Source organism: Sceloporus occidentalis, unplaced genomic scaffold (genome assembly GCF_023333645.1).
Source record: "Sceloporus occidentalis isolate IW3139 unplaced genomic scaffold, rSceOcc1.0.p SCAF_13, whole genome shotgun sequence".
NCBI classification, from domain to species: Eukaryota; Metazoa; Chordata; class Lepidosauria; order Squamata; family Phrynosomatidae; genus Sceloporus; species Sceloporus occidentalis.
The window spans coordinates 18960357-19030414 of record NW_028316993.1 but is presented as its reverse complement, the minus strand read 5'-3'; the positions used below and the strand labels follow the sequence as shown (position 1 = coordinate 19030414).

Sequence of the window (70058 nt, the reverse complement as noted above, 5' to 3'; positions counted from 1 at the left end):
ATCATATCACCTCTTAATCTTCTTTTCTCCAGGCTAAACAACCCCAGCTCCCTAAGTCGTTCCTCATAGGGCATGGTCATAAGAGTTTATCACACAGGAGGCAAAGTACCCAAATCCTGAGGATAAGTGGGGTTTAAATCCGTGGGATTGTTTTTAGACATGTCACTCCAATCAAGCATTAAGGTGACATTAACCTGTACAAAAAGTGGCAAAACCCTGCCTCTTTTTAATTTTGCAATTTTCTGACTTATGGCGAACCTACCATAGGGTTTTCTTGGCAAGGTTTGTTCAGAGGAGGTTTGCCCTTGCCTTCCCTGGAGGTTGAGAGCGTGTCACACCGATTTATCTGTAAGTGAGAATGAGGCGCAGGAGAGCCCAGGAGGTACTGTGCAAAAGTCATTAATGGCGTCTGAAAACCATCTTGAGGGAGAGAGAGGCAGGCTAGCTCCAACTGTCTGCCTGGAAGAAGTCAAGCCCTCCCTTCATCCTCCATCTTCAGGGAGAGAGAGGCAGGCTAGCTCCACCAGGGCTAGCCTGAAGATAGAGCACCCTCCCTCCAGTCCATCTGCCTTGGTCCAGGCCTCAGAGGGAGAGAAGAATGCTGGACCTGATCCCCTCCCCCTTCACCATTCCCTTCTCCTTTTGTGTCGTGTCTTTTTTAGATTGTAAGCCTGAGGGCAGGGAACCGTCTATTATCCCCTCTGTTATAAACCGCCCAGATTCCCAGTGATTGGGCGGCATATAAATAAATCCTATTATTATTATTATTATTATTATTATTATTTTAAAAAGGAACCTGTTCTTGTTGTCATTATCCTGTTGTCTCTATACTTGGTGCTAGTTGTTGTGTACCTTCAAGTCATTTTCAACTTATGGTGACCCTAAGGTGGCTTTCTTAGGCATGAAATGCTCAGAGAGGAGGTTTTGACAGTTTCTTCTTCTGAAATATAGCCTACAGCAGCTGATATTCCTTGGCAGTCTCTCATCCAAGTAGTAACTGGGGCTGACCATGCTTAGCTTCCAGAATCAGATGGGATCTGGTGACTTTAGGGCATTTATATTATTATTATTATTATTATTATTTGTTGTTGTTGTTGTTGTTCATGTTGTGTGCCTTCAAGTTGCTTCTGACTTATGACAATTCTATGGCCAACCTATCATGAAGTTTTTTTGGCAAGATTTGTTCAGAGGTGGTTTGCCATTGCCTTCCCCTGAGGCTGAGAGTGTGTGACTTGCCAAAGGTCACCCATTGTGTTTGCATGGCAGAGCTGGGAATCGAACCCTGGTCTTCAGAGTCACAGTCCAGCACTCAAACCACTATGCCACACTGACATATACTAGCTTGCAAAAGAGAGAGAAACAGAGAGAGCGAGATACAGAGCATTCTGGGCACAGTCTTCCAGTCTGATTGACTGCTTTTCAGGATTTCTAGCCATTAGAGGGCAGCCTTAAACAGATCTGGAAGAGGAGCAGCTTTAGCAGGGAAGTTAGTCTACTTCTGCTCCCTACTGGCATTCCAAAAAATTGTGTAAGAGACCAGTCTTATTAAAGGCCATCTCCACATGGGGGTTGCTTTATCCTCTAGGAGGGCTAGAATTCTGGAAAGCAGGAAAATCTTTAAGCAAGGACTTTAGTACCTGTGAGAGGGTAGAATTTGGGGGATTAGAACCACAGTGTGCAAAGGGAGGCCATGCATTGCATTTATGACAGGAGTTTATCACACTGGGGCTAATTTCGGCATTAAAGAGAGCATAAAGTGCATTTAAAGCATCCGATAAATAAAGCAGAAATGGCAAATAATTGCATGAATGATTATGAGACGCAGTTGTGCAAATAAAGTGATATCAGAAATGTAAAAGGATGTGCATTGTTGCTTCTTTTTGACCATTTTAATGGCCAGTTTTGTGCAACATCTTGTGAAATCGTTTTGCATAATTACACAGTTTTGCTTGGATATTCATTGGATAAACTCCCAATCTCCTTCGTGTGATAAACTCCACTGAAGCTACCAAATGATCATTAAACTGTAGGGGTTTTGTGGGTTTTTCAGGCTGGCACAGATAATAATAATAATAATAATAATAATAATAATAATAACAATAGATTTTATTTTTAGCCCGCTTTTCCACGATGATCAAAGCGGCATACAGATTAAAATTTCAACATAAAAATACATACATATCGATAAAAACAATGTAAAAAATATCACATTAAAAGCTTTTACACAGCCAGCTTGGTTGAACTGATCCAAAAACATTGCAAAAATCATTACACAATACGGGGAGAGGGCATAATATCACATCTCATGGGGGGAAAGCTTGGTGAAAGAAAAAGGTCTTAAGGTTCTTTCTGAAAAGGTCCAGGGAAGTGGTGGAACGGAGCTCGTCGGGAAGGTTGTTCCACATTTTGGAGGCCGAGATGGAAAAGGCCCTTTGCGAGATCACTGCATATTGCGCAGTTGGGACCTTCAGCAGATTCTTCCCGGCTGACCTGAGTGTGCGAGGCGGAATATATGGGGAGAGGCGGTCCTCCAAGTACCCTGGGCCCAAACCACTTAGGGCTTTATAGGTAATTACCAACACCTTGTATTGGGCCCGGAGGCGAATAGGCAGCCAATGGAGATCTTTCAAGATAGCTGTTATATGGTCTGCCCTGGAACATCCAGCGACCAATCTCGCAGCCATGTTCTGCACTAATTGAAGCTTCCGAGTTTGGTACAAGGGTTGCCCCATGTAGAGCGCATTACAGAAATCCAATCGAGAGGTTACCAGAGCGTGTACTACAGTTTCAAGGTCCCTCCGGTCCAGGCAGGGTCGCAGCTGGCGTATCAGCCGAAGCTGATAACAAGCGCCTCTGACCGTCACATCCATCTGAGATGTCAGTTGGAGCAACGAGTCCAGAAGCACTCCCAAGCTGCGAACTGAGTCCTTCAGGGGGAGCGTGACCCCATTCAGGACAGGTGGACAAATTTCACTACCCAGGCCTGGGGAACCTATCACTAGTACTTCCATTTTCTCTGGATTCAGGCTGAGTTTGTTTTCCCTCATCCAGCCCATTACCGACTTCAAGCAGGCATTTAGAGGAGAGATGCCATCACTAGTCACTGCATCAGTCGGGGACACAGAGAAGCAAATCTGGGTGTCATCAGCGTACTGATAACACCGCGCCCCGTGTCTCCCAGCGGTTTCATGTAAATGTTGAATAGCATGGGGGACAAAATAGCTCCTTGAGGGACACCAGATGTGAGCGCCCTCTTATCGGAGCAAACGTCCCCCAGCTGCACCACTGGAATCTACCCAAGAGGTAGGAACAGAACCACTGGAGCGCAGTGCCCCTGATACCTAACTCCCTCAGGCGTTCCAGAAGGATACTATGGTCAATGGTATCGAAACCCGCTGAGATGTCCAAAAGCACTAAGAGGGACACTTCCCCTGTCCATGCCCAGACGGAGATCATCGACTAAGGCGACCATGGCAGTCTCAACTCCATAGCCCGCCCAGAAGCCAGTTTGAAATGGGTCAAGAAAATCTATTTCATCCAAGATCACTTGGAGTTGGAAGGCAACTGCTCTCTCGATCACCTTTCCCAAAAAAGGCAGCAGCGATACAGGCCGATAGTTGTTATGTATCAGGGGGTCTAAGGAGGGCTTTTTTAGCAGAGGTGTAACAACTGCTAATTTCAGGCAAGATGGAAACCACCCCTCGCTAAAAGATGTATTAATTATGCGGTGCAACATAGATGTTACCGCAGCCCCCCCCCTGAGCTGCCAGCCATGAGGGGCAGGGATCAAGAGAGCATGTAGTCTTCCTAACGCTTCCAAGAATCTTGTCCACTTCCTCGGTACTCACAAACTCAAAGTGATCCAGTTTAACAGAATCCACGGAAGCTCTGGACACCTCTCTTATAGGTTCTGAAGAAATACTGGCGTCGAGATCCCCTTATCCGAGAGATTTTATCCGCAAAGAAGTTGTTAAATTTGTCGCAGCAGGCTTTAGATGGCTCTAAAATGGGGTTCAGGGAGGGGGGCAGTTGTGTTAGCTCCCTCACTACCCTGAACACCTCTGCTGGACGCGACTCCGTGGACGCAATACGTGCAGCATAAAACGAATGTTTAGCTGCACTTACTGCCACTCCGTAAGCCTTCAAAAGAGACTCAAGAAGTGCCTTGTCGGCTAAGTGCTGATGTCTTCGCCAGTTGTGCTCTAGTCGTTGCATGGCCCGCTTCCTTTCCCTGAGATCTTCCGTATACCAGGGTTGCTTGTTGGAAGCAGGCCGGAAAGGACATTTGGGAGCGATACTGTATATAGCCCTGGAGAGATCTTTATCCCAGATGTTAGTCAGGGCATCAATACAGTCCGTCCTTGCCTTACGCGGGGAATCCGTTCCGGATCCCTCCGCGTAAGGCGAATTCCGCCTATGCTTGAGCCCCATTGGAAACAATAGGGCTCGTGTGGGCGGCGCGGGGCACAACGGGCGCGCACGCCCATTCAATTGAATGGGACGCGCCGCCCTTTCCTCCCCGCGTGTGCGCCGCGGCTTGAGCACGTATGCTCAGGGCCGTGTATGGCGCACCCGTGTATGGCGCGGGCGCACTGTAGAATCGTCGTCAGTACCAACCATATACCCCTCTAGGGCTCCTTGGAACCTTTTGGGTTCCATCAGCCTTCGAGGGTGGACCATCCTAGTAGGTCCCCCACCCCCGGGAGGGATATGGGTAGAAGCCTTGAGCCGAGCCTCAACCAGGAAATGGTCCATCCATGATAGGGCAGAGATATTGCATACCTCTGCCCACGGAGTGTCCATGTCCGTACTAAAGACGACATCGAGTGTGTTACCAGAGCAATGCGTGGGCCCTGAGACCAATTGGGACAGGCCCATGGCAGTCATGGTAGCCATGAACTCCCGAGCCGCACCTGTTGGACCTCGGCTGGCCTCTAAAGGGATGTTGAGGTCCCCCAGGACAAGAACCCTGGGAGACTCCAACACCACTTCCGAGACCAGATGTGTCAGCTCAGCCAGGGAGTCTGTTAGCACACGGGATGGACGGTAGACTAACAGAATCCCCAGACTGTCTCTAGCCTTCAGGGTCAGATAGATACACTCAATGAAGTCCGTTTTCCGGACATGGTTCCTGGTTAAGGAAAGGGTGTTCTTATAGGCCAAGGCAACACCACCACCACCACCCCGCCCCCTTAACCTGATCTGGTCCTTGACTGATTACCCAGCTGGAAGGGCCTGTGCCCACACTGCCTCACTCTCAGGCCCCAGCCAAGTCTCAGTAATGCAAGCCAGGTCACAGTTTTTATCCTGTAAGAGATCGTAAATTATGTGGGTCTTATTTTTCACAGACCTGGCATTGCACAGGAGCAGAGACAGGGTTTGTGGTACAGTTGGACTGACCCTCAGTTCTCTTTGGTTAGTAGGGTGGATGGAAGGAGAGATAGATATTACGCATCGATCTCGCCTTCCTTTCCATTGTAATTCCACGCTCCTACCGCCATATCTCCCCCAGCCCCACACTACTCCAATAGGAGCTCCTGTTACATTGTCACAATCACCAACCACCTCCCCGAGCAATCCACACCCCATGCCAGCTATCTCTCCCTCTAACGACATCACAACCCCAAGGCAGAGGAAGACATAAAACAACATCATTCCCCTGTAGATGGAACTCAGCTAGCAACAACACCAACCCCCTATCCCTACTACGCAGCTGCGTAACTGCGCAGCTGCAGCTTGCAGATGGTCCAGACAGGCGTCCTCCAGGCTGCGCAGTTGTGCAGGGTTGACAACACAAACCAAGGCCCTGGAGGCGCAGCAACAGCAACAACAACGTCCGCTGACCTCTGTTGGGGGCGGGACGGGGAGGGAACCGGCGAGCCGGCTTTATGACGTGCCGCTCTCACCTGGTCATGCCCCTCCTCGCCCTTTCCCCAGCTGTTCCTGGCTCCGGCAGCATTGCAGATGGTCGGGGCAGGTGTCCTCCAGGCTGCGCAGTTGCACAAGGTCGACGACCCAAACCAAGGCCCTGGAGGCGCAGCAACAGCAACAACAACGTCCGCTGGCCTCTGTTGGGGGTGGGACGGGGAGGGAACCGGCGAGTCGGCTTTATGACGTGCCGCTCTCACCTGCAAAACGTCAGGAAAAGACTCTTCTAGAACACAGCCACATAGCCCGAAAAACCCACAAAATACTATGGATGCCAGCTGTGAAAGCCTTCAGTCATTTAACTGTTTCTGCAATTACTTTGCCTTTCATAGTACACAATGATAGCACTATAGTTGTTATGGTTGTACCATATGGTATCCTGGGATTTGCAGTTCAGGGAGGGCTATTTGGAATTCACAGCCAGAGAGTTTAATGTGCCTCAGCAAACTACATGAGCCAGAATCCCATAAGATGCAACCATGACAGTTGAAATGGGATCAAAGCATGTAACTGCATTGTCTGAAAGGACCCTACGTACCCAGTATATCGAATTTTCTCAGTGATACAAAATCAGTTGAAATCTACTCTCCTGTAACTTAAAACTATTACATCTAGTGCTAAAATTACTTGCTGCAAGCTTTCAAGGCTCTACTGGCTTCTTCATCAGGCAAAGATGTTAAAAGTCATACGTTGGGGAATCCAGGACAAAAAAAATATAATACAGGAATGCAAAGACAAGGAAGACTAGGAAACCACAGCCCTCTGTGCCAGAATGAGGACTTTGAGAAACAATAAATAAATAAATAAAATCTTTATTTATATCCTGCCGTTTCTGTCAATGACAATCGAGGCGGCCTACAAGTTAAAATTACATATAATCCAATGCCCCAAGCAAATGAACTAACAAGATTCCTGGCCAAAATTTCAAATGGGGTATGTGTCTGTAAGAGTTATTTTAACTAAAAGGAGAAAAAAGATGGCTTAGGTGACATTTCCGGGGCAGCCGTCAAATAACGTCTAAAATCCAGTGATACCTTTATGGGGCCAACCAACATGCATAAAATTCATGTTGCAAGCTTTCGAAGCTCCACTGGCTTCTTCATCAGACAAGGTGTCAAAGTGAAGATGCTAGTCATAGACCTGCATTTTGTTGTTGTTCTCAGTTCAGATGGCATGGAGGGATTGTTCATACAAGTCAGCCCTTCTTTCTTCTGGCCATGTGGGTACTAGGAGAAGCTCAAAGTCCAGGAACTTTCACTTCCATCAATTTCAACAGGACAGAATCAAAGCTAAGCCAGTGGTTTTTAGCAAAAGGAGGAAGGCAACTCCAGCTCTTGGTTCAAGCACACCACACCCGTTTCAATTTAAAATCCATTTTAAAGCATTTCAGGGGTGAAAGTATTGTGTCATCAGGAAGTTCCCAAATACAAAGGGTGTCCGTATGGACTTCCTGAGAGACAGGTTCAATACATGGCTTAACATAAAGTAGTAATGTCACAGGTAGCTATCTGCTTGAGAAAGGCATCACAGAAGCTTTGAACACAATTGCCTCAAAGATGACATTTCCTAGCAATGGCAATTTCCTCTCTCTAATGCAATGTTTGCCAACTGCAGGGGAGAGATCAAACCTTGTCTGAGGGAAGTATTCAGTTGTGTCCCAATAGTTTAACGCCATAGGATTTCAATAGAGATGTGCCCACACTGCAGAATTAAAGCAGTTTGACACCACTTTAACCACCACGACTCTATCGTACAGAACCCTGAGATGTGTAGCTTGGTAAGAGAGAGAGCCAGTGTGGCGTAGTGGTTTGAGCACTGGACCATGGCTTTGGAGGCCACAGTTTGAATGCCTGCTCAGCCATGAAAACTCATTGGTTGACCTTGGGCAAGTTACACACTCACAGCCTCAGAGGTTGGCAATGGGAAACACCCCCCTCCTCCCCAAAGAAACTTGCCAAGAAAACTCCATGTCATCTTAGGGTCTCCAAAAGTCGGAAATGAATTCAAAGCACACAACAAGAACAGCGAAAAACAACAGAGCTTTCAGACAGACCAGGATGAATACCTCACCAAACTACGAATCCCCAGATACTTCCAGATAGTCATGGCAGTTAAAGTGGTGCCAAACTGCTTTAATTCTGCAGCATGGATACACTCCTCAGGAGAAGCCTTTTCAGCTAACTATATACTTTTTGAATATTTTCAAACCGTGGATGCTTGAATCCATGGATAAAGAATCCGTGGATAAGGAGGGCCGGCTTAATATAGTTTTGAGTCCCTCTATTGAGAAAAGCAGGATATTAATAATAATAATAATAATAATAATAATAATAATACATTTTGATATTTTTAATGTGTGATGTTTTTAACTTCTTAAATGGCTTATTTATTTTTAAAACTTTATCTCTACATTTTAATGCTTTTGTATTGTTTTTAACTTGTACAGTGGTATCCACTGGGGTTTGGTTCCAGGACCCCCTGCAGATGCCAAACAAGTGGATGTTCAAGTCCCACTAAATACAATGGATAGCAAAATGGTATCCCTTATATAAAATGGCAAAATCAAGGTTTGCTTTTTAGAATGTATGTATTTTTTTAATATTTTCAAGCCATGGATGCTTGAATCCATGAATAAAGAATCTGTGGATATGGAGGGCCGACTGTACTGTTTCAGATTTGTTGAGTCCCTATATGGGGGGGTGGGAGTGGGCTATCAATAAATAAAATAGCAGCAAGAAACATCCTTCTGTGTCCTTGCCCAGACAATCCAAAGTGGTTCCATTTTAGAAAACACATGCACATCTGCAGAGACATTATACAGGTCCTAACACAGCCACAATTATATTGTTTCAGCATGGGACATGCCATACTAGGGCCTCAAGTACTAGTCAGGAAAACCCGCTTCTTCACTGTTCCATTTTCCTCCCCCTCAACCCCTTCAAGTAACACACTTGCTCTGGAGCCAGAATCCATGTTCTGATTCCTTTAAATATCAAAGTGCTGCTAGCAGAGGATGGGAAAACTCAGAATGCTTTGTTAGGCTCCTAAACACATCATACTGAAATGCTGAACATTTCTCCCTCCTTTCCTGCACACAGACCCGATGCATTTCAAAAAGTTGAAAAGAAAAAAAGGGAACAGTTGTGTGGCTACATAATTGATATCAGTGTCTTTGAAACACACACTCAGATACTACCACAATCATAGAATCATAAAATAATAGAGTTGGAAAAGACCCCAAGGGCCATCCAGTCCAGCCCCGTCATGCAGGAACTCTCCATCAAAGCATCCCTGACAGGTGGCCGTACAGCTTCTGTTTGAAGACCTCCAAGGAAGGAGACTCCACTACACTCTGAGGGAGTGTGTTCCACTGTCGAACAGCCCTTACTATCAGGAAGTTCTTCCTAATGTTGAGGTGGAATCTTTTTCCCTGTAGCTTGCATCCAGTTCTGTGTTCTGTTGTCTGGAGCAGCAGAAAACAAGCTTGTTCCCTCCTCAATGTGACACCCCTTCAAATACTTCCAGAGGGATATCATATCACACCTTAACCTTCTCTTCTCCAGGCTAAACATCCCCAGCTCCTTACGTCTTTCCTCATAAGGCATGGTTTCCAGATCCTTCACCATTTAAGTTGCTATCCTCTGGACACGCTACAATTTGTCAACATCCTTTTTGAATTGTGGTGCCCAGAACTGGACACGGTATTTTAGGTGAGACCTGACCAAGGCAAAATACAGTGGCACTATTACTTCCCTTGATCTATACTTCTATTGATGCAACCTAGAATCACATTGGCCTTTTTAGCTGCTGCATGGCACTGTTGACTCATGTTCAACTTGTGGCCTACTTGGACTCCTAGATCCCTTCAACATGTAGTCTCCTTAAGCCAGGTGTCACCCATCCTATATCTATGCATTTCATTGTTTTGCCCTAAGTGCAGTACCTTACATTTCTCTGTGTTAAAATTCATTTTGGTAGCTTTGGCCCATCTTTCTAATCTATTAAGTTTATTTTGAATTTTGATTTTGTCCTCTGGAGTATTAGCTATTCCTCCTAATTTGGCATCATGCTGAAGAGTGTACCACTGAGCTAGCCTGTGTGCATCACATAAACCTGGAACAATGTGACAAATGAATGGATCAATGAGTTGCTGTCAGACACAGATTTATTGCAAAACACCCAGAGATCTACTTTCTATCTATTTATATTCTAAATTGCCCCCAGAAAATCTGTTTTATAAGACACCCAATTAATAATATGCATATGTTTACATGTAACAGTGGCCACTTATGGCTCCACAAAGAGAGAGAGAGAGAGAGAGAGAGAGAATACATGCACCTAAAAAGAGAGCCATTTGCATCTATATTTATACATTAACTCATGCCAACTTATAAATATAGGTGCTAATTTAGGAGAAATTACAATTATATAAGACGAAATACAGTTTGGGTTATGATTGTCAACTGACTGGCTGCTTGACAAAAATGCAAAATTTGCCGAAACAAAGTGAAAAGGTAGTTTGATAGGGGCTAGACAGATGTGTGGATTTTGCCCACTACCTTCAAAGCCTAGAAATGGACTTGTTAAAAAGTAATCAGTTTCTGTGTACTGGTATATTTGTAAGTTTGCTTTTACTGGTTAATATTAATACATTTTTGACATAGTTTGGTCGAAGACCGTAAATAAAATTGATTGACTGAATTAGTTTCTGCTATTTGCTACAGTGTTTAGCAACAAATTCTTTCAGGGCACTTGCTAACATATTTCCAAAGTAATTTGTTGCAATCCTCTTAATTTTTGTCAAAAGACCTAGAGTAGAGCCACTTGTTTCTATTACAGTACTAAGGTCCAAAACACATTTCAGAAACCATCCAGTTTGATACCGCTTTAACTTCCCCAGCTCAGTGCTAGGGAATCCTGGGAATTGTAGTTTATTGTTGCACCAGAGTGCTCTGACAGAGAAGGCTAAATGTCTCACAAAACTAGTTCCTAGAATTTCCTAGCAATGAGCCAGGACAGTTAAAGCTGTTTCTTTTGTATACTTTTTGTTCTTCTTAATCTATCTTAAATGTTTGAATAACAATAAATTTAAAAATTGGCCCTGAGAACCACCCAAGTTGCCCATTCCAGATGAAGGATACTGTCTGGCCTCAGATCTTCTACTTTCAACTCCCAAGTTCCTATGAAGCACTTTACAAACCCTCTTGGTGCATCTACACTGGCCAAATAACATGGTCTCACCTAGTTTCACAACAAGCTGCCCAACTTACAAATGGGACAATTGGGGCCAAATCTGGGCCTTTTCATTACCTCATAGCTTTAATCCAGAGGGGAAAGAAGTAGCGTTTTATCCCATTTTTGAGCAGAAAATCCGGATAGTTGCATAGATTTCAAAGACATAGCTGTGTTAGTCTGCAGAATCAGTATGTAGAGAGAGCTTGTAGCACCTTTGAGACTAACTAAAGAAAGAAGTTGGCAGCATCTGAGGGAGTAGACTTAAGTCTGTGAAAGCTCATGCTGCCAATCTCTTTCCTTAGTTAGTCTCAGTGGTGCTACAAACTCTATCTACATATGGATGGTTGCATGTGGACAGTGCTCCTTAGCAACATCAATGTAAGATGGGGAAGTGGTCAGACAAGCCCATGGTAGCTGTGGATCAGGGTAACCCAAAGGTAAACTGGATTTCCCTTTCAGTATAGATAACACCTCTTGTTGGTCAGTATATACTTGTCCCTCCATATTGGCTAGGGTTAGGGGCACAAGACCCTCATGAATATGGAAAAACCGCAAATAACAAAAACCACATTTTTACCTGAGAGGACACCTTTCTAGGAATCTCTAGGTCCTCCACAGTGCAACTCTGTGGTCAACGTCCGACAGACGCTGACCATGAATTGCACTGGAGGAGCTACAAAGGCCTAGTAGAGTATTCTCTCTGGGAATCTCTAGGTCTTTCAGTGCACCTTTTAAAGTTGACCATAGATTTTCACTGGAGGACCTAGATATTCCTGGAGAGATTATATTAATCAAATCCATGAATAATCAAATCCACAAATATCAAAACTGCAAATATGGAGGGATGAGTGTATATGTCTTTATTATAAGACATGTGTTTCTCCTACCCCAAACATTTCTCCTCTTTTCTGCCTCCCAAATTAGCAGTCAAGATTTTGGTCATTCACACTTCATCAAAAGGGCAGAACTCTTCAGGTTTTTGATTTGTTTCTCCAAACAATGAAGTGACCTTATGAGCGACAGCTTTATCAAAGCTGTTTGGTTGCATTTGGGGTTGATTTATTAACACCAGGATACAGCCTCAAAGGATATCTTCTACAAAAAAGACTTCATTCTCTTCATTAAGGTACTTGTTATGCACACATGAGCATTTTAAAAAGGGAAGGAAATAAGACATTTTGCCTGCACCCCCCTTTTTATTCTCTTGTATCCTGCAAGTATTACTTGTCTCAGCGTCATACAAATCTGTACTATTTTTTATAACATTCATATTGCCTGTGAGAGAGGCACCTTTAAAAGCTGGCTCACAAGACCTTTGAGCCCAGGAACATCACTCCAGCCCAGCTGGTTGAGGGGAGGTGTGCCTGTGGAAGTTGGATTGCCTTGCCCAACCCAACACCACCCCAGAGCCTCAAAGGCACCGGAGGACTCAGCTGGAGGCTGATTGTTTGAATGTTTGACTAATTGGTTTTAATTATTTATTTTCTGTTTTGTCATTGTTTTATTTGGAGTTTTTGTTGTATATGTGAAGGGGGGAGAGGAATTATGTGCATTGTGTTGTATTAGAGTTGTATTGAATTGCATTCCATTAGAGTTGCATTGCTACTATTATATAATGTTTGTGGGAGTAAAGAGACCATGTTCTCTTCTTGTTATTGTTTTATTGCTGTATTGCATTATTATATTGTCTTTCTGTTATTCTGCTGTCAGGGGAATGTTGGGAATTGCCATCAAGATGTCATGCCTTAATTATTACCATATTGTGCATTTTAGATTTTGGATTTTGTATCATTATTAGGCATTATGCTGTTATGTACTTTGGATTGTGGTTGTTTTTCTTTATACATTTCTGTTTTTTGTATAATTATCATATTTATATGTATGTTATGCTACAATTGGTGGGGAGGCTATAAAAATGGTTTTAACTGTACCTGCAATTTACACAGTTTTAATGTTTAATCGTTATTGTATTGCTGTATTCTCGAGTTATGTACACCGCTTTGATCAATGCGGAAAAGCGGTCTATAAATATTATTATTATTATTATTATTATTATTATTATTATTATTATATTATCCACAAGAACTATCTCCTGTTTTCATACCAGTTTGCAAAGAATATTGTTTAAGGTAAGCACACAACTGTCTCCACTAGTTTCCCTTTATTTGCACTGTTTGGAATCACCTCTCCATGATATATGTCTTTCTGTATTCTCATTTCCCTAATGTACACATTTTTGTATGCAGCTCTCCAAAATGTATTTAACTGTTTTGACCAGAGAAGTGCACTGCAACACTGGAGATGTGTGAAAACTAAAGGATAAACTAGTTGGTGTAAACTAGTACTAGTTTCAGAAGTGAGAATGACCTCGGTTTACAATATATTAAAATGCAAACTAAATTAATGTTTTCCCCATTTCTAAATGATATACGTGCCTCCCTGAAATGTAAGCTAAAATCCACTGAATGAAAAAGAATGTGTGGATAGGGTTGGAACTTTAGGTTCCAATCCTATCTGTTTACCTGATAGTAAGCCTTAATGAACTCAGTGGGATTTTTGAGCAGATACATAAAGGACTGTACTATTTGCCACGTTTTCAAAAAGGAGATTTTTAACATACAGTCCTAATCCCTCTTGCGTTGGAAGGAAGAGTTTGGCCGTGTCTATATCACAAGTCTTTGATCTTCAGTTCTGAAAGCTACTTAAAGACAATAAACTGCTCAAACCCAACAGGGGGTGATCTGGGTTACAGTAAAGCAAGTGTTTCCCACACTCCTTGCCTCTTTTCAGAAAGGCTGTCCTGGGATCAAATCAAAGCTGCAAATGAATTATCTTCCACCATTATCTACAACAGGCTGGGACCAGGCAGGATTAAAGAGCTCTTGCTGGATTATCCACCCGGCTCTGTGTGCGTGTGCCTTCAAAGTTGCCTGTCAACTTATGGCGACCCCATGGATTTCTCGGGGTTTTCTTAGGAAAAGAATTTTGCCCATTGCTTCCAATTGCTACTAGTGCTAAATGGAGTTTGTGACGTGACTGAGCAGCAAAAAGGCCTTTTTACAGGAGATCTATCATATGGATGGCCAATTTGCAGCCTCTAAGATCTACTTTTAAACAAGAGTGAAATGTGTTGTAAGTTATATCTCAAAGGAGGGACCTGGCAAAACCACCTCTGAGTATTCCTTGCCTAAGAAAACACTACAAAATTCATGGGGTTGCAAACACTTTTGCAAGTTCCTTCCACCTGCTACTGGTGCTAAATGGAGTTTGTGATGTGACTGAGCAGCAAAAAGATCTTTTTACAGGAGAGCTATCATAGGGATGGCCAATTTGCAGCCTCTAAGATCTACCATCTACTTTTAAACAAGAGTGAAATATGTGTTGTAGGTTATATTTCAGAAGAAGAACCTGGCAAAACCACCTCTGAGTATTCCTTGCCTAAGAAAACACTATGAAACTCATGGGTTCGCTGTAAGTTGACTTGAAGGCATAAAACACACACAATACACATTGGTACCATATAGGGTGCCATCTGATACACACTAGATATTAAGTGCCATTGAACCTAGTAGGTCTTACATCGTAGTAGACATGCCGATGACTGCAACTTGAATGAAGCCACAGAGGCTTGCTTAACAATAAGCAATTGTTGCAGAATAAAAGTGGATGATCCCAAGGCAGTGTCACCATAATGGTGTGCCTTCAAAAATTCCCTGCAGAGGTAGAAAGAACCCTAGAGTGTCCCAGGCTCCATCTGCACTGAATAAGCAATGCAGTTTGAAACTGTTTTAACTACCATGGCTCAATGCTATGGAATTCTGGGATCTGTAGTTTTGTGAGATATTTAGCTTTCTCTATCAGAGCGCTTTGGTGCCACAACAAACTACAAATCCCAGGAGTTATATAGGATGGAGCCATGGTAATTAAAGCAGTGTCGAGCTGTATTAATTCTTTAGTGTGGCAAAAATCTAGGGAGAAGTATTCTTTTATAGACTACCTCCTCAGCTTGCGTGTTTCCTACTTGTAGGAAATTTCTGCTCTAAAGCAGCATTTCCCCACTTTCTTCACATTATCTCAGAACTTGTAGATCAGCTAAGATCAAGAAGTAAGTAGCTGTTGAAGGAAATTTATTTGTTTGTTTGTTTGTTACATTAAAATCCTTTCTTCCCTCCATTTAACTGAAGGCAATGTGCATGGCTCCCCTCCTCCCCACTTTATCCTCACAACAACCCTGTGAGGTAGGCTAGGCTGAGAGATTTCAATAGAGTTTCAGGGCTCAGTAGGGAGTAGAACCTGGATCTCCCTAGCCCCAGTCCAATACTCAACTGCCAGTTGGCTACAATTGTCCTTATGAAGTGAAGAGGATACAAAAAGGTTGGCAAGGACTTTCAAAACAACAGCTGATTTCCATCATCTTGTCTGCTTCTACCAAAGAAGACCAAGGTTATTCAGCCGCGTGTGATACAGAATCCCAGGGACCAGTTCCTTAATGAACAAAACAGATAAACTGTTGTGTTGAAACAAGACACAGTTAACACCTGGACTGGAAAAACTCCCACACACATGTGCTTCCAGGAGTATAAATATCTGTGATGGCACTTCAGAAATTTGACATTATTTTTTTAAAATCGTGTGCAGAGCTGACATCTGGAACCGAACAATTTCCCCCGACGTTTACATTTAAATGAGTCAAACCTTCTGCCTAATGTTGATGAAGAAAAAACTATCCTTTGAATTCACACTCACCCAAGTCTAATCCACAAGACTATCTGCCTTACAAGGCTTGGTTTTAAAGTGGAGCAGAAGGTATATCTCAGCAGCAGACTCTGTCCCAAAGAAAGATAAATGCCTCCAAATAATTAATGGAAGCAACAGCAGTACAAACCTTGACAAGCCTCCAAAAAGAGACAGACAGCTTCATATGTCCAGTGTGGAGACTTGTGTAATGCGGTGATCTGAATTAATTTCATAATGATAGCGGTACTCATCCATCAAGTTCTGGCAGGTATCCCTTACAGTGTTTGCCCATGTTTTGATGCCCTTCCGATTCAGGTAAAGCACAAAGAGGAAGATGACTCCAATGACGCCTAGGACCACACCGAGGGCAGCATAGGAGGTATGAAGAGCATTTTCTCCATGTTGGTTGAAGTGGCAGTCTAGATTTGCCCCTACCAGCTCTACCAGTGATGTGTTTTTCAGAGACCAAGGGAAGGCACAGGTGAGTTTTTCCGTGTCTGCTACCTGCTGGCTTTGGTTCAGCCAGCTCACAAGGTCTTCAATGTCACAGTCACAAACAAAAGGATTGTCCTTCAGGAAAAGGCGAAGATGATGCTGCCTGCTAAGGGCAGATAATACTTCACTTCTCAAGGTTTTGAAGGCATTCATGGTCAAGTCAAGATATTTTAAGTCAAGGGCAGAAAAAGTGGAGTTCCTGATGTCCACTAAGGAATTATTCCTCAGGTCTAAGTGCTCCAGTTTGGAGAGGCTTGACAACATGCGGAATGGCAAATAGACAATCTCATTGCTGGTGAGCTCTAGCCTGGAGAGGTTCTGGAAGCCACCTTGGGCAAGCGCAGTTGCCACAGGGCGAATGGCAGAGGAGTTGTACAGCGAATAGCTAAGGTTTAGTTCCTGGATGGAGTTGTTCTTAGCACTGAAAGCATCTGGATGGATGGTGGTCAAGTCATTATGACTCAAGTCCAAGTATCTTAGGTGCTGTAGAGCAGAGAAGGCCTGTGACTCCACAGCATTGATCCTGAAGAGAGAAAGCAGATGAGACCAAAATGAAAAATAAACCCTGGTGGGACAGACTGTGAACAAAATAGCTTTATCCATTAAGGTAATAAACAACAAGTTTGAACAAGCTGACCTAATTCACAATTCCTGGAGCAATGCATAGATTGGACCATGTTTATGTATCATACCGTTCCCCTCTTCTAATATGGTTTTCAGTTCCAGTACTGTGTACAAAAATGCATGTATTACGGGAACAAATCAAGGCCACCTAAACACACACCCCTCTCCTTTCTAACCCTCTCTCTGACTCCCTCTCCCCCTGTTACCCCACTTTAACTGAGCCCTCTCTAACCCCCTTCTATCTACCACCTTCTCTCCATCTAAATCCCCCTCCAACCCCTCTCTATCTACTCCCCCCTCTCTCTAACCCAGTGATCCCCAAATTGTGCTCTTGAAGTAATTTTGGACTTCAGTTCCCAGAATCTCAGACTATTGAGTAACATGTCTGAGGCTTCTGGGAGTTGATGTCCAAAATCTCTTAAAGGACACAGTTTGGGAACCACTGCTCTAACCCCCTTATTTAATAATAATAATAATAATAATAATAATAGGATTTATTTATATACTGCCCAATCACTGGGAATCCGAGCGGTTTGTGAAATTCACAGATAGCCAAGCTACACAGGCAGATCAGCTCCTGGCACTGAAGAAGCAGAGCTCTGCTCTGGAGCCACAACGAACTACATTTCCCAGAATTCCATAGCATTGAGCCAGGGCAGTTAAAGTACTGTCAGACTGGGTTATTTCTGCAGTGTATGTGTAGTCTGAGAGCCCTGCAGAGAGAACAACTGTGGTGCTTTAGAATTTAAGTTCATCTAACCCCCCTCTATCTAAGCCCTCTCTAACCCCCTCTATCTAACTCCCTTATTTAAGTCTCTTCTAAGCCCCCCTCTAACCCCTCTCTATCTTACTCCTCTTTATCTAACCCTAACCCCCTCTAGGTACCCCATCTAGCCCTCCTTCTATAGCCCCCCTTTCTCAAACCCCCTTATTTAACCCCCCTTCTATCTAACCCTATATTTTTTTTTAAAAAACCATCAATTTTTCTGTCCTCCATTTTTATAAAAGTGTCCTACATTTGAAAATGTTGTCCTACATTTGTCCCGGGTTGGAGGTCCTGACTTATCTTATGGCAACCCTATCCAGGAGGCAAAGGCCTGCTTTTGATAGATAGGCTTTTGACTATTAACTGGTGGTTGATGGGGAGCGTAGTGCATTTATCAACATTGCTAAATACTTTAAAACTATTTTAAACTAGTGGTATATATTAATAGAATAGTTTCTCGTTGGTTTTAGCTATATTTGGTTTTAATCTAGGTTGTCAGGTCATTTCAGTCCCATTTTGGGAGAAAGAGGAATTCAATAGAATAAATAGCAGCGCATATTTATTGCAAGAGGATGCAAAAATTACACTGAATGATTATGACTGAATCAATGCAAAACAAACAAGGAATGAATTTTGATTAATTTGCCATGTGGCAGAAGGCTCTTTTAATACAGTGTGCTACACTTTCATGGTTTTAATGGAATCGTTTGTATAATTGCTTTTTAACTTTATGTATTTTTTAAAAATTGCTCTGAATTTATTTTAATTTGGATCCCATGCTGGGAGAAATGCAGAATATAAATTAAAACAAACAGATAAATAAATAAATTTTAAAAAATTGGGCTCTTAGGCAAAACACTGAAGAGAAGTGCAAATGAATGCTGGCTAGAGACATCACCAGCCCATAGCTCAGTGGGAGAGCACATGCTCTGCATGCAGAAAGGGGCTGGATCAATTCCCAGCATCTCTAGTTCGAATGATCAAACAGTAGGCAGTAGGAAAGACCTCTGCTAAAGAGATGTTGCCAATCTGAGTACATAACATTGGGCTAGAATGATAATAATTAATTTAATTTGTTTTATTTATATACCGCTATTCCAAAGATCATAGCGGTGAACAGCAAGTAAGCTAATTAGCAAGTAAGCTAATTTGCCCCCAACAGTCTGGGTACTCATTTTAGCTCCCTCCTCGGAAGGATGCAAGCCTGAGTCGAGCTTGGGCCCTTTTGCTGGTCTTGAACTTGCAACCTTGTGGTTTTGAGTAAATGGCTGCAGTACAGGCATTTAACCACTGCGCCACCAGGAAGAGTTTGATTTGGATTGTGGCAGCTTCTTGCCGTATGGATGAGCTCTGTAGTTTGGTATGCAAAACCAACACAACATAGCATAATCAGGTTGGCCATTTATATATTTTACACCTATTCCTTGTTCCATTGTCACCATGCTAACTAACATACCTTGAAGAAACAAAAAAAGCAAAGTGAGGATATGGTTTAGGACTATTACATTTTGGACTACATCTGTGCCATCATCATCATCATCATTGTTATTACAATGGTCCCTCCACATTTGCTGAGGTTAGGTGTGAAGGAACCCCATGAATATGGAAATACCACAAATAAAAAACACTATCATTTTCACGTAAGAGAATTCCTTTCTAGCAATCACCAGGTCTTTCAGTGCAACTCTGTGGTCATCATCTGCCAGATCATAGAATCATGCTGGAGGATCTACAAATGCCTAAAGACATGATTTATCTAGGAATGTCTAGGTTCTCCAGCACAACTCTGTGGTCAACTTCCAGAAGAATTGCATTGGAGGACTTAGAGATTCCTAGAGAGAACATATTAATCAAAACCACAAATAATCAAATCCACAAAAGTCGAAGCCACAAATGTGGAGGGCCAACTGTATTACTATTATAACTATATGCTTCCTTTTCATGTTTCAATTTAGGATATCAGATGCTGGGCTAAGCTAAACCTTTATCCTGAACAAGACAGTTTACTACAGTCAACAACATCCTTTATGTAGCACTTATGTTCACTCTCTTTCCCTTGCAGTATGGGAAGGTACAATCCAAAATTTTACTACTTCCAAGAATTTGAGGAGGAATACTGGCATACTGTAATTATTACTAAGACAGTAAGAAACACTCAGATAATTAAATACTGTTGTTTCAGCAAGATAATATACCCCTTATTTTTAAAGACAAGCACTGATCTTCCATTTATCTTCTCCCAGCATTTATCTTTCATTTAAATAAAACTGTCACATTACATTTTAAAATGGCTTACTTTTCTTACAAGAAAAAGGCAATACAGTGTGCTTTATTCTGTTTGGCAGAATCGTACTCTGTCAGGATTTTTAATAAGACATAGGCATTTCAGGATGATTGTGTACATATAGGATAGATCACCTTGAACAGATCATTCACACATACACACACATTACATCCCCAAGAATAAGCTTGATTTGTGTTTCTAGGAGGAAAAATCAGATGTGTGTGTGCCTTCAAGTCATTGCTGATTTATGGCGACCCTAAGGCGAAACTATCACAGGGTTTCCTTGGCAAGTTTCTTCCGAGGTAGTTTGCTACTGCCATCGTTTGAGACTGAGAGAGTGGGACTTGCCCTGGGTCACCCAGTGGGTTTTCATAGCCAAGTGGGGATTAGAAAAAGACAATACAGTCTCCAGAGTCTTCGGTCCAAAACACCCTGTAGAAATAATCCACTTTGAGACTGCTTGAACTGCCCTGGCTCAATGCTAGGGGATTCTGGGAACTGTAGTTTTGTAAAACATTTAGTCTTCCCTGTCAGAAAGCTGTGGCGCCACAATAAACTACAGTTCCCAAGATTCCCTAGCACTGAGGCAGGGCAGTTAAAATGGTCTCAAACTGGATTATTTATAGTGTCTGTTTTGGACCTTAGCCCAGCACTCAAAACCCTACACCAAGCTGGCTCTCTGCAAACTTAAATAGACAATAACATTTTATATGAATCCAAAAGTGTCAAAAGAAGAGTAACTGGCTCTGTGGAACCAGCTCCTGACAGTTGCTTGCTCTTCCATTTTAGCAGTGGCCTATGGCTACAGAATTGCTGGCCACCACACCCCATAGATATGAAGGCTCAGCATCTCTGCATTCACTGGGGAAGTAGGACTGGAGTCCTTCCATGGATGTGACAGTTATCCCCAACAGTCCTCTGGATGTTTGGAACAGCATCACAGGTCCCATGCTTGCAATTTCAGAAATCAGATGCTCAGCATGGATTCCTCCGACACCTCTTACTACCACCAGAAATGAGAAGAGGGCATCAGAGCATCGCCCAGCTCTCTGCCTGCAGCCTCCAACAAGCTCGTTGCCATGGCAATCCTTGTATTTCGAACTCCAAAAGTGGCAGGTTACACAAACACAGACTAGGGAAGACTGGGTGAAGAGTATGGAACAGAGCCACAAATACAGGTCAGGCATCCCCAACAAACCAACCAAGTGTGCACTGTGTTGCATGTTGAGGGCTGTGGAGGTTTTGCAATGCTGTGATCACAAGCTAACAACACAAGACATGGAATTTCATACTGGGCAAAGATTTCAGCACCCCAGGGATCTTGATGCACACATTGTGTGTGTGTTGTGGCTGAGTTTCTAGACTTTATGGCTGCAAAGAAAGGCTTGGAAATGGGGGATCCTGAACATGAACGGCAATATTTAGAGAGAATCAGAAATCCCACAACAATGTAGCTGAACATCCACTGCTGGGCAGAGGAGGCACAAAGAAAGATACTGTTCCCTGTCTAATTTCTGACCACTAAAGGCCCATTCACACTGAAAAATAAACTGGTTTCCAAACCAGTTTCAATTGGGGAAGTTTACACTTGTGTCGGTTTTTCCTGGGAGTAGTTCACATTTGCACTGGTTTTGCCTGACCCGAATTCGGGAGGGCCCGTTGCGAATCCCCCTTAACCCAGGGGCTTTTGAGATGGGGGGAAAAAGAGGTTCTTTTTAAAAGAACTAGGGTTTTTGCGGGAGCCACCAATGGGAACTTACATATCGATCACATTCACTCTGCTCTTCCTCCCTCCTCTTTTTTCCTCCTCCTCTCCCCCACCTGCTCTTACTGCTTTTCCTCTTCCTCCTCTTCCTCTTGCCCTCACCGTCCCTCCTCTTCCTCTATCTCCCGCACCTGCCCTGGATCAGCCTTCCTTGACAGCATCCTCCTCTTCCTCCCCCTCATCTGTTCCCCCTGTACCTGCCTTGGAGCCTTCCTCCCCCTCGATCTCCTCTTCCTCCTCTTCATCTGCCCCAACGTTGGAGCCTTCCTCCCACTCGATCTTTTCTTCCTCCTCCTCCTCATCTGCCCCTGCCTTGGAGCCTTCCTCTTCCTCATCTGCCCCTGTCTTGGAGCCTTCCTCTCCCTTGATCTCCTCTTCCTCCTCCTCATCTGCCTACTGCCAGGATCGAATCCTCCATGGCATTTTACCACGTTCCAAGTGTGAACGTGAATCTGGGATAAAATGCCATGGAGAGATTCGATCGTGGCAAATCAATACCACAGACAGATTCAATTGGGGGAAATGAATGAAATAACCCAGTTTCCACACTGGGTTATTTCTAAATGTGAATGGGCCCTAATTCTTAACCATTGGTCAAGTTGGCTTGAGATTCTAGGATCTGTAGTCCAAAACAAATGGAGGACTGAAGGTTGGGACCCGGTGGTTTGCACATTGGACTACAATGGTAGAGATCAGGGTTTGATTTCCCGCTTGGCCATGAAAACCCACTGGAAGACCCTGGGTGAGTCACACACTCTCAGCCCCAGAGAACCCCATAATAGGTTCATATTAGGGTTGTTGTATGCCAGAAACGACTTGAAGGCACACAACGACAAGGGACTGGTCCTCAGGCTCCGGTTGGGCTTTACCTGTTGTTGGCCAGTGAGAGCGTCACCAGATTAGGCAGCCCACTGAGGTCCTGGCTGCCGATGTGGGTGATCTGGTTGCCGGTTATGAAGAGGTTGCGAGTGTATCTGGGAATGCCAGCTGGGATGGAGGTCAGCTCCTTCTGGACGCACTTCACCGTTCGGGCTGGTTCTGAGCATTCGCAGGGGATGGGGCACAACTGGCAAGAAAGAGGCACAAGGACCAGGAAGAAGAGCCCCCAGGAGCCCAGAATGGCGCCGGGAGCATCCCACGGGGTCATTTCCAACACACCTCCGTTGACAAAGGATGCTGGGTGCTGAAGAAAAAAAAGAGCATCAGAACCTTCCTTTACAAGGAAGAAAGAGATCTCACAAGAGGACTTTTTTCCAAGCGATCAGAGACAAAACAAGAGACTGTGTCTTTTTAGTGGTTAAAGTGGCCTGCCCAAAACTGGTGCCTTCCAGATGAGTTTGGCTAATACTCTCATCATTCCCAGCCAGAATTCTACTCCATCACACCTCAAAAGTGCCACATTTGCTACTGTTGTGTACCTTCAAGTCATTTCAACCCTAAGGTGAACCTACCATGGGGTTTTCTTGACAAGATTTATCCAGAGAGAGCTTGCCATTGCCTTCCTCTGGGGCTGAGATTATGTAATTTGCCCAAGATTAACCAGTGGGTTTATATGGCCAAGTGAGGATCTGAACCCTGGTCTCCAGAGTCCTTGTCAAACTACACCATGCTGTCCACATTTGGGAAGCCTCAATTTAAAAAGATGAATTTAATTCAGGGAGAGATGGCTTGAAGTTCCCAAACAAGAAAAAAGCCCATTGAGTGCCAGTCACTCACTCTCAACATAATCTACCTCACGGGGGTGTTGTGAAGAAAAGGCAAAAAAATTGAGACTGTATATGTTGCCTTGAGTTGGAGAGGCAGCAATGCAAAGATGTAATTAAGGTGAGCCATATCTTCTCCACTCTCATATGCATATAAAAATCCTACCAGTTCTAGCATTATATTTATAATCATTGGCATGGACTACAGTTACTGCTCAACATACGTATTGCACTTTTTTCCCCCTATTAAGATCAAATGCTCCATCTACACAGAAACATTAACTCTGTCTGTAACGTAAAGATGTTCAGTGGCAAAACCTATATTTTGCATGCCAAAGAACTTGGTCCAGTTCCCAGCAACAACAGGTAAAGGTAGCAGGGCCAATGTGGTGTCCAGAGTCTTGGACTACTACTATGGAGACCAGGATTCAAAACTCCAGTCAGCCATGGAAACCCACTGGGTGGCCTTGGGCAAGTCTCACTCTCTCAGCCTCCGAAGAAAGTAAGGTCAGCCTCTCTCTGAACAAATCTTGCCAAGAAAACACCATGATCAGTTCACCTTAGGGTCACCATAAGTTGGAAATGACTTGAAGGGGCACAGCAGCAACAATAAGAGGCAAGGAATGAAAAATCTGTTTTGCCAGCTATCCAAGAGAGATCTGGGCTTCATTCCCACTACCTTTTAAATTGGATTGTGAATTGGTTTGAACCAGTTCAAATGACCCTGGTTCCCACTTAATCTGAATCGCTGAAGCGATTCTGAGAGGGGGCCATATGCTAGGCCCAATTTAACCCGTGTATTTTTGATGCTGATTTTTTCTTCTTTTTTGCTAAATCGATTCTGCACAAGTGTGAACCACAAACAGATCGGAATCGATTCAAATTTCCCATTCGGCCAGCTGGAGCCAAATCCTTTTGAACTGATTCATTGGTGAATGGGAACCACAAGTGGGTTATTTGGGTGCCAGAAAATGTGATTGGGGCAAGTGTAGTGTAAACCACAATCCGATGTCGAATTGATCCATCAATTTGGATCACCCATCGATTTATCTGTAAGTGGGAATGTGGCCCTGGTACCAGCCCAAGCAGACAATGCGGGGCTAGCTCAGTGATTCCCAACCCTCTCAAACTGCTGGATTATGACTCCTATCATCCACAATCACAGTTACAATCCACCATCATAGGATGGCACCAGGTTAGAGAAGGCTGGGCTAAAGTGAGCAAACAGTCCAATCTTTCAGTTTCCTCCTCTGCTCTTTCCTCAGCCCACCTGCAGAGAGTGCATAGCAGAGGAAAGGCTTGGAAGAGGGGCTGCTGGGGCCCTTCTGCCTCCTTCCTGCTGCAATCACTGACCCAAGACTCCCTTTCTGTCCGGATGCATGCCCTGCAGGTCAATGAAGCAAAAACCACCTTTTGATCTCTCAGCAACAATCACCCCATTGTCAATAGGAGAGTCTGGTTAAAAAGGAGATCTGGCTAATCTGGATTAAACAATTTCCAGCCTCCAGGCTAAGAAACCAAGGATCACCCAAGCATTCATGGGATTTCAAGTTTCCAAGACATTCTCTTTTTTTCTAGACCCCACTTTCCATCTCTCTTCCCTTTCATAACCAACATCTGGGCTGCACTACATGCTATAATAATTTTTTGTGTGTGGTAGTGATGGGGAATAGATGGCCCATTTCTAAGGTGGTATAATTGCATGTTTGAGCACTGGACTATGAATCTAGAGATCAGGGTTTGATGCCATGCTGGTCTATGGAAACCCATTGGGTGACCTTGGGTGGATCACACACTCTCAGCCCCAGAAAACCCCATGATAGGTTCAGGACTTGAAGGCACAGAACAACAACATCATGGCATAGCCATGTTAGATTCTGCAAGGTCTCTTTGCAACATACTGGCATGTGCCCTTTCAGTCTTTAGTTTGGAATACCCCCTGCTAGTAGAAAGCCAGCACAAAAGGGACCAAGATGAGTTCAAATCTTTCTCCCTGCAAGTAGAAAAGCCAGCACAAAGGGGACCGAGATGAGTTCAAATCTTTCTCCCAACAAGTAGAAAAGCCAGCACAAAGGGGACTAAGACAAGTTCAAATCTTTCTCTCTGCAAGTTGAAAGCCAGCACAAAAGGGAGGATGAGTTCAAACCTTTCTCCCTGTTGCACTATATTTTTGAGTAAGGACAAAACCCTTTTTGCTTTTATGCTGAATATTTTTTTTTTAGTTTTGCTTTCTTTTAATGGTATCATCCTACTCCATTCCATCATTTCAGGCTTCTAGCACCTCATTCTGCTATACATGTCCATTCTAGTTGCGTTCTTCTCCATTCTCACCCACCAGTCTATCTATTAGATATCATCTACATGTTACATTGTATGACATTTTAAAAAGTTGTGCCCCAACCGTGGGAGAATGATGGGCTGGGAATAGACAAGACAGCTAGATCATCCACATTTCCAGGAGGGATCCCCACCGAAAGTAACAAACAAAAGGCAAGATCAAAATCCATATGGATATTAAATGAATGAAACTGATTGAGTATTAAGATTCAAAATGATACTCGAGGGGCAGGGAAGAAAGAATTTTAAATGCACCAGGAAAAAATAAACAAGAGACAGTAAAAATCAGTAAAAAAAGAAAAAAACAGGGAAAGAGAGACACTAGTCAACATCAAGCTGTGCAAAGCAGTCAGTTGGGAAGAGCCCCCAACCCACCTAAAGACAAATGTCCCCCTCCTTCCTGATGTCTTCACATTGCATGGCCTTGGCATCCCCCCAAGTGCCACCCAGCCTCAAACGCCAGGACCCAAAGCCATCCAATCTTTGGGAGATGCCAAGCCAAGCCATTCAGGGGGACCAGATGTCCTCCCTGCAAAGGAGGACAAGGCACTGCCAAAATGCAGGGCATTCAAGGAAAAGCAAAGAAAAGCTCCAAAGATTCATCCAAAGAGAAACCTGGTCACCCTGCCACCACCCTCTCCCCCAAAGTTGCACCTTCTTTCTTTCTCTCTTTCTCTTCAAGTTGAGGACTACTCTCCAGCTGTTCTTCTCTTCCCAGATCCCTTTCTCCTTCTCTGGGATCCAAAGCCCTTTTCTTTCTCTTCCAGCCTCAGCCTCCCTTCTTTTGAGCCTTCTCACACAATGGGTTGAAATGCATTAAAAAAAACACCCAAATCGGGGGCGGGGTTGGGGGAAGGGGGGCAGCCTCCTCACTTTCCTATCTCCCCTGCCTCCCCCTCTGCCTTAAAGATACAGAGACCCTGGACACAGAGCCAGAAAACCCATCCTCATCCTTTCCTCACAGCAGAAGAGCAGGGTCTTCTCTTCTGGGCTCCTTAGGGATCAGGATGGAGACTGCAGTCAAGAAATCAGAAGAAGACTACGACTGGGAAGGGCAGCTAGGAAAGGACTAGACAAAGAGTACAGACAGACAACTGAGCACTAAGGAAAACATGCAGGGGTAGCTGTGTTGGCCACTGAACAAATGCAAACAAAGATCCATCAGTGATACCTTTATTATTGGCCAACCAAAATGCACAATATACTTGTAGCAAGCTTTCGAAGCTCCATGGGCTTCTTTATCAGACAAAATGTTACAAACCAAACAGGAAAGGAAAAAAAATTGGAGACATTAGTCAGATGCTTACATGTTGTTTCTGACCACTAAAGTTAGAATTGTCCAAGCCATTGTTTTCCTGATGTGGCAGCTAAAAAGGCCAATGCAATTCTAGGCTTCATCAATAGAAGTATAGTGTCTAGATCAAGGGAAGTAATAATGCCACTCTATTCTGCTTTGGTCAGGCCCCACCTGGAATAACACTGTGTCCAGTTCTGGGCATCACAACTCAAAAAGGATGTGGAGAAATGAGCGTGTCCAAAGGAGGGCCACTAAAATGGTTAAGGATCTGGAAACCATGCTTTATGAGTAAAGACTTAGGGAGCTGAGTATGTTTAGCCTGGAGAAGAGACAGTTAAGAGGTGATATAGTAGCCCAGTTTAAGTATTTGAAGGGGTGTCACATTGAGGAGGGAGCAAGCTTGTTTTCTGCTGCTCCAGAAACTAGAACATGGAACAATGGATGCAAGCTCCAGGAAAAGAGATTCCACCTCAACATTAGGAGGAACTTCCTGACAGAATGGGCAGTTTGACAATGGAACACACTCCTTCCTCGGAAAGTGATGGAGTCTCTTTCTTTGGAGCCCTTTAAACAGAGGCTGGATGGCCATCTGTTGGGGGTGCTTTGATGGAGAGTTCCTGCATGGCAGGGAGTTGGACTGGATGGCCCTTGGGGTCTCTTCTGACTCTACGATTTTATGATCTACAGATGCAAGAGCTAGACAGTGAAAAAAGTAGATGAGAATAAAATCAACTCATTTGGAGAAGAGTGCTGAGGGTACTGTGGACAGCCCAAAAGACCAACAAATGGGTCCTTGAACCAATCAAGGTTGAATTCTTCCTGGAAGCCAAGATCATAGATTCATAGAGTTGGAAGAAACCACAAGGGTCATCCAGTCAACCCCATTCTGACATGCAGAAAGGCTCAATCAAAGCACTCCCGACAGACAGCTATCCAGCCTCTGTGTTTTGTTCTTGTTCTTGTATACCTTCAAGTTGTTTCTGACTTATGGCAACCCTAAGGAGGACCTATCACGGAATTTTCTTGGCAAGATTTGTTCAGAAGGGGGTTTGCCTTTACCTCTCTTTGAGGCTGAGAGAGTATGACCTGCACAAGGTCACCTAGTGGGTTTCATGGCTGAGCAGGGGACTGAACCTTGGTCTCTAGAATCTTAGTCCAACACTCAGACCACGCTGGCTCTCATCTTTCTAGCTAGCTTAATCTATTCCATTTTTTCAGACTTTGGATATAAAATGGGGCAGGGAGGAGAGGAAGCATGGTTGTTGCGTGTCTTCAAGCCATTTCCTACTCAGGACAACCCTAAGGCAAAGCTATCATGGGGTTTTCTTGGCAGGATTTGTTCCAAGGAGGTTTTTCATGGCCTTCCCCTGAGGTTGGGAGAATGTGACTTTCCCAAGGTCACCCAGTGGGTTTCATGGCAGAGCAGAGAACGAAACACTGGTCTCCACAGTTGTAGTCCAGCACAAACCACTACATCACACTGGCTCTCACTTCCCTCTTTTCTAGCTGCCCATAATCACCAGTAGAAGCCAGGATGAGGGTTGTGCCACTGAATGGGGTATCTGGATGGCAATTCCCATCAATCCTAGGCAGCAGTATGGGATGATAGAAGTTGCATTTAAGCAACAGCTGGAGGGCCACAGTTGCCCACATCTGCAACCTAAAACACTGAAATGCTACCCAGAACATCTTTGTGGGGGGACCTACAGGATGAATCAATAATCCATTCCCCATCTCTTTAACAGAGATCAAAGGCAGCCTCAGAGGTTTTGCTATTTTAACCAAAGGACAAGTGGCCTCCCTACTCATCTCTTCTATATTTGGAATCTGAGTGAAATGGTAGTTGAATTTTATACCCGTTCTGGCAATGGAACAACAACCCAACAAAGAGGGTGCTGGCTAGGCTGCATCTGCACTACAGAAATAATGCAGTTTGACACCACTTTAACTGCCATGTCTCAGTGCTATGGGATTCTGGGAATTGTAGCTTGTGGTGGCACCAGAGCTCTCTGACAGAGAAGGCTAAATGTCTCACAAACTACAGCTCCCAGAATTTCAGAGCACTGAACTATGGCAATTCAAGTGGGGTTAAACTGGATTATTTCTGCCCTGTGGATGCAGCCAGTATTGCAAAAGAGTAAATCAGTTAATTAAGTTCAACCAGAAATATGTTTTTGATCAGTGGGTTGTTCTCTGGGTTTCTCTTATTAAGGCAAATCCGTGTTCCTCTTCTCCCATACCCACTTTTTATCCAAGATCTGAAAATTAGATTACAGTAGGTTAGATCGACAAATAGATAGTCAGGGGGGAATTAACTGTCTCCTAGAGCTTCAGAAGCTTGAGATGTTTGCTTTAATCAAAGACAGAGTCTAAGCTGAATTTTAAGATAAGCTTTAAGCAAAAACAGCAACAACAAATGATAAAAGCAAACTGCAGAATCTTCTTTACTGGAAAGTAAAGCCTGTTAAGTAGAATACATCTGCAAACCTGGAATCATGTTGGTGCACTAAACTAGTGGCAGCACTTTTTTGAGGGTTGCCCAAGGCAAGGCAGAAAAAAAACAATTTGCTTCCTAAAGTCCCTTTTTCTAATGCATTTCCTCCTTTGCAGCCTTCATACAGCTACCATCACTGCCTATACCAGCATACAATTGTCCCTCCACATTCACTGGGGTTAGGGGCACAGGACCCCTGTGAAAGTGGAAAAAACAGCATTTTTTTTAATTTAGGTATTTAACAAATACAATAAATAAATAACAAAAACACAATGTTTTTATCCAAGAGAACACCTCTTTAGCCATCTCTAGGTCCTCCAGTGTAACTCGGTGGTTAACATCTGCCAGACATTGACCATAGAATTGCACTGGAAGAGCTACAAATGCCTAGTGGAGTGTTCTCTCTAGGAACCTCTAAGTCTTTCAGTGCAATGTTTGGTTAAAGCTGACCATAGAGTTGCGCTGGAGGACCTAGATATTCCTAGATAATATATTAATCAAATCCGCGAAAGTCAAAGCCACAGATATGGAGGGACGAGTGTATATGTAGAGAGATGTTGTAGCACCTTTGAGACTAACTGAAAGAAAGAAGTTGGCTGCATGAGCTTTTGTAGACTTAAACATCAGGAGGGACAGGACACCAACATTGTGGTGTGTGCAACAGCTATATTTCCAGACCAAAAGCAGATTATAATTCAGTGCAGGCAGTTCCCTTAGAAATGCTACAAGCACCGATCACACTTTTAGAAAACAGTTATTATACAAATGCAAGTGAAGCAGTTGCTAGATACACCTGGAGCCTGTAATTAAAGGCCTGTCTTTTTTTTCTTTATTTATTATTTCTCTTGATATTCAATACAGAGTTTTTAATATAATAATAAGCAATAATTTAAAAAGGAATGTCTGCTCCTGTGACAAATATGATTGTAACTTACAATCATTAAATTTCAATAATATTCTAACCACATAGTTTCAACTACTGCAATATCAGCAGGTTACAGTTATTCAAATACATGAGCTATCATTTTAAATTTATAGATAAACAGGAACCTTCTCACACCTACCTTGTATTGGATTACAACTTCAGTCCTTCATATCCAGCATACCAAGGATGATGGGAGTTGCAGTATGGCACATCTGCAGATTAGTGAGTTAGTGAAGGCTAGATTAACTAGTTAGTCATCCTCTCTATCCAGGAAAGATTAGGGCTTGGGCTACCCAATGGAGGGACTCTCAACTATCACTAAAAGTAGAACATCTAGAATTGGTGGGGTGAGAGGTGTAACCATGATAGTGATACTAAAATATGCAAAGGATCTTGCAGTACATTTGAGATTAACTGTGTGAAAGAAGTCAAAGACATAACTGTGTTAGTCTGGAAAATCAGTCTGCAAATGGATCTTGTAACAATCTTTGAGACTACCATTACTAAAAGATAATGGTTTTATGGTTTTTGTAGCGATCCACATCTTTTCAAAAGACACGGTAAATGTCCCAGAATCAAAACACTAGTTTAAGTGGGCTTTGTGCCAGCCTCGCTGCAAACCGCACCGGTGCAAGTCTGAAAGAGGCCCCTTATCCAGACATTGTACTGTCCGGAAAGCACAAGTGACAGCGATCACACAAAAGCCTTTCATATGATGTCACGCTGATCCTGTCATTGTCCCGTCATTGAAGTGGAAGTGACCTGGCATTTTGTGTTAACGGGAGTTCGCCTTAATACAATTCCACTTCAATGACAGGATAATGACAGGATCAGTGCTACATTATGAAAGACTTTCATGTGATTCGCTGTTATGGATAGGATAAAGACAGGAGAGCAATCCCAACTCTGTCCTGTCCCCATTTTATAATCTCCCTTGGGCAAGACACATGCTCTCAGCCTCAGGGGAAGGCAATGGCAAACCTCCTCTGAACAAATTTTGCCAAGAAAGCCCCATGATAGCCTTAGGGTCACCATAGGTCAGAAACTACTTGAAAGCACACAACAAGAAGTGACCCCAAGCCTATTGTCTGAAGGTGGCATACAACCATCCACAAAGCTCCCTCCGACTCTTTTAAGATCCTAGGATTCTGGCAGCTGTGCAAAAGCAGGAGAAAGCTGCTGGAGCCAAAGCATATAACTCTACTAGGCTTGTTGGATAGGATGGGGTGGGAAGCAGCCCAGTCTTTGCAGCCATCATGACAAAAGCTGCAAATGCAGGCTAGCTGGAGTGCAATCCGATATCATTTCCCCAGGAAAGCCTTTGATGCTGTACTGGCTGCCAAGAGGAGAAAAGCAACCCCCTTCCATCCAGCTGTGACCAACCTCTCCTCTCACAGCCTTCCACTTCAAAGCATGCCAGGCAGCTGACCCCTGGGCTGATAGGCCTGCTAGCCATAGCAACCATCCCTCAGTTTCACAGGCTTTCCTGCTGGTTAAGTTGTTGCTTTTCCTTTGAGCTGCAAGGTCTCCTTTAAACCAGGAATGTTAATTCTCTCCTGGCAATGAAAGGGTAGCCTTCCTCTCCTCTGCTTTTCACTGCCTCCTTGTCTGGCCAGCAATCTGATCTGATACAGGAGGAAGAAAGAGGACAAGTCAAACAGGCAGGGGGCAAGGCTAATAGCTTAGGCATGTTTGTCTACCTGGCCTGCTACCAGTGGCACTCAAACTTTTTACCCTTGGGACCCCCCCCCCCTTTTTTTACCCTTGGGACACCGTGAACCCACCACCACTCGACACAGTATATGAATAAAAGTATTTTAGTTAGTGTGTGTATTTTAATTCGCACATACATGTATATTCATATTTTAACATTTTATAAGGAGATAACATCAATCAAATTAGAACAGTTTTATTTAAGTAATTTCAGTATTTAACTCAATGCATGTTTAAATTTTACACATAAAAAAGTTTGGAAAAAGGAAGAAGATGAGGGATCAGGGCCTCCAAGTCTAGTGTCTCCCTTGAGCAACTCTCATGTCGCTACGCTACTCCCAGGGGTCTTGCCTTACCGTTTGAGAAATACCGATGCATGGTTTACATGGGGCTTACCACTAAGTTTGTATAGCTGTGCATTCCTACATATCATGGAGGTGGGAGATGAAAGCCTCCCCATCACATTTCAATCTACATATGATAATTGCTCAGGAACACTGTGCATCAAGAAAACTTCTACACTCCTAGAAACTGTTGAAGACAATGCACCTGGGCCTAGAGATTTCAGTCAAACGCAGATACTTTTTAGGAGGAATAGGAGAGGAATGGTGGCACATTGGTTTAAATGTTGGACTACAACTCTGGAGACCAGGCTTCAATTCCCTGCTCAGTTATGGAAACCCACTGGCTGACCTAGGGAAAGCCACATGCTCTCAGGGGAAGGCAATGGCAAACCCTCTCCGAACAAAGCTTGCCAACAAAATCCCATGATAAGGTTTCCATAGTCAGAAACATTTGAAGGCACATAACAACAAAAGGAGAGGAAGGAGGAAAAAAAGGGGGAAGACTATGAAGATTACCAGACAGGGACAGGACAGGGTCAGGATCACTCTCCCTTCCTTATCCCATCCGTGAATGCATTGGCATGAAAGCCTTTCATAATGTAGCACTGATGCTGTCATTATTCTGTATTAACTGTATTAACACAAACTCCCGTTAATACAAAATGCCAAGGCAATTCCACATTAATAACGAGACAATGACAGGATCAGTGGAAGATCATATAAAAGGCTTTCATGCGTGCGCAGTCAGTCACATTTCCTGGATGGGACAATGTCTGAATAAGCACGACATCATGTGAAAGTCCTTCCCATGATCGCATGGAAAGGATGGGAAAAGGATGGGATAAGGATATTCTTTTCCTATCTGATAATCTCCATTATCACTTGCATTAATAACATTGCCATAACTATTTGGAGGTATAAAAAGTAAGTATAATCAGGGTCACCACAAGGAAAGACAAGACAGAGACCTCTGTCCATGTTTCATAAAAACAAGCCCATCAAATATTGGTTCAATGCTAGTGACAACAGCATTCTCCATAACACAGGAGCTGCTGATCAAGCCATATAACATGCACAGTTCTGTCCTCCAACAATTTGGCATCACCTTCTTTCCCATATCATTTACTACCTATTGCAGTTGCCTCACATTGCCTAAGATCAGGTCTGTAGATGTTTAGCTGTTCTTCATTTCCTAACAGTGTCTTACCCACTGGATACAGAACCATATATGCATTTAAAATAAGAATTTCTTGAGCAGGACTGACAGAAGAAAGTATTTATCTGTTCCTTGTTTGCAGTTAAATCAACACTTCTCTCTAGGATGAAGAACTATTGGTGAGTATTCTTTAGGTTCAGGCCATCAAACAGTTACAAATCCATGATCCATCTACTAGTAGCACTGTGTTGCCCACATTTTGCCAGCTTGTCTGCAGGAAAATCACGAGAAACTTTGTGAAAAGCCTTATTGAAATCAAGATGCATTTCATCCGTTGAATTCTCAAGAGAGACAAAGATGATTAATCTGGCATGACCTGTTTTAGTGCTGTCTCTTAGTCAATACAGCAATCCTTTCCAAGTGCTCTTAGATGGACTGTTATATTATCTTTTCCAGAATCCTTCCTGATATCCACATTGAGGCAAGTGGTCAGTAATTGCTCAGGGACCACTCCAGTTCTCCAACAATTTTCAGGGATTATCAACAGTGGCTCGGAGATTACATCTGCAAGTTCCTTTAACACCCTTCAGGCTTGGGAGACTTTTGCCTGTTACAGACAGCCAAAATAAAGCTGCCTCGAGTCACAGTGGAGGTATGGTGTTTCAATGATGCATGCGTCCTAAGAGTCCAGAAGCCACACCAAAGCCACGCTCCAGTCCTTAGGGATGGAGTGTGGCTTTGGTGCGACTTCTGGACTCTTAGGACGCATGCATCATTGAAACACCATACCTCCACTGTGACTCGAAGCAGCTTTATTTTGGCTGTCTGTAACAGGCCAATAATTCATTTAGACTAGCTAGATGTTCCTGTACCCTCTCTTCACCTGTTCAGGCTAAAGTAACTTACTGCATCATTTATTTTATTTCAGTCAGAGCAGTTTTCTTGTGGAGATATGACTACAATAAAAAATATGTTGAGTGGTTCCATCTTTTCTCTGTCCTGTTAGCATTTCACCATCTTCTCCATATAGCAGACCTACTATTTCCTTGTTCTACAAACCTCTCTTCTGTTAGTTTAACCTCTCTAGCAATCCTGAGCTTGTTCTGAGCTTTAGCTTTTCTGACTTTTCACCTACAAGAATTGGCTATTTATTTGTATCCCTCTTCTCCCCATTTTCGTTCATGTCACTTTTAAACCTCAGCTCATCAAAAAGTTATTTGTACTTCCATTCCTGTTTGTTTAGATACCTCCCAATTTTTCTTCTTCACTGAAGTTGTTTGCAGTTGGGTCTTCAATGTCTCACATTCAAGATACTACCACAATGAATTCCCTACCCTTTCAGGATTCCTGACCATGGGACATCACCCAGTATTTCTCTAGGCTTACAGAAATCAGCTTTCTTAAGGTCTAGGATGTTGATCTGACTTATGTTTGGCTTCCCGTTTTCCCTGTATAATAAATCGCAGGAGAATGTGATCACTCCCAGTCAAGGTCTCCACTGTTTACACTCTGTTGGCCACTTCTTTACTGTTAGTTAGATTCAGTTCCAAAATAGTCGATCCCCTTGCTGCCCCCTTCTGGATGATGGAATTGTGTGCAAGGCAAGTGAGGAATTTGTTGGACCTTCCACACGTGGCAGAGTCTGAGTTCCAACAAGTATCAGGTTGTTTGAAGTCTTCCGTTATGGTGGGCTCTTGGTATATGCTGAGGTTTGGTTCTAGGGCACCCCATGGATACCTAAATCTGTGGCTACTCAAGTCCCATTATATATAATGGCACAGTACAATGGTGTCCCTTTACGAAATGGCAAAATCAAAGTTTGCTTTTGAAACTGATATATTCTTTTGAATATTTTCAAGCTGTGGATGGCTGAATCCATGGATAATAAAATTCCACGGAAATGGAGGCTGATTATACTGCTGCTGTTGTTGCCGTCAATTGTCCTTGAATCAACCTTGACTCATGGTGATACTGTGGATGGGACATCTCCAAGATTCCCTATCCTCCACTGGTCTGCTTAGGTCCTGCAAATGCATGCCTGTGGCCTCCCTGAGTCTAGCCATCTGGTATGCAGTCTTCCTCTCTTTCTACTGTCCTCAACTTTTCCTAGCATTATTGTATTTTCTAATAATCCCTGCCTTCTCATGATGTAGCCAAAGTATGCCAGCCTCAATTTGGTCATCTTGGCTCCCAAGGTGATTTCAGGCTTGACCTGTTCAAGGAGCCATCTGTTTGTTTTTGCTGTCCACAGTATCCTAAGCATTCTTCTCCAGCACCACATCTCAAATGAGTCGATTTCCTTTCGGTCAGTTTTCTTCAATGTCTGGTTGTCACATCCATATATAGTGATGGGAAATACAATGGCTTGGACGATTCTAACTTTAATGCTCAGTTGTATATCTACTGTTATTCTAGTATACTGTATACTACTGTACTTCTTTTTAAAAAAATAAATAAAAATGTTTGATCATTTCATCTAGAAAGGTATAATCCAAAGCTTCAGTTTGGCTTGGTACTCTGTAATAGACTCCAATGATGCATATCCAGGGATAGTCATGTTGGCCATATAGCAAAGTACAATACCATCCAAAATCCACAAAACAGTGATACTGTTAGGTTGCCTTCTCCCTTCTTTTGGCACCCTTGTCCCCAACTACTGCCCATCAAGTCCCCTGCCGCTAAATCATATCCACCTTTCAGGATGACATTTCCTGCATGAATCTTTGCACACTAATTTTCTTCAGGTGATAATTTCCACTGTTTTGATGGATCTTCTAACATTGTAGAAGTAACAAATAACAATAGAGTTGGAAGGGACCACAAAGCTCTCTTGTTCAACCCTCTTGCTGTGTAGGCATAAACAGTTAAAGCGCTCCAGAAAGATGGCAATCCAACCAATGACTTCCAAAGGTGGCAAGTCCACCACTCTCTAAAGCAGTATATTCTACTTGTGGCATCTTTTGAAAAAGTGTTATTAGGCATACACTTTCATAGACAGTAGTCCACTTCCTCAGATGCATGGAGTGTCGTCACATTGGCAGGTTATAATGGAACACACTCCCTTGGAGAGTGGAGTCTCCTTCTTTGGAGGTTTTTAAAAAGAGGCTGAATGGCCATCTGTCACAGGGGGGTGCTTTGATTGTGAGTTCCTGCATGGCAAAGATTGGGCTAGATGGCCCTTGTGGTCTCTTCCAACTCTATGATTCTGTTTTTTGAGTAGTGGGTAAGAGATGTAGCAGGGAGGGGCAGAAGGAATAGATGCAAATAGTGAGAATTACTGGACAGTGATCAGTATCAATCAGTAGCTGGGTGGCAATGCACTTTATATAATGATGTTTCATACATATGGTGAGATTAAAAAAAAAAACCTTGCCATAGGAGATAAGAGTGGCACTCAATGAATTCTAGTTAATCTGCTTGTTAGAATTTGTCCTTGAAATTCTTTTGTAGGTGAGTGTCCAGGGATCCTAAAGTTGCCCTCCACTGGTTTTTGAATGTTTTCATTTCCAGTGTCAGCTTTGTATCCACTTACTTCTTTTGTATAGATTGGTTTGTCCTGTGTAAAATTCAGCAGGGCATTTCTAGCAAACGATAGCATGTACTACAGGAACTAGACTTTGTGACAGCAGTGTATTATCTAATTCTTCCAGGACAATAATGCCAATAATACCCGAACTCAGCCGTATGGGGTTGCAAAGAGGAACAATACAAATAGCTGTGAGATGGCAATTGGATTTCTGTGTCACTAAAGTATACAAGGCTCAATTCAGCAATGTTTTTAGTATATATCACCACATTGATTACTAGGAGAAAAGGCTTTGTCTGGTACTCATCCAGATAGTTTTGCATTGATATTTCTTTCCATAGCAGGAAAACAGCTCAGAAGAAATTGCTCACCTTCAGCATCTTTTGTGAGCAACCTTGGGTCCAATTTAGGAGAAAGGCATATTAGTTGGCCAAAGCAATGTTTGTGGCTAGCCAGCATTGCATCAAAAATTTCTGGCAGATCAATACATGATAGCAATAATGTGGGAGAGCAGTGACAACAGGATCTGTTCACTGATGCCATAAGAAAACTGTCACAGTAATAGTGTGGCAAACTGCTCCCTGTTCCATGTCCCAAAGAGCTCATGGATCCAGGTATACTGGGCAGACACAGTGGGCAGGAGAGAGAGATGGTAGAGATGAGAGCAGACAAACAGTGGTTTTTCTGTCTTTGGTGACCATGCTTCTCCTCCCATCTCAGGAGATGATGATATATATAATAATAACTTTATTATGGCCAATTGGCCAGCACAATTACAAAATTCCAGTTTAAAACACAACATAGGTTCATGTACAGGCAGATTGGAATGTATAAACAAATGACGGTCTATGAAAAGTAAGGATAAAAGCAAGGATAGGACTGCACGATCAGGCAAACACACAACAATGAGTAGGCTGCCATCAGGAGATGAGAGAATTTGGGCTACTAATGCGTGGTGAAGGATCCTAGGCTTTTGGCAGACCAAAAATTAATGTTCATAGGCAGCATCTACCCTTTATAGACAATTATGCTAAGTGCAACTAGCAACACTTTCCCATGCATATAGTTCCAAGTTGAGTCATGCCAAAGTGTGTGTATATTTTAGTCAGATATAATTTTGTAAAAACTTGAGTGTTATGCCAAATAAGGTGCCACAAGACAGCCTTCTAATTATTTAAAGCATAAAGTCCTACTGAAAGAAATCAGTCTCAAAGGCACTGTTACAGTCCCCTCTGTTTCTTTTTTGCGCTGAAACAGACTAAGACAGCTATCTCTTTGAAAGCTACACAAAATTCAGACTCTGCTGCTGAAGGGCAATGAGCCTGGATCAGTCTGAAAGACTTTCAGGGTCAGGATTTCAATAAAACTAAGTGGGAACCTCAACAAGCAGCTGTTATTGCCCCAGTCCAACTGAGACAGAATTCTATTTTTATTTCTTGTATTGCATTGATCTGAAAGCAGTGTTTGATCTCACCGAACTTTTAATAAATGTTCTGCAATGAAAGTGATTGGATTTTCATCACAGCTCTTTTATTCTCCTGTGAGGTACCTTTTTGTATGTGTGTACAACACAATCACCCTGCACCCAAGAACCCAAATCTGGATGATAATGCCAAAAATATTGAAAAGATTCCAATTTTCTCATGCTTGATAACCATCTTGTATTCCTGACTTATATAGAATTCAGTCCAGCAAACCCACCATACATATATAGGACTATCTTTTAAAACCTTCTGGGAACATAGGCAGGCAGCAACTTGTTAAATATGTTCATGGAACTACATAAAGAAACATTAGTATGCACTATCTGCAAACTAAACATACTCTGCACGCCTAAAGTCTGCTCACCCCATATTAAGATCACACCCACAGTGCTTTCTGTGAATACAGACCCCTCTCCTCCCTGACTGTTGAAGGGAGGAAAGAAAAGACAGGTCAATGAACCACAGCTGCTTGGAGACATTCACAGAAATGCATTTATTTTTTCACCATCAGGATTATGAAATCAGAGCAGCAAAGTTCAGTATGTACAAAGTAAACCCCTTGGAGAACCTACTCAAAGGACAGAGGCCCATCTAGCTAATAACTAGTAGAGGGGGAGAAGAGGGAGAAAACCCCCCAAGTGGGAACACAGAGCAGATCTACAGTAGAAACACAGAGGTTTAAACAAGACTAAATGTAACATAAACAAAAGTGTCTCATGTAGACCAGTGACCACATCTTTGAGATGTACTTTGGACCTCAAACTCCAACTCAGAAGATGCTGATATGCAAAGTTTGTGCAGACTGCAGCACACTGTGACATTACACAGCAGTTTTTCACAGCATCTACACACTCAGTACATTTTTTGTCATGAAGTTGCAGACAGTGGTTGTGTGCAAGCACTGGAAATCCACTGCACTGCACACTACGATCAACTCACAGGGTCTCGAAATCCTTCTACTGGAGTTTTTTCCAAACAGGAATTTGGGGACTCACAAAACAGCTGGGAAGAGGTGGCATTCAACTGCACCAGCACTGTTTGAAGACAAGTGGCTACTGGGAAGGTCAAGGAAAGAAGGATAGTTCACATAGCAAGGATATGGACTAGATACATTTGGATTCACACTAGTAAAGATCCCATGAGTGCAATTCTACTACTACATGTCATTCTCTGCCCATATTTTCCTATGGCCATGCAAATTCACTTTTAGGTCTTATTTCACATTACCCCACTATGAAGCAATCACAGGCAGGCTTTCAAGCTGGATGCCCAAAAGGGCTGAGATCAGTCAACCAGCAATGCTTCAGAACTTATTACAGAAGTCCAGCAACTGGTGGAGTACGGCAGAGAAAGAAGACCAATGCTTCCAACCAGGGTCTTATGCTCACCATTGCCAGCCTTAAATGACAGCTTGCAAAACCTTTGCTGCCAGATTCAAATTCCAGTAAAAAACAAGACAGCCTACGTTTTGCCTACACCTGCAGCCTGAGTAGATATGAGCATTGAACCTTTTGGCATTTTAAATTAGTTCCCTCACAGTTGTTTATTTATTGCTAAGCAGTATGTTCCACGTGGAATCAAAAACACAAAAATATACTACAAGGGATGGGGAGAGGATGGCATTTCTAATATCTTTGTTCCTCCTGCTACTACTGCCAGCCTTAATATTTGGCAATGCTTGTAGAGTTGCATTATGTCAAGAAAGCATTTTTAATTGACTCAAACACAAGTTAAAACTATTGCTACTGTAGAAAGGAAGTTGGCTTTGATCACCAGTTCTGAGAATTGTTTGGGCATCCTGGAGTTCTTTTTGGCAACTCACTGTAAAAGAAGATAAAAGGAAAGGGGGTGGGGGAGGATTTTCTCAGTTCACCAACCTCCATCTATTATTTCTATAAGAAGTGGAATCCCTGCTGAGGAGCAAGGGAGGCAGCCTGGGGATAGCTTGATGACACACCACAGGTGTAAGACCTTTGACTTCTAATCAGCCTAGAGTTTATTGATCGGCTTCCTACAGCACCAAATGGCTGAATGTGGCAATGACACCAGGAGTACCTGCTCCATTACAATATGGTGTATAGGTATTGCTTCTCCTTAGCACAGCACAAAGCACTTAGTGCTCCAGTGTGTGTACTAAAGAGGACTGGAAAAGGATAAAGATTAGCATGTGAAATGTGGCCTTTTTATGTTAACAAGGATGGACCAAAAGAGCCCTCCCTTTCTATCGCAACATGGACAAAACCACAGGCCAAAATTAAATCTCTATAGAACTGGAAGGCAGAAGAAGACTAGTAAAGAAATGCATTCATCTTCTTCTAAATTACCCAGAAGAAGAATGGAAGAATATAAATCTAATTATTCTGTACTTATCTGTACTGTCTGTACATCAAAACACACTCCCTACTAGTAGGAGACATTCTAGCATCTGTCATCTTGGTGGGAAAAATCAGATGTTGCTTCTAGAGTCTTCCAAGGCACAGTGTAAGCACATTGCTGTATTTTAAAAACCAAATACTTTAACTATGAAGTTGGTCTCTATCTCTTCTTTACACAGAAGAATTTTGGGAATTATAGTACTTATAAAGGGAACTTGGCTGTCTCTATAGAACTCACCAAAACATGAGCTGTGGACAACTCAAAGGCAGCAGTCACAAAGACTGGACCAATGATAGCTTAATTCGGCTGGTGGGAACTTATGAGAACTCAGCTGCTTTTAGAAGAACAGTTCCAAATAATTTTTTAATCTATGCAATGAACAAGACAATGAAAAAATACAAGTCCAGTACTGTACTATTTGCTAAATAGTACTATTTGCTAAAGTAGCAACAAAATCACTCCATCTTGGGCAAGATACCCACTCTACATGTACTATGAGGTCATTCATTAATTTGGAGGCTACCAGTATTGAGGTACTCAACTTTTGGAAAAGTGCTACACCCAAGAATGTTGCAAATTTCAATTCCTAGAAAGTGCAAGCAAATGCAACACCGTCTCCAACCCACCCATCCACCATGCAAAGTGACCATGGACAGTCATGTCTGATTAATCAAGAACCTCTCCCTGAGAGATTAGGGAACCTGACAACCAACCCTGGCAACTACGACAGGGGAACCACATAAGACTCTCCAGTCATAAGGGAGTTTTGGCAAAAGCAAGGTACAGGAGTCCCCCACCCCACCCCTGATACATTCAAAGGCAAGAACTATGAAAGAAAGGGGGAAGGTCCCATAGGATAAAAGGAGAATGGATATAAGGAAGGACAAGTAGACTTCTTTCACAAGGGCTTCCAGGCCATATAGCTCCACACCTTTCTGTGTTGAAAAGCCACCATTTTTAATACTTGGCTTTAAAGGGGGTGGTGGAAAGGCTCATGTCATCCATCATCGCAAGTGAAGAGTCAGCATGACTATTAAGATAATCCCCAAAAAGAGAATAAATGGAAGCCAGGTCTTCACAAAGCCTCCTATGCTGTAAGAGAGTGAAGAAAAAAGAGTGGGGGAACAAAATTTTAACAGAAGCCATGTTTTTTACACAACTTACCTGTTTGTGGCCTGGAATGAAAAACCACTGCACTCTATTCCACTATCCACTTCTACTTATCATCCCACTACACACAAGGGAGAGCAGGAGGCAGTACTGCCCTCCCATTTAGCTTTGTACACCATCCTGTAAAGAATTCTACTCTATTTGAATGATGCTCTACAGAAAAAGATAGTTTGTTGCTTTTAGTAAAGATTAATATATTTTAATATAACAACATCAGTGTGCATGACAGTTTACAGAGTACAAGAGTCCAGGTACCTGCTCTGGGGGGTGTTTCTATAAATTTTAACCGATTTTTTAAAAAGAAAAGAAGAAGAAAAAGAGAAAGGAGAGTATAAGGGAGGAAAAGTTACGTCAAGGCATAGGAAAAAAGGCAGATCATGATCTGGAGAAAGGACTGCCTGGGCTTTTTGTGACATACAAGTTCACAGCAGATCATGCTCACTGCAACCTTCTTTATATCTGTTTAAGGTTAGACATTCATCACAACAGTATGCCATTGACAATGGAGATGACAGGAGAATTTCCTTTCCATCATCAGACTCTGATAACTGAACTATCTTCAACTCTATACCCTGAGGAATGTAATCATCTAACTTTGAGAAGCTTAGTGGAGAACCAAGCCCAAGTCTAAATCCCCCCCCCCCCCCGCAATGGTATTGACAGCAGCCATGTTTCCTACTCACCTTACATACTTTCCATATAGCAAGGAGAAGAAGCACAGTTTGATCATGTTCCAAGAACTGCTGTTGTCATATCGCATGAGGTTTAAGGCCAGGGCTACATGTGAGTGGCAGTTGTCACAGCAGAGGTTGTGCTTAGATAGAAGATACAGAATTGAATACATATATATCTCAAATAATTTCTACAGCACTCTATCCTAAGGCTGATTTCTCTACTTAACAGTTTGAAATTACCTCTGTCATGTAAAATAGGGATGGTAGCTTGTGGCCATGCTGGACTGTAACACCCACCAGCCCTATCCAGCATCATTACTGGTGAGGGATGAAGGGAGTTACTGTCCAACATCATCAGGAGGAACACAATTTGCACATCTTTAAAAATGTATTTCACACACACAGATGCACAGCATATCTTTAGTATGTTTTTTCTATTGATAAGAAATATGCAACCTCCTCTGAATAAATCTTGCCAAGAAAACTCTGTGATAGGGATTGCCATGACTCATTGTCAAATTGAAAGCACCTAACAATGACACTTTTTATACTTTTCCTTAATAAAGTGTACTGCATTATTGTTTTGTTGCTCAGTCTACTTGACTATTTCCCTCCTGCATTTAGAATTTCAAAACCTTAATTAAAACTAGTTTTAAAAATATAGTAGGATACTGAAGCACAGAGGCCACACACACTGCCCCTGTAGCAGCGTAGCCTGAAGTAACCTGTACAATGTGATCGTTCTGGGTATATGGCTACAGACTAATTCTTGCCTATGATTCAACTATGGCAGTGGTTTCAAGTTTACACACAGAGTAACTGATCAATTCTGGCTTGTAAGAAACTGAGACGTTTAAAAATACAGTAACAGAAAAATCCTGAAAGACTTACATAGCCACTGTACCAAATCAGACCATAGTTTTCAGTGTGTTTTTCTGTGACCAGCAATGTGATTAACAGAGGTTCAGCATTTCTATATGTAATCTTCTGGTGCTTTTCCATACATCAGACATTCTCATCAACAGTCTCTATGTTTGGTTTGATTTCAGAAATATATGTATGTATTCATGGATGAAAATTCCTAAAGATTCATGACTAGCGGATAGGCAATCCTAGATCTGAGCTTCCTAGGTCACTTTACGTGGCCCTAGGTCAAAGCAATGTTCTTGCAAGATAACCTTTTTCAGCTAATAAAATAATCAAGCAGAATCTTGCAAAAGAAAAACTGCAGTCAGCATTGGCATTTGAAAACAAACTCTGGTATTTATTGGTCAACCTTAAAGCAAGGTTGACAAAGTTATGTTTACATTCTCCTGAAACATGCACTTAGCAAATGATTAAGTTAAATAAAATCAAAGTAAAGTATTTTACCTCTAGAAGGACTCCTTATTTATCAGATAATACTTTTTCATGCCAAGAAAACTTCCAATCACAATAATTGGCCAATGTTAAAAACAAGATCTACCAGGAAAAATAGGTTGACACCCCTAAAGCATTTTATTCTTTTGGTTTTGCAAAGATACCAAGAAGGGCCATGTACAGTGACCATGTGGACCTCTACATACGGATGGATGCAAGTCCCCAAATCTCTCATTGCTGGACATATAATTTAGGTCTGATGAAAATTGCAAACCCACAAGGGGACCAAGTTCCCTTCACTATAATGTGACATTTTCACAATTAGACACAGAAGATCTAGCCGTACACCCTGCTGATTTTTACTGGCTAGCAGGCATGTTTATATTAGCAACATGTCTGTTGACCAGAAATAAGACCATCCTTTTATGAAGCCCTTTGAAAAATTATGGCAAAGGCATGGTTCCTGTTGTATTCCATCCCATTCCCAAAACTGTGTAAATATCCCTTAAAACACGAGGGTTTAATGTCACTTTATACTACGTCTGTAGAAGAGGATTTATATCCATGAAAGCTCATGCTAAAATAAAAATAAGTTAGTCTTGAAGGTGCTGCTATATTCTTTTTCCCACTTGCCCTCCCTTCCGCCTTTTTATCCTTTAGAGAATAACAGGTTTTTTCCTAGTTCTGCAGGTATATATGCGCTCCAAGCTGAGTGTTGACGTCACCTCACCATACGGTGCTTGTACTCCTCAGAAGCATCATGCACCGCAGTATCCCAAGCATTAGGGCCACACGTATACACTTTACTGGGATCCAGCTTCCAGTATCTGAGAAAAGAAAAGAGAACTAAAGATTCTAGTTCGCATGTGGTGTTCTGTAACTGACTCTTTGTCCCATCTTCCTCTTTTATGGATTATGTTCTCTTCTATTAAAATATTTCCCGACTGAGATTTTCCAATGGCAAGGTGCGGATAAATACGAGAGCAGGGTTATAGCAACAGAAAAACAAGAAAGGTCATGAAGTTTTAAGAGATGCATTATATATCCTTTGCTGATGGAGCTCAGATACATAATCCCCCCTGCCAAAAGCAAAACTGAATTCAGAACACTGTGTCAGTTTTTGACAGAATGTACACGCAGTACAGCGATAAATTCTCTTCATAACATAATCACAATCCAGTATACAATATTATGGTTACAGTGAAAATTCAGACAGCTATGAGTTTGTTTGTTATGAAGAGATTTAATGTTGCACTCCCCATAAGGGACCTCTCTCTCTCTTCTAAACTGAATATTTGCATCTTACAAGTTACAACCTAGCATGCAACTCTTAAATCTTTTTATCCTCAGAAAATCTACTTACAAACGAATGTATTAGGATTTGGAGAGGTTGTTAAATTATTTAATTTATAACTGCTTTTCTCTCACAAATATGGCCAAAAGTGGCTCACATATGAGTTTTAAAAAGCTACATGAATAAAAAATTAGTAGTAAAAAACCCCACACAATTAAATAAGATTTGAAATTACATTAATTCATTTTGGTTAAATAAGGAGTACTTACTTCACAGGCTTTCCAAAAGCCATGTTGTCCTCCTAAAGGGAAGGGAAATAAACAGTGCACTTCAATAAGAGAGCACCATAAACATGAAGATACTCATGCGTATCTCTGATTATAACACCTCAAGAGTAGCAGACTTAAACAAAATAAGAAAGCCACTTCCCACCGCCAGCTTCATGTTGTCTTCTTCCAATTCTACAATGAATCTCACAGTAAGACTGTCTTCTTTTCATGATAGCCTACCTCATCCTGGACCTCTTTAGATGTCTTAGGACTTGAACCACCCACCTCCCCAGATGACATGGCCAGTGAGAATTGTAGATCAACACATCTGGAAGGAATCAAGTTGGAACAGGCTAGTCTAAAGAGAACTGCTGCACGTCAGTCTTTTTTAGACCTTATCTGCAACATTAAACAGGAAAATAAACAATTCTAGGAAACCCTTTTCATCTTCATTTCATTATTAAGTCTACCTGCTTACCTGGCATAATCTTAACAGCCTTACTTTTTGCTTGCTAACAGGCACATAAAAGACTGCCCTCTCAAGTTCAAATGTCCCTATATAAGAGAGACCTACAGCTGGATCATGTTCTAGTATGGCCTCCTGTCAAATTTTCAGCATGTGATCCCCTCCTCACAATCTATGATAAAGTGCTCTCTTCCCACTCTCCCACCATGAAGAACAAGATATGTTCCATTAGTTCCCAGACTATGGAATAGTCTGCCAGAGGAGATCTGTCTTGTTTCTAGCTTGGACTCGGTACAGACAGGCCTTTTGCGGCGTGCCCATGATGTGCTAGGGTTGCTCGAGGGCGGGGCATGCTAGGGCTGTGGGGCGTGTGAGGAGGGGATCACATGCTGAAAATTTGACAGGAGGCCATACTAGAACATGATCCAGCTGTAGGTCTCTCTTATATAGGAACAGCCGCGTGACACCAACCAGACAGGACAAGTAACAGTCATATTGCAGCTGCGCCACTTCCAAATGGTGTCACCATGCCATCTCTGGCACTTTGCTGTCTCGCAGCAGCACTGGGAAAAGGAGCTGCTTCCGGGTGCTCCTTTTTTGCTGCGCAGCAGCACCGCACAATTTGTTTGCTGCTGCGCTCCTGCAGAGCAAAGAGAGGCCCCGGGGAGGCGCCTCTTTTTGGCGTTCTGAACCGCGCCTTAGACAGCTTTAAAAGGGCTGTCAAGACAGATCTCTTCTGGCAGGCCTTCCCCAAATAGCAATCCCGGCCTCACACCCAATATGTTTACCCCATCGACTGCCCTGTGCCTAATCCCTCATTGTCTATTTTAACTGGATTATTCTATTTTTAGATTATTTTAAAATTTCATTGTTTAATTCTGTTTTAGGGCAGGGAGGGAAGGGGATATTGGGATTTTGTATGGAGTTAATATGTAAGCCGCCTTGATTATCTTTGATAGAGAGGCAGGATACAAATAAAAATTATTATTATTATTATTATTATTATGTTTTCTCCAAATGTAACTGATTCCTGTGTAAGCCAAGAAACAGACAAATAGGTCTGAGCAGTGGAGGATCACCTCCAGGGAATGGTCCATGTGTGCATGACTCAAGCATGACTATGTGATCCACACACAGCCCCAATGTACTGCAATTAGGCCTGCAATCAAGCTAAAATGTCCTGGATGAGTGTGGGCTGCCTCAGTCCCACAGGGTACAGTTTCCCTCTGCCAAGCTGATGCTTCAAGAACAAACTTCTACTTACAGAGACGTAGTAAGGGCCTGCAAAGTCCCGGATGACTCCGGCTGATGTACATATCCCCATGTGACCGATGATGGGGAAGAGCCATCTGCAGAAAGAAAGCAGGTTGAGATACCCTGCACTCTCCATCTTGAAAACAAAAGGCTGCTTCTGAAAAGATGAAGAAGAGACTATCCTATGAACAAAATAGTACAGGAAAATGATAGACAAGGCTGCCCACAAAGGACAGCAGGCCCTCTTTCTAGTTGTAACTGAGCCATTAAATTCACTAATGACCACAATTCAGTTATTCTCTCTCAGCCCAAAGTATGTCACATGCTTGTGATGAGAAAAAGGGGCAAGGGAGCTCATTGGAAGAAGGCTGGGATAGAAATATAACTATAGTGGCCCCTTGTTATCCGCTGGGGTTTGGATCCAAGATCCCCCATCTGTGGATAACAAAAGCCCTGGATGCTCAAGTCCCATTAAATGTCATGACATAGCAAAAGGGTGTCCCTTATAAGAGATGGACAATCAAGGTTTGATATTTGAAATGTATGCTTTTTGGAACATTTTCAGAATCCGTGTATAAAAAGTCTGTGTATAAAAAGTAAGGGCCGGCTGTAACACAAAAAGAGCTATTTCTTCAAAGCACTGATGGGTCCCTGCATGGCTAGACAGACACACAAGGGCAAGAGAGGCTTGGAACCTCTGTCAACTGCTTTGCGAACTATGCGCCAGCCTTACTACTCAGAGGAGCAAGTGCAGTGCAACAGTGAGAGCATGAGCCTGAAGTGGCAGGCCCCAAAACTCAGCCACAATCCCAGGGGCCACAGGCGGTCTGCCACATCTTGCCTGATGAAGAAGAGGCCCATGGAGCCTCGAAAGCTTGCAACAAGCCTACTCTGCATTTCGGTTGGCCAATAAAGGTATCACTGGAGGGGGAGGGGGGGTGTTTGCATTCGTTAAAGGGCCAAGGCAGCTAGCCCTGGATGTGCCTGGTCCAGGCAGGCACCTTCTTTGTATGCCCGCCTGTGCCTGGCTTCACTCGGCCAAAGGCATCTGCGGAAGCAGACTGCAGTCTAGGAACGTCTTTCCAGGAGCCTCGAGGGACTACAGCAGCGGTCCCCAAACTCTGCCCTTTAAGAGATTTCGGACTTCCGCTCCCAGAAGCCTCTGCCATCTTGGCCAACAGCCGGGAATTGGCGCTGTGCACACAATGGATGAACCAAGGCTGCATCCGCACTGGAGAAATAACCCGGTTTGGCCTCGCTGTAACTCGCTGCCTGGCCCAAGGCTATGGAAGGCTGGGAGCTGGAGTAGATGCAGCCCAGGACTCACGTGAGGACGGGGATGGGCGTCCAGACGACGCAGTACGGGAAGCGGCACCGCTCCGGCTCCAGCCCGCTCCCTCCGACGCCGACCGCGATGCCGCCCGGAAACTGCTTCATCTTCCCCACCTCGACCTCCTCTTCCTCCATTACCAGGAGGCGGGGAGAAGGCCGAGGCGGCCGGGAGGACGTGACGTCACTTCCTGGATACGGGCGCCCGGGGGCGAGGTCGCTTCCTGGATACGGGCGCCGGGTTTTGACGTCACCTCCTGTATACAGGCGCCCGGGCGATGTTGCGTCCTGGATACGGGCGTCGGGTCCAGGAAGTGACGTCACCGCCGGCGCCCGTATCCAGGACGCAACATCGCCCGGGCGCCTGTATACAGGAGGTGACGTCACTTCCTGGATCCGGGCGCTGGCACATCTTGGGAATTGTAGTTTTCTTGTTGGTACCAGAGTTTCCCTGGCATTGAAGGCTCACTGCCCCACAAAACGTAACTGATTTCTCAAAGGCCCCAAAACAGACTGCAGAAATAATCCACTTTGAGGCAGTTTAAACTGCCCTGGCTCAGTGCTGGGAACTGTAGTTCATTGTGGCCCCAGAGCTCTCTCTCTCTCTCTCTCTCCCCACAAAACTCTGGAAACTGGGCCCCAAAACACATCCTGCTACAGAACTGCCCTGACTCAAGGCGAGGGAACTGTGAGGACTCTGGTTCTTGTGAGATGTTTAGCCTTATTCTCTGGCACCAAAAGTCTGGTGTGGCCACAATGAACCACAGTGCAGTTCAAGCGGTTCCAAACCAGATGATTTCTGCCGTGTGCTTTTGTAATAGGATGTACCGGCCCCGTTGCCCCTAGCAACGCGGCTCTCTCCTCTGGGGCGGGGAGAGAGGGACAATAAAGCAGCCAAGCCGACTGGCAGGGGGCGTGGCCATGCAAATGAGTCCTCGCTGAGCATGATGGGAAGAGGAAAAATCCCATTTCCCCCCTTTTGCCCTCTTATTTCCCCCTCTTCTCCCAGGAATCTGGCTGGGCTCTTCCTTCCCCAAATGGACTCGCCTTTCCCATCCAGCCTAGAAGAGAGGAGCACTTTCAGGCCTTCTCCCTCCATTTTAAAAAGAGAATGGCAAGCAATTTCCCCAAAGGTGGTCCCACCCTCAGAAAACAACAGCCCTGCAAGGCTGGCCCCGAAACCTTACACAGCTCTTTACAAAGTAAAACAACCCAAATTCCCAGCAAAAGCCTGCCTTTGCAGCCTAAGAGCAAAGCCAAGACATTAAAATCGTAGCGTCTCTCAAGAGGCGAGTCAGAAGGCTTCCCTTACGTCTTAAAAAATGTAGACAGTTGAAATTTAATATACACTTCAAAATAAATGTTCATAGAATCATAGGAGAGTTGGAAGAGAGCGCAAGGGCCTGCCATGCAGGAACTCCCAATCAAAGCATCCCCAGCAGATGGCCATCTAGCCTCTGCTCAAAGACCTCCAAGGAAGGAGGCGCCACTACACTCCCAGGGTGTATTTCATTGTATTAAAACTTTATTATTCTGGCATTTAATATAAATGTAAACATTATTTTCAATGTTGATGACGGACGGTGGCCTCAGAACCCCTTCCAAATGCTATCAGGCCCCAACAGCCAGCGCTGCCTCTCCTCCTCCTCACCAAAGAGTTAATGCCTCCATTGAAGGGCATTGAGGCCTCAGGGAGGCTTATTATGGAGGGAATATCACTATCTTTGCAGGGAATATTGTTATATCTGGAGCATGTTCAGGGCTTCTAGGCAGCAAAGCCCAGAGAACCCTCTATCTAGCCTTGCTTTCCCTCACAAAGGTTCCGTATCTGCTCTGGAACCTGTTTGACTCCATTCTGGAACCCGGCTGTTGGAGACCAGCGGCTGCTTTCTGTGAGGCTCCTTGGCCTGGACTCAGGTCTCAGGCCTCCTCCATTGACCATGCCTGGCTTCAAGGACCGCATGAAAGTGAGTGAGGGCCAAAGGGCAGAGGCCAAGCGGTGGGAGGACAGCCAGGGCACCCCTTCTTCTTCTCCCCTGGCTCTCCTTCATCGCCTCTCTCCTTTGCTTCCAGGCCATCAAGGAACATTTCAAGCCTCCTAAACGGACCAAGCCTGAACCCAAGGGCTTCGTCAAAGTGAGTGAGGGGCGAAGGGCAGAGGCCAAGCGAGGACAGCCATGGCGCTCCTTCTTCTTCTCCCCTGGCTCTCCTTCATCGTCTCTCTCCTTTCCTTGCAGGCCATGGGCAAACCCTTCCGTTGTATGTTCCAATGCGTAAAGCCCCAAAAGGAGGAGGACGATTGTCCAGGGTAAGGCCCCGTTTCCTTCCTTGCTCGCTTGCTTCCTGTCTTCTGTCTTTCTTTCCTTCCTTCCTTGTTCTAACCTTCCTTCCTTTCTTCCTTCTGGGACGTACTAAAACAAATGACTGTACTGTATTTGCCCAGAGAGAAACCATGCCTTCCATAGGGAACCATTACAATATACTTGCCAATCGCAAGTACTCTTCAATGATTCTCTGTGGGTGGCCAAATATCTCCCAATGACACCCTATGGGCCAGTATGGTTTCTTTATGGGCAGGTGTTCCCCAGTGATTCCCAATGGGCAAATATTCACCATTGATTCTCTATGGGCAAGGAAATAATAATATCATCATCATCAATAATAATAATACTCATCTCCTTCTCCTGTCCCTCTCTCAGTCTCCCACAAGTCAAGATCAGCTATGCTGACAAGGAGATCCCTGAGTCACTTGCATCGCGGAGCCGTATCTCTTTAACGGTAAGGAAAGATAGGCATCCCCCCCTTTTCCTCCCCTTTTCGGCCCAAATTCATCCTTCTTTTATCTTCATAGGATAGCAGGTGAATAGACCTTTCAACTCATGGGTAACAAAAGGGGAGGACGCGTCTCCCTTCTCCCCCTTTTTAGGGAAAGGCTTTTAGCCTCAGGGCCAACCCAAGACCATCCCTTTGTGGCCCATGGACTCTCCTTCACTTCTCTCCTTCTTTTGTAGGATTCGGAGAGCGATGGCTGTCCTGCAGAGGCTGATCAGGGGCCCAGGTCAGACAGGTAAGGGCTTCTCCGTTTGGGTCCTGGATGGGGACGAAATGACCGGCGCATGAAGAACTCTCCGCAAGTGGTCTTTCCACTTGGTTCCATGGCCTGTTCCTGTCTTTCTTTCCTTCCTTCTTTCCTTTGTTTTTTCTGTCTTTCCTTCCTTCCTTGTTTCTTTCCCTTTCCCTTCCATCCTTCTCCCTTCCCTTCCTTTCTTTCTTTCCCTCTTTCTTCCTACTGGGACTGAGAGGGTGATGATGATGATGATGATGATGATGATGATGATGATGATGATGATGATGATACTATCATATTCCTGTCTGTATTTCAGTTTGGAGGGGATCCCTGAAATGCTTGAGGCAGAGAGCCTTCCCTCTTTGATGGTAATGTAATAAAGTCCTTTCCCCCTTTTCCCTCTTTATTGGAGGACTGTCCAAACTCATTCTTCTTTTTCCTTGATAGGAAAAAAATGACGAGATGGAAGCCGCAGGGAAAGGAAAAGATGAGGAGAAGGTGAATAACTCTTTGGGCTCATGGGTAACAAAAGGGGGAAACTGGGGGGGAGGCTTTTAGGGTCAGGGCCACCCCAAGGCCACCCCTTGTGTCCCATGGTCTCTCTTTCACTTCTCTTTATCTATAGGATTTGGGCAGCCATGATCCCTGTCCTCCACAGGCAGAACCTAATCCTACACCCGCTTCGGACAGGTGAGTCCTTATGTCCCCGCAAGCGGCCTTTCCAGAACATCATTCTGGCCCCAGTTATTTCATGGTCTTTTTCCTTCCTTCCTTCCTTCCTTCCTTCCTTCCTTCCTTCCCTTCTATCATTCCCCATCCCCTCCTTCTTTCCTTCCTTCTTTCTTTGCTTCCTTTTTCTTACTGTCCTTGTTTCCTTCCTTCCTTCCCCTTTCCTTCCCCTCCTTCCTCTTTTCCTTCCTTTTTTACCTTGCTCCTTCCTTTCATTCCTCCCTCCCTCTTTCCTTCCTTCTTTTCCCCTCCCTTTCTTTTCCACCTCTTTCCTCCCTCTCTCCCTCATTCTTTTTCTTCCTTTCCCCCCTTCCCTTCCTTTCTTTTCCTTGAACCCTTCTCTCTCTCCCACCCTCCTTTCTTCCTTCTTCCCTGCTTTCTTCTCTTTCTCTGCCTTTCCCCTTCTCTCCTTCTTCCTTCCTTCCTGCCCTCTTTCTTTCTTTCCTTCCTTCCTTCTTACTGTGACTGAGGGATAATGATGATGATGATGATATTCTTTTCCTGTCCCTATTTCAGTTTGCCACAACCACAGGTGACCCATGCAGAGGAAACCATCTCTGAGACGCTTGTACTAGAGAGTATTTCCTCTTTGACGGTAATTAAAGGGTCCCCCCTTTTCCCCCCCTTTTCTGTCCAAATTCTGTCCAAATCTATTCTTCTTTCATCTTAATACGATGACCATGAAGTTAAGGAAGCCCCAATGGGGGCTGCAGGGAAGAAAAAGATGGGGAGGAGGGGAGTCATAGAACCCAAGGGCCTTGATCCAGTCCAACCCCCTTCTTCTGCCATGCAGGAACTCTCTATCAAAGCAGGCCCATTGACAGATAGATGGCCATGCAGCCTCTGTTTAAAGACCTCTAAGGAAGGAGACTTCACCACAGTCTCTCAGGAAGGAGTGTGTTCCACTGTCAAACAGCCCTTACTACTCCTAATGTTGAGCTGGAATCCCTTTTCCTGTACCTTGCCTCCCTTGCTGCATTGGGTCCTATTCTCTGGAGCAGCAGAAAACAAGCTTGCTCCCTCTTCAGTAGGGCATCCCTTTAATATTTAAACAGGACTGTCATATCACCTCTTAACCTGCTCTTCTCCAGGCTAAACATCCCCAGCACCTTAAGTCTCTCCTCATAGGGCTTCATGGTTTCCAGACCCATCACCATTTCACTCGCCCTCCTTTGGACACATGGCTCCAATTTCTCAATGTCCTTCTTGAATTATTTTGCCCAGAACTGGACACAGTGCTATTCCAGGTGGAGCTTGACCGAAGCAGAATAGAGTGGCACTATGACTTCTCTTGATCTAGAGACTATATTTCTATTGATGCAGCCTAAAATCGCATTGGCCTTTTTAGCTGCTGCGTCGCACTGTAGACTCACATTCAACTTGTGGTCTAATCTAGAACTCCTACATACCTTTCACAGGTATAAGTCTCCTTAAGCCAGGTGTCTCCCATCCTATTGAAATATTGGAAGGGATGTCATGTTGAGGAGGGAGCAAGCTTGTTTTCTGCTGCTCCAGAGACTACAGTGGATGCAAACTACAGGAAAGGAGATTCCACCTCAACATTAGGAGGAACATCCTGACAGTAAGAGCTGTTTGACAGTGGAACAGACTCCATCAATGGAGATTTGGGTGGAGTCTCCTTCCTTGGAGGTTTTTAAGCAGAGGCTGGATGGCCATCTGTCAATGGGGATGCTTTGATTATGAGTTCCTGCATGGCAGAAGAATGGGATTGGACTGGGTCAGGGCCCTTCTTGGGGTCTCTTCCAACTCTATGAGTCTATATTTGTGCATTTCATTGTTCCACCCTAAAGAACTCTGAAGAACTCATAGGTAACAAAAGGGCCACCCCAAGAAGACTCCCTTGTACCCCATGTTCTCCCTCTCACTTCTCTCCCCCTCTGTTTGTTTCTAGGATTCAAGCGCCGGTCTTTGTCCCATAGAGGCTGATCCTGGGCCCAGGGCAGACAGGTAAGGTCTTCTGTCCAAAGGGCCGAATGACCAGCGGTGCATTTGTCTCATGGCCTTTTCCTGCTCCGTTTCAGGGTCCCAGAACCTCAGGAGAGACGCTCCGATGAACAGCACGTTGGTCAGGAGTTTCATGGGCATCATAGTGGCACTATCCTGGTAAGGAAGGAAGGAGACCCTTAAAGAAACATTGGCTTCTTTCTCTTCTTCCCACTCCTTTCCTCTTTGGTCTTCTGCCTACATTTCTGTCTCACCTGCTCTTCTTCCGCTCATCTCTTTCCTCTCCTTCCTCTTCGTTCTCCTTCCTTAATTCCTTCTGCCCATCATTCACCTCCTCAGTCTTTCTAAACCCTACTCTTACCTTTATATCCTCCTTGAAAGCTCTTTCCTACTTCCTCTGGCCTTCTTCTCACATCCTCCACACCCTTTTCATACTTACTCAGATCCGTCTCCCTTTTTACCTTTTCTGCGTTCTCACATACTTTCTCGCCTTCCCTATCAATCTCTCTCCTTTCGTTCTGCGTGTTTCTCTCTCAAGATCCCTTCTCTCTCCTTCATTTCTCTCCCTTCCACCCTCCTGGTCCCTTAATCTCCTTCTCTTCTCTTCCTCTTCCTCTTCCCTTTCCCCTTCTTTCCCCTCTTCTCTATACTAGAATATATTCATCCCATCTTCTATCCTGTTTGACATGTCCTTCATTCCTCTTTCCTAGATTTCCCTTCTTCATCATTAGTACATTATTATTATCATCATCATTACTATTATTACATCTTTCCAGTTTCCCTCCCAATCCTGGACTGCCTCCTTCCAATCTTCTTGCCAAGAGCTTCTAGGTTTTCATCTCTCAAAGTTTTATCTGCCAATCCTTTATTTGAAGGTTTGTATATTCCTTCATTGGGATTTTTTTTTAAACACTTCTTTATTACAAGTCACCCATGTTTTGGAAGCTAGGCTCCTCTCCTTAAAAACGCCACTTTGGGGCTTTCGGAAACAGTTTGCTTTGGCGCTTCCTCCAGGTCCTCTGCAGTGGCTTCCTAATAAAATGGTCTGGGAATTCTTTATGCAGCTTGTCTTTCTGAGACCAAAGGTAAGCGTGGAAACCGAAATGAGCATTAAAACCTTTGAGACACAATAGGTTTTCCCCTCTTTTTAGAGTTATCCAACCCAAAACCCACATTAGAGAGTAGGCCCGATAGGAAGGCAGGACATGTGCCCAAGGCTTGTCACATCCGGCAACAGGCGGGAGTCACCTCCTTTTCCCTGCTGCTGTCTTTTTCCCTCCTGACAGACGGAGGCGGACATACATCTGATGTGCCAGACCTACCTCACTTGCTCCAGAGAAACGAAGAGGGCGCTGGCAGACGCCGTTGCATCCAACTATTTGGACGTGTTTCTGCAGCATTTCCTGAACTCAAAAGAAACGTAGGCGGCTTCCCCCTCCCAGGAGCCCCCCATTTCCCTCCCGGGGTCTGGGAGGTCTGGCAGGGATGCCATTGGCTCTCCTTCCCTTTCTCTAGGGCCTGCAATGAGTTCACCTATGCAGTCTTCACTTCACCCGAGTGCAACCTAGACATCTACATGAAAACCTTGTTTCTCAAACTGAATGAATACCAGATTCATTACAGCAAGGAACTGCCTTTGGCCAAGGTAAGGGTCTGACCCTCGCAGGGCTCATCCGCAAGGTAGGAAACCCAAGGTAGTTTCCCATCTGCAAGTGACCCTCCTACAGAAAACCTGCTTCTCTCCTCAGGTGAAGGCACTCAGAGGGATCAGGGCCATTGTAACGGAGCACAGCAGCATCCAGAAGTACTGGCTGGAGGTCCACTTTGTGACCCTGGCCGATGTCTTGATCAGACAGTTCCAACTCAAGGAGCACGGGACCATCGACAAGGCCATAGCGGGCCTGATCACAGGGTCCGTTGGCTGCAAGGCAGGGCTGGGGCTGGAGTGGCCAGTGGGCTGGATGCAGGGATACAGACCAGCCCTGAACCAACCCTCTTTTCTGTCCCCTCTCTCTCTCTCTCCTGCAGGGAAGTAATTGATATTTTGACGAACCTGCTCCAGAGGTGCACAGCATGCCATCGCTTCCACCTGCGCCGTGCCTCCGCCCAAAAGGACCTCCATCCCCAGCCTCCGACCGAGGCCTAAGAAGTCCCAGAAGACTCCCCTAAGGACTCCCTGCTGCTCTGGGCGAAGGCAAGAATGCCATCATGCGGCCTTTCCACGCCGTTGCCACTTGGACGCTGGGTGCGGACATTTCCCCCTTTGGGGCGGAACAATCCCAGTTCCCCCCCCCGGTTTAAAATGTCCCATCCAAGTCGAGCCGCCGGTCCCAGGTTCCAGTGGCGGTGAGCGCTAGAAGCCAAAGCCCCGTCTGGATGGAGCTCTGGGGCTTCAACTCCCAGAGTCCAGCTGGGTTCTTTGAGCGCTGGCTGGGATCAAATCCCCACTCTGCCAAGGAAGCCAGAGGGAGGAAGGAAGAGAGGACTACATCTCCCAGCAGCCTCTGCCCACCATCCCCTTCCTGACACTGCTGGTCAGTTGTATGGGCTCCCCGAAACACCTATTTCCTCCCATTGCTCCCCTTTCCTTCTCCTCTCTCCTCCCCCTCTTTCCTTTTCTTCTTTCCTTTCCCTCTTTCCTTCCCCTTTCCCCCTCCCTTTCCTTTCCCTCATTCCTCCCCTTCCTTTCCTTTCCCTCTTCCCCTTCATCTCCTTCCTCCCCTGGCTCTCCTTCCTCCTCTTTCCTGTCTTTCCTCCTCTTCTTTCTCCTCTTTCTCTTTCCTCCCTTATACATCCTTCCTTCCTTTTTCTTTCCTTTTTCCTTTCCTTCCCTCCTTTCTTCTTTCTTCCCTCCCTCCTTCCTTCCTTCTCCTTTTTCCCTTCCAGCTTTCTTTCTCCTTCCTTCCTTCTTCATTTCCTCCTTTTTTTCTTTCCATCTTTCTTTCTTTCCCTCCTTCCTTTCCTTCCTTCCTTCCTTCTTTTTTCTCCTCCCTCTCTCCCTCTCCACTCTCCCTTCCTCCCCTCATTCCTTCTTTCCTTTTTACTTCCTGCCTTCACTCCTTCCTTGCTTTCCTCCATCCCTTCTTTCCTTCCCTTCACTCTTCCCTGCCTCTCTACCTTCCTTTTTACTGCCTTCACTCCATTCCTTCCTCCCTTCCTTCCTTTCCCTTCTTTCTTTCAAATCATTCCTTCCCTCCATACTTCCTTTCTATTTCCTTCCTTCCTTTCTTCCCTTCCTTCCTCCCTTTCTACCACTTTCCTTCCTTCCCTCCTTCCTTCCTTGCTTCCTTCCTTATTTCCATCACTCCTTCCCTCCTTCCTATCCCTTCGTTTCTTCCTTCCCTTCCCTTCTTCCTTCCCGCTTTCTTTCTTTCTTTCTTTCTTTCTTTCCTTCCTCCCTCTTCCCTTCCCCCCTTCCTCCCTTCCCTCCCTCCTTCTTCCCTTTTTCTCTTCCTTGCTTCCTCCTTTCTTTCTATCATTCCTTCCTTCTTTCTTCCCTTCCTTCCTCCCTTCTCTCTTTCCATCCTCCCTCCCTTCCTTTCCTTTCTGCTTTCCTCCCTTCTCTTTTCCCATCCTCCCTCCCTTCCTCCCTTTCTACTGCCTTCCTTCCTTCCTTCCTTCCTTCCTTCCTTCCCTTCCCTTCCTTCTGTCTTTGCATCATTCCTTCCCTCTTACCTACTTTCCTTACCTTCCTTCCTTCCTTCCTTCCTTCCTTCCTTCCTTCCTTCCTTCCCACTTCCCATCCTCCCTCCCTCCCTTTCTAGCAACTTCCTTTCTTCTTTCCTTCCTCCCTTGCTTCCTCCCTTCTTTCCTTCCTTCCTTCCTTGCTTCTCTCTTCCCTCCCTCCCTCCCTCCTTCTTTCTTTTCTTCCTTCCTTCCTTCCTTTCCGCCCTTTTTTCTTTCCTTTCTTCCTTCCTCCCTCGCTTTCTACCACCTTCCTTCCTTCCTCCCTCCCTTCTTTGCTACCTTCCTTCCTTTCCTTGCTTTTCTCCCTCCCTCCCTCCTTCCTTCCCTTCCTTCCTTGCTTCCTTACTTCTCTCCCTCCTTCCTTCTTCTCCCCTTCCTTCCCTCCCTCTTTCCCTGCTTCCTTCCTTCCTCCCATCCCTCTTACCATCCTCCCTCCCTCCCTTTCTACCACCTTCCTTCCTTCCTTCCTTCCTTCCCCACTTCCTTTCCTTGCTTCTCTTTTCCCTCCCTCCCTCCCTCCCTCCTTGCTTCTTTCTTTCCTTCCTTCCTTCCTTCCTCCCTACTTTCTTTCTTCCCTTCCCTTCCTTCCCTTCCAACATTCATTCCCTCCATCCTTCCTTTCTACTTACTTCCTTTCTTCCATCTTTCCTTCCTTCCTTCCCACTTCCCTCCCTTCCTCCCTTTCTACCGCCTTCCTTCCATCTTTCCTTCCTTCCCTTTCTTCTTTCCTCCCTTCCCATCCTCCCTCCCTTTCTACTGCCTCCCTTCCCCCTTCCTCCCTCCCTCCCTCGCTTGCTTGCTTGCTTCCTTCCCTACCTTCCCTTCCTTTTCTTTCCCTCCCTCCCTCTCTCCTTGCTTGCTTCCTTCTTTCTTTCCTTGGTTCCTTCCTTCCTTCCTTCTTTCTTTCCTTCCTTTCCTCCCTGCCTCCGTCCCTCCTTGCTTCCCTTCCTTCCCTTCTTTCTTTACATTATTCCTTCCCTCTTTCCTTCCTTCCTTTCTTTTCTTCCCTCTTTCCATCCTCCCTCCCTTTCTTCCTTTCTACTGCCATCATTCCTTCCTTTCTCCCTTCCTCCCCTTCTTTCCTTCCCTCTTTCCTTCCTTCCTTTCTTTTCTTCCCTCTTTCCATCCTCCCTCCCTTTCTTCCTTTCTACTGCCATCATTCCTTCCCTACTTAATTCCTCCCTTGCTTCCTTTCTCCCTTCCTCCCCTTCTTTCCTTCCCTCTTTCCTTCCTTCCTTTTCCTGCTTCTCTCTTCCTCCCTTCCTTCCCTATATCTTTCTTCCCTTCCTTCTTTCCTCAACTATTTCTTCCTTCCCTTCCTTCCTTGCTCAACTATTTCTTTCTTTCTTTCCTTCCTTGCCTCTTCCTTGCTTTCTTCTTTCCCTCTTTATTTCCTTCGTTCTCTTTTTCCTTCCTCCCTTCTTCTCCTTCCCCTCTTCCCTTTCCCCTCTTCCCCTTTCCCCTTTCCCCTTCCCTTTCCCTTCTTCCCCTTTCCCCTCTCCTCCCCTTCCTCTTCCCCTCTCCCTCCAGTACCTTTCCCATGGAAGAGGAGGACCCCAGACCCAGGACTCTGGGAGCCAGAGGCAAATGGAAAGACCACACATTCCTCTCTGCCCAGGCAGCTCCAGTGTCAGGAGGAAATGTCCTTGCCCTTCCTTCCTTCCTTCCTTCCTTCCTTCCTTCCTTCCGCCTGGCCATCTCCAGAGAATGGCAGGAACTAGCTCCCAGTGGGACAAGGCCAGCAAAATCAGGCCAGACTCCCATCCATGGAGGAGGAGCCCAAAAGGCCTACTGCTCTTATAGTTTTTAAAAGTATTACCATATTTGAAGTATTGCATTGGTGTGTTGTTCTTTTATTGTTGTTGTGATGATGATGATGATGATGATTATTGCATAGGTATGGTATACTAGCATTTGTAATTAGTGCAACTTTTAATGTTTAGACTGCTAGCCTTTTGTTATAGCAGTTATTACTGAACCTTTGTTTTGATGACTTTTCTAATAATAAACCCTTATGTTGAGTAGTAACTTCTGTGTCCATGCACTTGGCTGTGTTTTCTCTTCTAACCCTCTAAAAGCTCCCACTTTCTCAGCTGCTTTTAAGAATGCCCCAGTTTCTCTGTCTTTTTCCTCCTTCATCCTCAGCTTCCTTCCATTGCAAATCCTCTATTTCTCCCAATTAATGGGGAAAGCAGAAGAGAAACTGGGACAATCAGCGATAGAAATAAATGCAACAAGAATGATAATAACATTATATACTGTACCCACACATTTCCAGTGGACCCTGGTTGGACGCCGCGGGGGTTTGCTCCAGGGTCCACCGTGGACTTAAAAACACGTATGCTCAAGGCCACATTGAGATTTACCTTCAAGGGATGGCAGCCAGGCTGAGAAGCCTCTCATGGGGGGGGGGGGGGGGTGTGCAGAAATGATGCCCTTGGACACCGCTTTAGCTGCCACAGCTCCATCCTACGGGATCCTGGGATTTGTAGTTTGTTGTGGCACTTTTCTGACAGAAAAGCCTAAATATCTCACAGAACTAAAAATCCCATCAGGGCCATGGGAAAACACCAGTGAAGACATGCAGACCCAGTTACAGGGACACAGAGTCAGATGGTCAGTGCCAACCAGAATTGGTGGCCCACCAGAGTGATTCTATGACCCACCTCTGGCAGAGGTTGGCCACAGAGTTGCCTTGGAGGACCTGGAGATGCCTAGACAGAACATTACTAGGCCTTTGTAGCTCCTCCATTGCAGCTCTTCGGTCAGTGTCTGTTGGACGTTGACCACAGAGTTGCCCTGGAGGACCTGGAGATGCCTAGAGAGAACATTACTAGGCCTTTGTAGCTCCTCCATTGCAGCTCTTTGGTCAGTGTCTGTCGGACGTTGGCCACAGAGTTGCCCTGGAGGACCTGGAGATGCCTAGACAGAACATTACTAGGCCTTTGTAGCTCCTCCATTGCAGCTCTTTGGTCAGTGTCTGTCGGACGTTGGCCACAGAGTTGCCTTGGAGGACCTGGAGATGCCTAGACAGAACATTACTAGGCCTTTGTAGCTCCTCCATTGCAGCTCTTTGGTAAGTGTCTGTCGGACGTAGACCACAGAGTTGCCCTGGAGGACCTGGAGATGCCTAGACAGAACATTACTAGGCCTTTGTAGTTCCTCCATTGCAGCTCTTTGGTCAGTGTCTGTCGGACGTTGGCCACAGAGTTGCCCTGGAGGACCTGGAGATGCCTAGACAGAACATTACTAAGCCTTTGTAGCTCCTCCATTGCAGCTCTTTGGTCAGTGTCTGTCGGACGTTGACCACAGAGTTGCCTTGGAGGACCTGGAGATGCCTAGACAGAACAATACTAGGCCTTTGTAGCTCCTCCATTACAGCTCCACGGTCAGTGTCTGTAAGTCGTTGACCACAGAGTTGCCTTGGAGGACCTGGAGATGCCTAGACAGAACATTACTAGGCCTTTGTAGCTCCTCCATTGCAGCTCTTTGGTCAGTGTCTGTCGGACGTTGACCACAGAGTTGCCCTGGAGGACCTGGAGATGCCTAGACAGAACATTACTAGGCCTTTGTAGCTCCTCCATTACAGCTCCACGGTCAGTGTCTGTAAGTCGTTGACCACAGAGTTGCCTTGGAGGACCTGGAGATGCCTAGACAGAACATTACTAGGCCTCTATGAACGTTGGCCATAGAGTTCCTAACCCTGGAGGCCCTGGAGATGCCTAGAGAGGCGTCCTCTCTGGTGAAAACCTGGTGTTTTTGTTATTTGTGGTTTTCCCTTATTCACAGGGGTCTTTTGCCCCTAGCCCTAGCGAATATGGAGGGGCATGTGTGTCTCTGTGTGTGTGGGAGAGACACAAGGACTCCCTGAAACAACATCTCAGGCTTGGCCAAATTGATCACCAACAATGGTCCTCCCTGGCCTCGCATCGGGAGGCATGGAGGCGCACTATCCACGATGCTGCAGCCTTTTAGCGCGGGATCATGAGTCCTTCCTGAATCTTCATTCGCAAAGCAAAGCCCAGAGAGAGAGAGAGAGAGAGAGAGAGAGAGAGAGATAGCCACATACACATATATATGTACTGGTAAATCAATGAAATATATATGTATACGTGTGTGTATGTACAAACACACAATGCACTCTATATATATATATATATATATATATACACACACACACACACACACATACACACACACACAGACACACACACACATATATAGACACACTTATATATGGAATGACTTGCCGGAAGAGATTTGCCAGTTCTCCTCATTGGAGGCTTTTAAAAAACCCTGATCCAGTCCAACCCCTTTCTGCCATGCAGGAACTCTCAATCAAAGCATCTCTGACAGATGGCCATCCAGCCTCTGTTTAAAGACCTCTAGTTGCAAAGTAACTGATTTGCAGCCACTGGCCAGGTAAGTCCTTTGTTGCTGGACTGTGGTCCTAGAGGTGAATGCGCCACCCATAGAGGACCTGGGTTCTAAAGGCAACGGGGCCGGTCTCTAGTCCAGACTCACTTGCTATACTTGGCGGCCAGGTAGCCGATGGCCATGGACCTGAGGAGTCCTCAGAGGGTGAAGATGGAGACCACCAGGGACCAGAGGAGGGTGAGGGTCTCTGGGGAGAGAGGGAGGCCCCCAGAGCGCTCCGTCCAAGAGGCGTTCAGGAAGGATCTCATGTGCTGAAAAAGGAAGGCGCTTGGGCTGGAAATGGCTGGCAAGGCACAGCACTGGACGGAAGTAACTACACTTGGTGTAACTAGTTAGCTAACTAATTAACGTTGTCTGCTGCTACCGGAGAAGTGAAGGTGATCATGCGGCCTGGAAGGTCCCTCTGACTCCCAAAACAAAGATCATCTGGAGCAGCTTCCGGTGCTGCATCTGTTGGCAAAGGGCACAAAAGGAATGACTGGCCGATCGATCGATTGGCCAGACTGTCTCCTTTCAAGGTCCCATTCCTCTCTTAATGGGACCAAAAGGCCCAGAAAAGACCCAACTGGCAAAACGTGGGCGGCTCAAGGAAGTGAGCCAAGTGTTTTATCAGTCCAGTGTTTTACTAGTTTAGCCCTCTTGCATTGTAATACTCTGTCAGTCTTGTCCACTCACCAGCTCCCAGAGGTTGGTGGTCATCGTGGCTGCCCTGGGCTAATTCTCCACCCCTAGGGTCCCTGTCCAGCTGTCCAGCTGGTCAGTGGTTGCCTCTCTTTGGGTCCAGTTGGTGGCCTTTCCATCCAGACCATGACGCTGGCCAGGGGCTAAGGACCTTTCCGGGAAGTGGTCAATGTTTCATCCGGATTCCCCATCGCCAGACGCCACCCCTGCCAGGGAAGCCTGCGGTAGGGTTTCACTGCCGGTTCGTCCTGTGAGTGTGCATTGTTTTAATATGGCAATGCACATCACATACCGATGTGTATTATTTAGTATTGCAATGCCCACCAGACTTTCCTCCTTTCTGTCTGGGTTCCTGCCTGACCGAAGAGCGCTGGATAGGACGACTGCTTGGGTTATTCATAGGATCATAGGACCATAGAGTTGGTAGAGACCCCCAAAAGGGCTCTGATCTAGTCCAACCCCTTCATTCTGCCATGCAGGAACTCTCCATCAAAGCATTGACAGACACCCATCCAGCCTCTGCTTAAAGACATCCAAGGAGGGAGACTCCACAAAATCTCCATTGAGGAAGGAGTTTGTTCCACTGTTGGACAGGAAGTTCTTCCTAATGTTGAGCTGGAATCTCTTTTCCAGGAGCTTGCATCCATTGTTCTGGGTCCTAGTCTCTGGAGCAGCAGAAAACAAGCTTGCTCCCTCCTCAATATGGCATCCCTTCAAATACTTAAACAGGGCTCTCATCATATCACCTCTTGACCTTCTCCAAGCTAAACATCCCCAGCATCTCCCTAAGTCTCTCCTCATAGGGCTCCATGGTTTCCAGGCCCTTCACCATTTTGGTCTTCCTCCTTTGGACACATGGCTCCAGTTTCTCAATGTCCTTTTTGAATTGGTTTGCCCATTTTAGAAGCTTGTTTGCAAGAATGTCGTGGGAAACCTTGTCAAAGGCCTTACTGAAATCAAGATCTACTACATCCACAGCATTCGCTTCGTCTACCAAGATGGTAATCTTATCAAAGAAAGAGATAAGATAACATTTTGCTCAAAGTTGCTCTGGAGGACTTAGAGATTATTATTCCTAGAGAGAACACTTTGGGCGGAAAAATACAATGCATAGAAATAGGATGATGGGGGACATCTGGCTTAAGGAGATTTATACTGATGTGAAAGGCATCTGGAAGTTCAAGTTGAACATGAGTCAACAGTGCGATGCGGCAGCTAAAAAGGCCAATGCAATTGTAGGCTGCATCAATAGAAGTATAGTATCTAGATCAAGGGAAGTCAAAGTGTCACTCTATTCTGCTTTGGTCAGGCCCCACCTGGAATAATATTGTGTCCAGTTCTGGGCACCACAATTCAAAAAGGACATTTAGAAACTGGAACCATGTGTCCAAAGGAGGGAGACCAAAATGGTGAAGGGTCTGGAAACCATGGAGCCCTATGAGGAGAGACTTATGGAGTTGGGGATGTTTAGCCTGGAGAAGAGAAGGTCAGGAGGTGAGATGATGATAGCCGTGTTGAAATACTTGAAGGGATGCCATATTGAGGAGGGAGCAAGCTTGTTTTCTGGTGCTCCAGAGAACAGAGGACAATGGAGCAATGGGTTAAAGCTACAGGAAAAGAGATTCATGGCTGTTCAACAGTGGAACAAACTCCTTCCTGGGAGTGTTTTGGAGTCTCCTTCCTTGGAGGCTGCTGTCTTTAAGCAGAGGCTGGATGGCCATCTGTCAATGGGACGCTTTGATGGAGCGTTCCTGCGTGGCAGAAGAAGGGGGTTGGACCAGATCAGGACCCTTCTTGGGTCTCTTCCAACTCTAGGATTCTATGATTCTAAGAGTGTTTTTGTCTTTTGTGGTTTTTCTTCTTTCACGGCAGCATCACAATCGTGCTGAACCCGTGCGGCACAATGGCAGCAGTGCTCAGCCTGTGATGTCAAGGGTTCCATCTCCTTGGAGGCAGATGAGAAGGAAGCCTCCCTCTCAGAGTCTCCTGCTGGGAAGGAAGGAAGGAAGGAAGGAAGGAAGAAGGAAGGAAGGAAGGAAGGAAGGAGCGGAGGGAGAGCGAGGCCCCGTTCAGCCTCCGACTGGTGAGACCCACAGGCTTGTCGGGAAGGGCTTGCAGCTGCGTCACATTGCCAACTTCCTGGCCTGAAGGTTGCTGCTCTGCTCTGGCCTCCTCTTGGAAGCCATCATCAGGCTCTTTGCTGTATAGATAGACACTTCCCAGGACCCTGAGTCTCAGGGCAGTAGCTTGGAAGCTGGACTAAACCAGCCCAATGAATTTCAACAGGGAGAAATGTGGGGGGGGGGGGGGGGTATACCTGGGTGGTAAGAAGGAGAGGCACAGAGATAGGATGATGGGGAACTCCTGGCTCCATGGCGGAAAGGACCCAGGGGTTTGAGTGCCCTACAAGCTGAACACGAGTCAACGTTGTGATCCGGCAACTGAAAAAGCCAGTGCAAGGGAACCCAGGGCCCAGAGGGAGGGGAGCATGGTGCCGCTCTATTCCTCTTTGGCCTGGAGGGACCCTGCCTCCCTTTCTGGGCAGCAGCTCAGTTCAAGAGGGACCTGGAGAAGCTGGAGCCGACCCACGCCGGGCTTCGGAGGGCAAGAAAAGGAGGGTGTCACCAATTTTGAAAAGGACGGGGAGCCAGCGAAGGGGTGGCAATAGACGGGGATGTGGTCAAAATGGCGGCCAGAGAAGGCAGTCTGGCGGCAGCGGCAATGGCAGCACATCGCACAGCGAATGAGAGCCAAGGGAATGTGCCTTTCAGGTATCATGTGGCTCCCCTTCTTTTCCTCCCATCCCTCCGTTCTGAGAGACCCAACATGGAGCAATGGGTCTAGTGCTGGATTGTGACCAGGGTTCACATCTGCAATGGGAACGCTGGTCTCTGGTGCTACACAAGCGCAGTCCCCGGCCAGCCACACTCCCAATAGCTAAGCTAAACTCTTGAGGACTACCGACTTACAGAAACTCCCACAACCTAAAGCAAGACATGTGTGAGGAGTGGCAGGGCAAAAGAGCAATCTCAGCCGCTCAGTCACACACAGAGACACAAACACACAGAGTAGCCCACAAGCAAAACATGAGGCAAGGCTGCGATGTAGATTGCACCAGCCAAGAGCCACAAGAACAGATGCAAGAGCAGCGTCTGTGGCGCTCAGAGCAGAGCCATGGCTGGAGGACAAGGCAGGAGAAATGGCCAGAAAGGCTGTTTCATCCAAGCAGCTACAAGAACAAGGAACGAAGCATGGATCTGCACTCCAGTTCCAAGCAAGGAAACACGGGGAAAGGAAGAGGAAAGCCAAGCAGACAGACGCAGCAGAGCTCAGAGCTGCAGTCCTGTCTGTGAAAAGCCCTTTGCCTGCCAGCATCTGATCTCTCTTTGTTTCCTTTCTTCCAGACGAAGATCCCACCGTCTAACCTGCAGAGTTTGGGCCCAAGGGAAAGAGGGAGACCTTTGCTCTTGGGTTGTTTTCCAAGGGGGACATCTTATCTTTTGGCATTGGGTGCCATTCCTCCATCTGCAGGGAGATGACTCTCTTTGACCCATCTCTCTTCTAATAAACAAGGAGCAGAGGAAGCCGGGTGACCGGTGTTGGCCGCCTCTGAAGTGTCCCCTGCTGCGGTCAGCACCCCTTGCGCCCCCCAAGTCACTCTGTAAGATCCAAGGGACCGAGTGATAAAAGAGGTTATAGCCCAGCTCTAATGACACTTGCCAAGAGCCATGACCAAAAGCACTACTAATTCAGCATCCAAAAACCTTCAGGTCTCTGAGGCTGCCATGTCATTCCTTGCATTCCAGATTCCCAGATTATGTTAGCTTGAAGTACCAATGTCGCCTATGGAGATGATCAGACAGGAGCAAAGCGTCTTGCTCCCGTCCTTAAAACCTATTAACGGCAACTGCCATTAAGACCAAATAATGGCTCCGCTGCTCTTTCCGGAAGGAAGGAGGGCAGGATGCTCTTCCCCCCAATTGCGTCATTAGTGCGCTTTAAGGACGGGGGGGTTGCTCCCATGTGATAATCTCCTATGTCCTCATTGTTGCAGGTGGCTCCCTTTTGCACCTGGATGAGCGTCTTCCGGAGACAGAACGCACTTTGCCCCGGGGAGAAGGAGAAGCTTCCCCCCAGGCCCCCCTCCACCATGTTTCTCCTAATAAGAGTTGCCATGTCTTCCGTAACAGTTGCCAGTTTGATCAGTGTAAACAGAAGGATGGGGGGCGAGTGCAGTAAACCACAGGTATCTGCCACCCTCTCTCTCTTTTTCGCCAGGGGCCAACGGGGAAGCGCAGGCTGAGAGATGGCGCCAAAGAAGCCCCAGGACAAGAAGGCCGTGCCCAGTTTGGCGCAGACACCCCTAAAGCATTTTATTCTTTTGGTTTTGCAAAGATACCAAGAAGGGCCATGTACAGTGACCATGTGGACCTCTACATACGGATGGATGCAAGTCCCCAAATCTCTCATTGCTGGACATATAATTTAGGTCTGATGAAAATTGCAAACCCACAAGGGGACCAAGTTCCCTTCACTATAATGTGACATTTTCACAATTAGACACAGAAGATCTAGCCGTACACCCTGCTGATTTTTACTGGCTAGCAGGCATGTTTATATTAGCAACATGTCTGTTGACCAGAAATAAGACCATCCTTTTATGAAGCCCTTTGAAAAATTATGGCAAAGGCATGGTTCCTGTTGTATTCCATCCCATTCCCAAAACTGTGTAAATATCCCTTAAAACACGAGGGTTTAATGTCACTTTATACTACGTCTGTAGAAGAGGATTTATATCCATGAAAGCTCATGCTAAAATAAAAATAAGTTAGTCTTGAAGGTGCTGCTATATTCTTTTTCCCACTTGCCCTCCCTTCCGCCTTTTTATCCTTTAGAGAATAACAGGTTTTTTCCTAGTTCTGCAGGTATATATGCGCTCCAAGCTGAGTGTTGACGTCACCTCACCATACGGTGCTTGTACTCCTCAGAAGCATCATGCACCGCAGTATCCCAAGCATTAGGGCCACACGTATACACTTTACTGGGATCCAGCTTCCAGTATCTGAGAAAAGAAAAGAGAACTAAAGATTCTAGTTCGCATGTGGTGTTCTGTAACTGACTCTTTGTCCCATCTTCCTCTTTTATGGATTATGTTCTCTTCTATTAAAATATTTCCCGACTGAGATTTTCCAATGGCAAGGTGCGGATAAATACGAGAGCAGGGTTATAGCAACAGAAAAACAAGAAAGGTCATGAAGTTTTAAGAGATGCATTATATATCCTTTGCTGATGGAGCTCAGATACATAATCCCCCCTGCCAAAAGCAAAACTGAATTCAGAACACTGTGTCAGTTTTTGACAGAATGTACACGCAGTACAGCGATAAATTCTCTTCATAACATAATCACAATCCAGTATACAATATTATGGTTACAGTGAAAATTCAGACAGCTATGAGTTTGTTTGTTATGAAGAGATTTAATGTTGCACTCCCCATAAGGGACCTCTCTCTCTCTTCTAAACTGAATATTTGCATCTTACAAGTTACAACCTAGCATGCAACTCTTAAATCTTTTTATCCTCAGAAAATCTACTTACAAACGAATGTATTAGGATTTGGAGAGGTTGTTAAATTATTTAATTTATAACTGCTTTTCTCTCACAAATATGGCCAAAAGTGGCTCACATATGAGTTTTAAAAAGCTACATGAATAAAAAATTAGTAGTAAAAAACCCCACACAATTAAATAAGATTTGAAATTACATTAATTCATTTTGGTTAAATAAGGAGTACTTACTTCACAGGCTTTCCAAAAGCCATGTTGTCCTCCTAAAGGGAAGGGAAATAAACAGTGCACTTCAATAAGAGAGCACCATAAACATGAAGATACTCATGCGTATCTCTGATTAGAACACCTCAAGAGTAGCAGACTTAAACAAAATAAGAAAGCCACTTCCCACCGCCAGCTTCATGTTGTCTTCTTCCAATTCTACAATGAATCTCACAGTAAGACTGTCTTCTTTTCATGATAGCCTACCTCATCCTGGACCTCTTTAGATGTCTTAGGACTTGAACCACCCACCTCCCCAGATGACATGGCCAGTGAGAATTGTAGATCAACACATCTGGAAGGAATCAAGTTGGAACAGGCTAGTCTAAAGAGAACTGCTGCACGTCAGTCTTTTTTAGACCTTATCTGCAACATTAAACAGGAAAATAAACAATTCTAGGAAACCCTTTTCATCTTCATTTCATTATTAAGTCTACCTGCTTACCTGGCATAATCTTAACAGCCTTACTTTTTGCTTGCTAACAGGCACATAAAAGACTGCCCTCTCAAGTTCAAATGTTCCTATATAAGAGAGACCTACAGCTGGATCATGTTCTAGTATGGCCTCCTGTCAAATTTTCAGCATGTGATCCCCTCCTCACAATCTATGATAAAGTGCTCTCTTCCCACTCTCCCACCATGAAGAACAAGATATGT

At 44.8% G+C, this 70058-nt stretch overlaps 4 protein-coding genes across 9 annotated transcripts in view; 1 reads left to right on the top strand and 3 right to left on the bottom strand.

Moving 5' to 3' along the window:
• Positions 1-15284: 15284 nt before the first annotated feature.
• LOC149305144 (trophoblast glycoprotein-like) lies at positions 15285-42195 on the bottom strand. 3 transcript variants are annotated; one of them, XM_089478265.1, is made up of 3 exons: positions 42121-42195; positions 22704-23017; positions 15285-16918 (listed from the first exon to the last, which is right to left on the bottom strand). In XM_089478265.1, exons 1-3 carry the CDS (start codon positions 42142-42144, stop codon positions 16081-16083), a joined length of 1176 nt encoding a protein of 391 aa, XP_089334391.1. In that variant the 5' UTR covers positions 42145-42195; the 3' UTR covers positions 15285-16080. The 3 variants fall into 3 exon arrangements, with proteins under 3 accessions (XP_089334391.1, XP_089334393.1, XP_089334394.1); XM_089478267.1 differs by lacking the exon at positions 42121-42195 and adding an exon at positions 30730-31040; XM_089478268.1 differs by lacking the exon at positions 42121-42195 and adding an exon at positions 26529-26606.
• On the bottom strand, positions 39292-49274 carry TMEM222 (transmembrane protein 222). Its single transcript, XM_089478273.1, has 6 exons — positions 49003-49274; positions 47686-47770; positions 45956-45987; positions 45123-45219; positions 43043-43173; positions 39292-42281 (listed from the first exon to the last, which is right to left on the bottom strand). Exons 1-6 carry the CDS (start codon positions 49140-49142, stop codon positions 42194-42196), a joined length of 573 nt encoding a protein of 190 aa, XP_089334399.1. The 5' UTR covers positions 49143-49274; the 3' UTR covers positions 39292-42193.
• A 2850-nt stretch (positions 49275-52124) lies between these two features.
• On the top strand, positions 52125-58605 carry LOC149305142 (uncharacterized). 4 transcript variants are annotated; one of them, XM_089478269.1, is made up of 10 exons: positions 52125-52439; positions 52519-52569; positions 52697-52761; positions 53317-53395; positions 54713-54768; positions 54843-54924; positions 56052-56185; positions 56281-56410; positions 56514-56677; positions 56794-58605. In XM_089478269.1, the coding sequence occupies exons 1-10, from the start codon at positions 52311-52313 to the stop codon at positions 56909-56911; spliced, it is 1008 nt and encodes a 335-aa protein (XP_089334395.1). In that variant the 5' UTR covers positions 52125-52310; the 3' UTR covers positions 56912-58605. The 4 variants fall into 4 exon arrangements, with proteins under 4 accessions (XP_089334395.1, XP_089334396.1, XP_089334398.1 ...); XM_089478270.1 differs by lacking the exon at positions 52519-52569; XM_089478272.1 differs by lacking the exon at positions 56514-56677 and having other exon boundaries at positions 56794-56897.
• A 9321-nt stretch (positions 58606-67926) lies between these two features.
• LOC149305141 (transmembrane protein 222-like) overlaps positions 67927-70058 on the bottom strand; it is a 4751-nt gene continuing 2619 nt past the window's right edge. The window contains exons 3-4 of the mRNA XM_089478674.1: positions 69369-69400; positions 67927-68632 (exon numbers count right to left, since the gene is read on the bottom strand). Coding sequence (XP_089334800.1) covers positions 68527-68632; positions 69369-69400 — 138 coding nt within the window. The 3' untranslated portion in view covers positions 67927-68526. The remainder of the gene's footprint in view (positions 68633-69368; positions 69401-70058) is intronic.

What these genes read in the sequence shown, in the direction of transcription:
- LOC149305144 (XM_089478265.1), bottom strand. Translation starts at nt 42,144, where the DNA reads ATGGTGGCTTTTCAACACAGAAAG. An exon ending in TGGCTTTTCAACACAGAAAG is followed by an intron (nt 23,018 to 42,120) that starts GTGTGGAGCTAT and finishes TTTTTTCTTCAG; the next exon opens with CACCCAGCATCCTTTGTCAA. An exon ending in CTCTCACTGGCCAACAACAG is followed by an intron (nt 16,919 to 22,703) that starts GTAAAGCCCAAC and finishes TTCTCTCTTCAG; the next exon opens with GATCAATGCTGTGGAGTCAC.
- TMEM222 (XM_089478273.1), bottom strand. Translation starts at nt 49,142, where the DNA reads ATGGAGGAAGAGGAGGTCGAGGTGGGGAAGATGAAGCAGTTTCCGGGC. An exon ending in ACGCCCATCCCCGTCCTCAC is followed by an intron (nt 47,771 to 49,002) that starts GTGAGTCCTGGG and finishes TTCTTTCTGCAG; the next exon opens with ATGGCTCTTCCCCATCATCG. An exon ending in CTATATGGAAAGTATGTAAG is followed by an intron (nt 42,282 to 43,042) that starts GTGAGTAGGAAA and finishes ACTCTCTTACAG; the next exon opens with CATAGGAGGCTTTGTGAAGA.
- LOC149305142 (XM_089478269.1), top strand. Translation starts at nt 52,311, where the DNA reads ATGATGATGATGATGATGATGATGATGATGATGATGATGATGATGATG. An exon ending in CCTACACCCGCTTCGGACAG is followed by an intron (nt 52,762 to 53,316) that starts GTGAGTCCTTAT and finishes TCCCTATTTCAG; the next exon opens with TTTGCCACAACCACAGGTGA. An exon ending in AGGAACTGCCTTTGGCCAAG is followed by an intron (nt 56,411 to 56,513) that starts GTAAGGGTCTGA and finishes TTCTCTCCTCAG; the next exon opens with GTGAAGGCACTCAGAGGGAT.